The following is a 72,089-nucleotide window of genomic DNA, read 5'->3' on the forward strand; positions in this document are numbered from 1 at the left end:
TAGATTCGGTGTATCCTTCATCCCTAATGATCATGTTTGCATAGTTATTCAATTTTTTAAAAATATATAATGTATTACTTATTTCAGGGATACAGGTCTGTGATTCATCAGTCTTACACAATATATCAAGAAAATATTTAGTGCAATTTTTAGGGTAAATGTTATGCTTGTAGTTAATTTCCAGTGTGTAAAATGACTTTAGGCTGGAAATAAAGGTAATTAGCTTTATATCCTAGATTTTAATAGGGACTTTTATACGCATTCAAAGATTGCAGGGTTCTTTCAGCCAATAGTGACCAATCATTTCAATTCTGTGCTTCTATTAATAGAGAAAATATATAAAATGCATATGTATGCTATAGTACTAATAATAGATGAATCAGTAGCATAAAGTAGAAAACTGAGGAGATAAAGAGCAAATTAAAATAATTAAAATGTTGAGAAACATTTTTTTAAATTGTATCTAAACCATTTGAATTTTACTAAAAATATTGTTTTATTCCTTAGAATACCCTTCGTCATATTTGAGAATCTTGATTTAGATCTTTGAAATCTAGTGTTTTGAATATTTTCAGTTTGGTTTATTTCAATGCATGCTTTGAAGGACTGTCAGGATTAGAAAGGGGAAAAGAGCAAAAATACAAAAGCACGTTATTTGTTGTGTTTAAATGTGTATGTGCGAGCACTTAATTTTCATGCGAAAGCCTTAAACATATTTAGAAATGAAGAGAGGTTGAACAGAAAGGAGAAAAGATCAAATTGATGAATAAAGCACCCCCCCCAATGTGGAAAGGAACGGGATTCGGATAGGAGGAATGTGTCTTTATTAGAACCAGAAGGAAGGAGATTATAAAGGATGTAGATGCAGGTGTTTTGTGAATATTTCACCTTAGACTGAGATTCTTCTCTCACATGACAGAAGAATACACGCTGGCTTCAATGCAGTTGATGTAGGAAAAGAGGAATCTACCAAGACTACAATTTGTGGGGGGTTTTTTTGCTCCAGAAACTTAGCTTATAAAAATTTTTTAATTCAGGTGTTTATGGATTATTATAATTGTTGATTGCTTCTTGGCTCTTGTAAGCACAATTACTTTATGTCCCAACTAGTTCTTTCCTAGCAATACTACTGTTTGAAAGAAACTTGGAGTTTCACATTACAAAACAGAAGTTTCACATTTTCACTTTTTGGTCTGCATATTATTCTCCTATATGCTTCATGTTTCCCAGGTTAGGCCCTCTGAAAGCAGATGTTAAAAGGTGTTTATTAGGATCCAACTGCTGTGGGGAAGTGGGGAGAGTGTAACTGTGTGGAAAAAAACGTTTAAGTACTATGCAGGTTCCACAAAGGCAAAGCCTCAACCAACTTAGTGTGGAGCTCTAAAGCAAGAATGCTCATCCCGGCATCCTGCCTTGGCAAGATGGCCGGACCTCTGTATGGTGGCCTCACTCAGTCATTCATTGTAGGATACTCTGGGAAGGGCATAACTTCTACCAAGGCTGTAGCTAAGGCAGAGCCTGAAGGAGCTGACCATACAACTCCATGATTCTATCTTTAGGGCATAGAGAGAACACATCCACATATCACAAACTGTGGGCCTATGAGGATATTTTGTGTGTCCAGTCATGTTTTATGTATATTGAGTATGACTAGCCAATCTCCTTCAATTGCATTTCATAGCTGAATACTAGAACCATTTTGTTTTGCTATCCCTTGCATATAGTATCCTCTCCTCTGCCTCACCTCTGACCCTTCAGTTCTACTGCCAGAATCACACGAGGAAATTTTATTCTTAATGTCATGAAAAAGATATATTCAAGAGTGAACTTTGGGTATGCCTGTGTTGAAAAAAGCTCCTCAGTTTGTCTGGAATGAGTAAGAAATCTCTATCCCTGATACCATTCCATAGTAACCCCAGGGAAAGAAAGAAGTTCAGAAGTTGCAACAAGGCATGGAGATTAAGACAGCTGGTAAAATAGAGCAAGAACATAAAAAGGGCATATAGCATGAAGAAAGAGCACAATATCAAAATGAAAGTACTATGAATATAGTAATCTAGTCCGTGCCAGAACAGAAGAAACCCTGATCAGGGACACATCAGAAACAAGATTTGGATGTAAAATTGAGCAAAGCTCGTGAAGTAAGGATTTAGATCTATATTCAATTTGGTAATCCTTACAACCTTGCATATATCTGGGGATCAATAAATGTATCTTAGAATGAGTGATCTGAAAGTAGAACACATAGCTAAATTCATGCAGAAGTAGAAAAAGTACTGATTACACTTGCTGGTGACTGTTCTGTGTATGGGGCAGAGCCCATCTGCTATACCAGATGCCCAGTGGTTGATTGGACAACAAGCCTGTGGGAGGCAAAAGGCATCTCTCTGAGAAGGCCACCAGGAAAGAGGCCAATGCAACTGTGCCAGGACTACTCCTAACCTCCGTCAATAGCCTCATAGTCATATTGAGTTCCTTAATTTAACCGGAAAGCTCTGCAAATGTGTGAAGAGATGACAGAGTTTCATTTCATGGCTTAAAATAAACAACCTTTGAATGTTTCTGATAAAAATGAATTCATATGGTATCTGTTAGACAAACCTCTGCTATTTGGGTTGGCTGTGCCTTCCTTTAAAAACACTAGGACAGCAATATTTTCTGTAAATATTTAATTATACAATATTTCTGAATTGACCCTTAATTTTCAGTGAATTACATGTGAGAAATCTATGTATTTCTTAACATTTGAAGGTTTTATTTAGCTCTAATTATATGGACAGAACGAACTTGAAAATAAGTTAATTAACTTTCGATTTCAGATTTCTAATTCCCTCACTTGCACCAAGAATTTTGAAACACAATTATGCAACATTCGCGTTAAATTTGTACCTTATTTTTCCCGTGTCATCATAGACTTGATGTCATAGCTTCCTGTAACCAAAGTTAAACATTTTGCTTTAACAGAAAGCATGTTAATTTTCTAATCCTAAAATGTCTTATCTATATATGAAAGTTTTCTTCTCTTTCCTTCTTTACCCTTTTCTTCCCTCGGTTTCTCTCTCTCTTACACACACACACACACACACACACACACACACACTCACCCACACACAGTAATTTTGCTACTATATACTAGGTTTAGTTCCAGAGGGAATTCTTATTAATAGTACTGGGTACATACATCTCCCAGGTGCCATGTTAACTAGAGGTCTTGCTTGAGTCACATCAAGTCTTCACAGTAACTCCAGAGGCAAGCACTGTTGTTCTTTTTGCACAGATGAGGAAATTGAAGCCCAGAGGGTTTCAGTGATGGGCCCCAATCCACACAGCTGCAAGTGGTTGGAGTGGGATTGAATCCAATGTTTCCCAGACTCCAGAGCACACGATCAATCAGATCTTTCCGCTGCTTTCTTGTCTTTGAAATACTGAGTAGCTTTAGAGGAAGAGAGAAAATAGGAGCAATATTTCTGTGTAGTGACCTGGTGGTATATTACATGTGCCTCTTCATTTCGGAGTCTGCTCAACTCTACCTAATACCCAGCAAGACATTAGAAATGGCCACAGGTGAAGTTTCCGGGTGGTGTCACCTAGTCAATACAACATGGCATTTTGGGAAGAGTTCAGTATAACATGAGATGGGATAGGAAAAAAGCATTGAATGTGAATGAAAAAAAAAACTGTAAAAGATAACAGGGCTGTTTATAGGGAGACAAAAAGCTGGAAAACATTGGCTTTGTCTTATCTGCCTTAAACAGAGTCTGTGAATTGTGTATCTCAAATATAAGAACAAGGAATTCTGGGCTCAGGAAAGATTATTAACTTAACTTGATTTCTTATAAAAGAAAATGAAGTAATTCCTCAAATCAAATAGCAATATATATTTTTTCAATGTAAATGCTGTTCAACAAAGGGTAGTCATGTACAGTGCTTTTTTCAGTATTCTAAATTTAATCAGCCAAATTCTTCTTGTGACAACTTGCACTAAATCTTTATCAATGAAAGAAATATATCTTAATCATAAAGCTTTATTTCAGGACAGGGTTGAGGGAAGAATAAAAACAGTATGTGTCAAATAGATGTAGGTCTGAATGCACACTATATTACTAAATAGCCACTTAACCTTTGACAATAAGCTAAGCTTATGTGTCAGTTTCTTTATCTATAAAATGGGGACAACAGCAGACAATCTCACTGAGGATTGGAGAGAATTAAATGAGATAATGTATGAGAGAACTTATATGTCACTGATACCATTTATTGGCATATACTATAAATGGTATATGTCATTTATAGGGTTTATTATAAATTACAGATTTTAAGTTTTGACTTAGTTATCTTACTTAGAAATAGATCTAATTCTAAATCACACTCCCAGATTTCTGCCAATATAAAGGCACAAAACTCTCACAGTGTTCTTGGTGCAGAAGCTATGTCTTCCCTAGTCAGACTTCATAATTCCTTCCTGAACCATGCTGTGATATTACTCTAGTTTTAGACAGATGGCAGTAAGAGGGTCTTGAGAATAAGCATCTATTTGCAAAATGCCAGGTGAGGTTATTACAGGGCCTTCATGCAAGGGAAGGCTGGTCTTCTCTTTCACTGGTAAAGCAGGAGCAGGGTGACTCGGGCTTGAAGACTCTGAGCTTTACTTGTATCCAATCCAATGAACCCTGTTCAACTATGAGGATCCCACTCTCTTCCAAGTTTGTCCTAACCTTTACAAGAGAGAATTGATGAGGCTGCAAATTTAACTTGTTATAATTTTGCAACTCACTCAATTAAAGTTTGTGTCTGATTTTAATTAAGACCAGGCCTGTGGCTACAAAGAATAAGGGCTTATTTTAAGACTGTCATAGAATTTCTACAGCTATCTGACTCTAACTTGAGCTGAGAATTTAAAGAGCTGAGCTTGCTGTTTTTTTCTTTCTGTAAGTGTTCAAGTGCAGTCCTTGGGGTCATCATGACTGCAGAAAAGTTGAGTGAAGCAGTCACTTAGTCCCCCAAGGAAGTTAGCCTCATCGCCGTAAAAGACAGGTGATAATATGATTAGTCATGATGTCACTACATGATGAGGATTAGTCGCATCCCATTTCCCATTTGTAAGGAGCTCAGTACTATATTTCTGACTAAAGGCAAGACCAAACTGATTCCAAATTCCCATCTTTGAGGATCTCCCTTTTGAGTTCCCACTCCTGGTACTAATGACTCAGTCAGCCAGTGAGGAGGTAGACATCACATTGGTTATTTTAACAGAAAGAATTTAACAGAAAGAATTGTTAATTAGAGATTGAAAAGTGAAAAAAGCAAAAGGGAATGTTAATGTGTCATAGGGGTCAGCAACTACAAGAAGCTGCTAGCAACCTTAGGGATTAGCAACAGAGGAAAGACTTAGAAATTACTAAAAATTAGAAGCATGAATGAAGGGTCCTTCAGGGCTGAAATCGCACTTCTGAGGAAGGGATGCTGGCGCTTCTGAGGGGGTACCATGAGTCTTATTCCATGAGCAGTGGAAAACTATCTGCTGTTTTCAGAATGAAGGCACATTGGTAACATAACAACAGGAACAGGAAGGGAAAAGAGGGTTTAAAGTGAAACAGGAAGGAGGGTGTATCTTTTTTTTCTTCTTTCAGTCTTTTTGTCTCTCTCTGAACACCCTTTCTTGGCAGAATCTAATAGGGAGCCAGTTGGCAAACAGAAGTGTGGTTTGCAGAGTCCCAGGCACAGCACCACAGAGCAGAGGATGGATTTGGATCTAGGGAAAATAATAACTTACAGAGGGAGTTTGGCTTGCAACACACACACAAAAAAACGAGATACATGTATTTTATATATATGAAGGAATGAACACATCTTTCACTTATAATCCATTAAATTAATTTATGATTTATAAATTTGGGAGCAGTAATTTGAGTTATAAAAGAAAAATTACTACTTATAAAATAGGTCATTTATTCAATAACATAGGAAATTAAATATGGATAGCTTCAATGTGGTAAAAAGTAATAATATGCATCTGCCTTTATAAAGCAATGTGAATACAGCATATAATACTTTAAGAATAATATTCTCATACAAAATAAAGATGAAACAAGAATGCGTAATCAATCTTCTTGTGTCTACCCCCCACTTAGTATATTAATTCTACATGGATATATTTATTTTTTTCAAATCATCCTAAAATACTTAAATTTCCTTTTGTCAGGGGGGAAATGTCATATAATATTTTCTTTTGCTTTTGCATCAGGTATAATCCCTACTTTATTCATAAGGTAGTGGATGATTCAACCTCACCATACCAGTTTTTCTCAGCATTATCTATCTCTCTTCCAGTAGAATAGAAGCAAGTATAGAGTCACTATTTCAACTGCCCTTGTTTTTTGTTTGTTTGTTTTTGTTTGTTGGTTTTTTAAGATTCCTGATGCATAGAATCCCATTCCTATACTAGTCCTACTCAGATATTACCTACTCTTTAGGGCCCAGAGTAAATGCTTTTGGCTTCCCTGGCTATACATTATGTATCTGATACTCATACGTAGCAGAAGGTAACATTGAGATGGTAAATTGTGTTTTTTCTTTCACTGCATTACCTTTGTTCCAATCTAAGCTTTTTCTAGTTTATTAGTATTTACTAGCCTCAGAGAAAATAACAGATGACACTACCTTTCTCAGTCCTCTGTAAAAGTCTAAACTCTATGTGGGTGTCTGTAGGGTAAGCTGAGTGAGCCAGGCAATCCAAGTGCTAGGACTGTGAGGAAAGAGCAAGACTCAGAAGAGGAGGATGCATAGAGGGTCTGTGGAAGCTAACCCATAGGCACCAGAGCACCCAATTTTGTCAAATGTCCTGTGCTCACAAGAAGGGTCATGAAGCAGCCAAGCCACTCATTGAGAGATTGCTTCAGGTGATAGAATCTGGCCTTTGTAGATAAAGCACCTGAGTCTAAACCAAGCTTTAGGAGGTAACAACACAGTTTAAGAAAGCACACTTCTGATATATTCTTCCATTAGTATTTGAGACTGGACTGACTAGGATAATTGCTAATGAAAAAGATACAACTATTAGGCATCTTTCATTCCACATATTGCGACACTGAAATACTACTATTTATGTATGATTTCTGCTTCTTTTTATTTATTTATTTGTTTCAAAATTAAAAAAAAACAGTTTTATTGAGGTATCACTGACATTTAATTCAATGCATATATTTAAAATAAGTGCACAATTCAATAAATTTTGACATATATATAAATGATATGTACCATACATTCATGTTTAGACACACATTTGTATACATATATGTTCATATATGTGAACATATATGTTCACAAATGTGTATATATGCCTACATATATGGCTATACAAATATGCATGTGTATTTACATACATACATACATGCATAGTTATGAAATCATCATCACAATCAGGATAATGAACATAGTTAGCATACCTACATTGTTCCTTGTGACCTTTTTTTTCCCACATGCACCCTTATGTTTATTGCAGCATTGTTTACAACAGCCAAATTATGAAAATAGCCCAAGTGTCCATCCTTAGATGAATGGATAAAGAAGAACTGGTATGTATTCACACACACACAATCACACACACACACACACACACACACACACACACACACACACCCACAATGGAATATTACTTAGCCATGAGAAAGAATGAAATCCTGCCGTTTGCAACAACATGGATGGATCTAGAGAATATAATGCTAAGCTAAATAAGCCAGGTAGAGAAAGACAAGTATTATATGATTTCATTCATATGTGGAATTTATGAATCAAAACGAACAAAGAACAAAAAAGACACAAACCAAAACACGGACTCTTAACTATAGAAAACAAACTGATGGCTACCAGAGGGGAAGTGGGTGGGGAGATGGGTGAAACAGGTGAAGAAAACCTATCCTGATGAACACCAAGCAATGTAAAGAAATACCTCTCATTTATAAATAGTTCTACAATGAGCAAAATTTTATACGTTATGTTTGGCTGTATTTTCACAAGCATAATGCAATAATAAAACTCTTTAGGCCCTCATTTCTTCTGCTTCTCCAATATTTTGTTTAGGGATGTAGAAGAATAAGTAACTTGCTAAGTATTTAGTGTCAATCTACATACTAATGATTGTGATTGAAGAAATTTCATTTTATTACTATAATTTTCACTTTAATTCTGGAAAATGGCATTTTGCTTTTTATTTGGCAAATAAAATCTTCTACGAATTCTTAATGAGATACATGTGGAAATCCATTAAAGGTTTATTTCCCAATGGCCATATTTAATGCAAAATTACAAGGGCTAAAAAGTCATTTACAGAGCTTTAGTTAAGGAACAGGAATAAACTGACAGACTTTTAGCCACACAAAAAGAATATATTTTTATTGGCTGAATTTCAGATAATGGCAAGGTTATGCTACTATTGACAGATATTCTTCACCTACCTGTAAAAATTGCTTTATGCTTCTGGGTGTTATTAATAAGCAAGTCTTTTACCTTTAACAATAAGCAAAATTTAAAATACATCATCTTGTACTTAATTTTTGCCATTATTCTTTTTTTTTTTTTTTTTTTTTTTTAAAGATTTTATTATTTATTTATTCGACAGAGATAGAGACAGCCAGCGAGAGAGGGAACACAAGCAGGGGGAGTGGGAGAGGAAGAAGCAGGCTCACAGCGGAGGAGCCCGATGTGGGACTCGATCCCGGCACGCCGGGATCACGCCCTGAGCCGAAGGCAGACGCTTTAACGACTGCGCTACCCAGGCGCCCAATTTTTGCCATTATTCTTAAACAAATGTAATTTTTACATGTACAATCATTATTTCTTTATTATCTGTCTGACTTTACCCCAAAATAATATTTGCAATCACTAAAGTTCAGATAGAAATACTGAATCATTTTTATCCACTTATGGGATTTTTTAACATTTATTTATTTGAGAGAAAGAGAGAGCATGCACACAGGGGAGGGGCAAAGGGAGAGAGAATCTTTTCTTAAAGATTATTTATTTGAGAGAGAGAGCGCACACAAATGGGGGAGGGGCAGAGGGAGAGGAAAAGCAGACTCCCCACTGAGCAGGGAGGCCCAGGTGGGGCTCAATCCCAGGACACTGGAATCATGACCTGAGCCAAAGACAGACACTTAACCGACTGAGCCACTCAGGCACCCCGAGGGAGAGAGTCTTAAGCAGATTCTGCACTAAGTTCAGAGCCTGACACGGGGGCTCGATCTTACAACCCTGAGACCACCACCTGCGCTGAATCCAAGAGTTGGATGCTCAACTGACTGCGCCACCCAGCTGCCCCAATTTTTTTTTTTTACTTGACCAATTCTACATAGTATAATCAAGATACTAATAGTTTCCTCTTTAAAAACAAATAAAAACCCACAAAAAAATAATGTTTTAAGGCAAATAAATTATAAACTAAAAATGTCAAGCTTTAAGTTCTAATACTTTTCATGAATTAATTTAGTAAAATAATAGAACATAAAAATAAAAAACAAAATCTTTTTTAAAAAGAGCTTATTATGTGTTTCATTTTGTGTTTCCAGAGCTCAGAATTTCTTTGTGAAGATTCATGTTTCTCTTTGAATTTATATTCCTTCTGCCTAAAGAACTTCTTTTAACATTTCTTACATTGTGTCTGTGCTGGCAATGAATTTTCTCAGCCTTTGTCCAAAAAAGTCTTTATGTCACCTTCATTTTGTAAAGATATTTTCACTGGTTAGAGAATTCTGGATTGACGGTTGTTTTTGTTTTTGTTTTGTTTGTTTCGTTTTGTTTTTAAGATGACTACTTTAAAGAACTCATTCCATTGACTTGTGATTTGCATAGTTCCTGAGAAAAGTCTACTAAAATTCCTATCTTTGGTCATTCTGTATGTATTGTGTTTCCCCTCCTCTCTGGCTGTCTTCAAGATTTTCTTATTTTTGGTGTCAGCAATTTGAAAAGATGACACGTCTGTACAAGTATGTGTATAGATTTAGAATATTTCTTAGGATATTTAGCCTTCTTGTATATATGGTTTAATATCTTTCACTATTTTTTGAAGATTTGAATCTTTAATTTTTTATTTTTCTCACACTGTTCTGCCCTGTTCTTTTCTCTTGTCCTTCTGGGACTCCAATTAAATGTTTTTTAGACAGCTTGATACTGTTTATTCTATAACTCTTGGATGCTCTATTTTTTTCACTGCTTCCCACTTTTCCCTGTGTGCTTCAGTTTGGGTATTTCTACTGATCAATTTCAAGTTAATCATTTTCTTAGTTTCTTAGGAATTCCATCTCCTTGCTGAAATTCCATATATGTTTATGCATTTGTCTACTATTTCCTTTAGATCATTTAACATAAAAACTATCATTTGTTTAAAATCCCTGACTGATAGTTTTAACACCTGGATTATCTCTATTTCTGGTTCTGTTGATTTCTTGTTCTTTGGCCAATTTGGATATTTTTCATACTTATCTGTCTCATAACTTTTTATTGATTGCCAGTCATTCAGTGTAGAATAGTAGAGAATAAGGTAAATAATACTTATTCTTTGAAATGAACATGACTTTTTCTCTGTCTGGTTATTAGTTGTGAGTAGCTGAGTCACTCTCTTCAGGAGTAGAGGTGAGTTTAAGTTTTGTTTTTGATTATGGTACCTTTGGTGTACCAAAGACATCAAATTCTTCTAGCAGTGGTCTACTACTGCTTTGTGATTATTAATAGAGAGGCTAAGGATCAGGAAAGTTTTTCTATGTTAACATTCCATTAGGAGCTATCAACCATTACAGCATTCCTGTAGAAAAGAAAAGGTCTTGCTCCACCCTCTTGGTGGTAGAATGCTGTTCCTTCTCACTTGATGCTTGCAGAGGCTCATGGTGAGGGGCAGTGTAGTTTCTTTGTCCAGCTTAGTATTAGACAGGCATTGTGATTAGAATGTGGAGTGAAGCTCCCTCATCTTTCCAATCCACCTTTCCTATTGCAGCCAAAGTCTACTTTATATCTATGGTGGGCCTTGTGAGAGACAAAGATTTCTCCCCCTCCTCAGTGGTAGACCTACAGTTATATTGGTATGAGTTCCTAACCTGTTTCTCCCCAAAGGTAGGTTTTCTTTTCTAACCATTATACTAGTAATAATGCATGTTTCATTGTATTGTAAGTGTGATAATGTTTCCTGCCCATCCCTCAGAAGGAATCTTAAAGTGTTTGCTTTGTAAAAGAAAAAGATCCAGGTAGTAGTGTGAAGTTTTGTGCCTTTTCCACAGTGGCGGTTCACTCCCTCTTTCACCCTTGCCTAACTGTAGGGGCTTTGCTCTGATCATTTACCTTGCCTCCAATCTTCCTTAAGGGTAACTAGTAGAGGTCAGTAGAAAAGAACTTGCAAATGAGTGTGAAAATCGTTTTTGGTCTGGGTCTCTCAGGGGTTCTAAACTGCCAGTTAGCTCACACTTGTCTTTTATCAATTAATCAAAATTTCAGGTGTTGTTATTTTTTTTTTTTCTTATCCACTTGCATGGCATCTAGTCTCTCTGTATCCATAGAGATATCTTAGCTATATCTTCTTGAAGGAGTTTGCTTCTCCTTGAGTTTCAAGGTACTTCATTGCCCAGGGACCTCAGCTCTTTAATGAGTTCATGGAAAATTATGATTTTGTACTTTATCTAGATATTTCTCATTATAGTTTATCCAACTGTTGCTCTTTCCAGATTTATACAGCCCAGGCAGAAGCTGAACTTTCAATGCATTAAGGTTTAAGAGTATTGACCTTGCCACTGATTAAGATTACTCAAGATAGTTATAATCAGGTTATATACTGGTATCAAGGGATATGCTGAGCTCTGCCATGTAACCTGAAGATATAATACAATTAGCTTTCCCTTTCATAATTTGAATATGGTTTATCTATATCTACATCTTATGTAAAATATCATAATAAAATTACATTGTACTTTACTTAAATATTCCCTCTTTTTCCTAAGTCTTTTAATAGCCCCTTAAATTTTGTGCTGAATTTAGTTATAGCTATGAAAATGGTTACCAAGACATTCAGTGGTAGTGAAGAATTTTGGATAGAGACGAGGCAATTTCTCTTTTCCTCCCATCTTTTTCTACTCCTCAATGCATATCCTTTCAAGCAGCTAGCTTCTCTAGCCAGTAGAGTATAATTGGAGAAAGAACTAAGGCAGTGCTGGGGTGAATTAGTTTCCTGTTAACTCCATTCCTCCATGCCAAGCATGGCATGAGACTTCCTCCCAGTCACCCATAGCCAGGTATACATTGCCTGGTTTTCATGGGTGTCCATATGACCATCCCATATAATGTTCTGCCTCTCCAAGGAGTTCCTCTCAGGCAGGCTCAGATCTCCAAGATTGTTGTGGAAACTCTGGCTTTCTTTTTATTGGTTCTCAGAAACTTCACTGTGTGTGGCTAAGGCCATCTTCAGTATCATTATAAGACATATTCATATTTTTATCTTGGCACATCAAACACAATATTACCCAGGATCTTAACAGAGCAGTGCCCCACTTGTCAGATTCATCCTTTTGCATAAAAACAGGCAAAATGCTGTGGATTATCCCTGTTGTAAGAAATCTAGACTTCAGGGATCATGAAATACTGATGATTTCCCAGGATTAAGAAGGAGATAGGGGAAGAGCCAATTTTTCATTTTTTGTGTATAACTGGACCTTGGAGAAAATATATCTCTTTCATGCTCTCTATAGGTAAATTTATATCTAATATTCTGAGATGAAGCGGGTGAGATGGGAATCAAGAACATGTTCAAGTCTATGCTAAACTCAATGCTTAACCTAGAAATAAAACACTATGTTCTTTTCCTTTTAAATATTTCCTAATAGATGGGTTTGCATAATGGACCTCAGGCAAAAAATGTTGTAAAGCCTCAAGTAACAGAGCTAGCTGTGTTTCAATTGCTACATCATGTCAGCCTGGTGACTTTATAATTTATTTGTTTGTAAGTTAGAAGGTTTCATTTCCAAAAGGAATATATTGGATTCATCCCCAAAATTATCTTTTTGTAGAAATATATGAGTTCAGCCCTATGGCACTTATAAAGATTAATGCTCTTCTACAAACTGACAATCAATATTTCTATCATTTTCCTCTAAGTCTATCTCTAGGGGAAATCACAAGTAAGTAAATGTCAAAGTTATCTTCCACATACAGAAACAACTATTCTGAAAATAGCATTGTGAATGTTTATAATATTTTTATAAGTAACCTTTCTAAATTTTAGCAGGAGAAAATGTGAAAAAGAACTGGTGTGTACAAATTAGAAACAAAGGAACAGCTTTTTCTTTCACATCATACTTGACACAAATAGAATACGTGCAGTAGACATTTAAATGGATATTTGAGAAGCTTTGACATACACCTTTGTGATAAGAAAAGTGGTTAAATAGGAGACAACATATATTGCATATCATCTCAGGCAACTGGCTTATACAAAGATCTTGGGCTGAATGAAGTGCAAGTAAACTAGTCAGTATCAGTCAGATAAGAAGTCCAGCCTTAAAAATTTAGGGTATAGGCTGAAAATTCTTTTTTATTTTCCTGAATAAATTGTAAAGAGACATTATGCATGTATTTTAATGAGATAGTATTTACGTATCAGACAATGGCAATGTTCAAATATTGAGGTTCTATTTCTCCTAGGTTACTGGTCAAAAAAATGATAGATTGGATTGTATTATTTTGCCATTCTTAATTTTGAAATCATAAGATTCTATAAATGACACATAAAACAAAGGTACCCGAAAATGTTATAGGAAAATTATAAGAAATAAATTATTTCAAGTCTACAAACATCAGTCTTCTCTTAATCTTTATATAATTTTTTTGTAATTTTCTCAGTATAGAGATGCATAATGATATGACTGAGGATGACCCAGAAATACTGAAGTGTGCAAGGGGGTGGTGAAGATGTTGTGAAGAACTTAGCATTTTTCCTTATGTAAATTTGTATAAATATACAGATATACATCTTGAAACATATATGTATATTTGTGTGTATTTACATGTATCATGAATTCTAACATAATTATAAGATTTCAAAATATTGTGGCAAATATTATTAAGTATGTCATATTCTTATGAATAACACTAAATTCATAGTTCTGTAACACCTCACAATGGTACTATAAATTTATCTTAAGAATGGAGACAAAAGTATAGTATAAGAGAAAAAGGTGAGGATTATAGATTAAATTTTTTTTTGCATACTATAAGACTAACCCACTTAGTTGTAAATGGTGTCAAATAAAACACAGGCTAAATTTTTATTTAATAATACACTACCCAATGCAAATTTCTGAAGTCTAGAATCTGGTATAAGTAAACATTTCTTTGAAAAATGTCATAGTAACCCAAGAAATACATTTTGGAGGACGATTAATGTTTATCCATCATAAAAGCTGGTCTGTGATAGGAGTAGTGCTTCTAGGGAGACCAGGTAACTAACCCCTAAGAAATTAAAAAAGTTGAAGACACTTCCTGTGTACATTTTGTTTGTATAAAATTATAACATCTACTGGGTAATTTTAATATCCAATGGGTAATTTTTATAATACAATGGGCGATTTTAAGTCATTTCCAGAAGAAGCCATACTTTCAACTATTTAAATAAAGTATGGATGATTTGGCTTACTTCTTTCTCTTAGAATAATTTGGCATTATTATAATGCAAATAGATTTATTTAAAAACAGGTTTTTATTTATGTTTTAAATATGTTGTAAGGCCTTAAAAGACCAGCAGTTTTCCTCTATAGGTGTATCTGTGTCTATATTTCTCTCAGAATTTCTTAATCGTATACATTTCAATGCATTGCATTTGACCTGAAGTGCTATATGTTTATATAAGAACAGGTCAGACATACTCACATACATATCATTGTAACTGAGTCACAGGCATGGCACTTAGTAAAAACAAACAAAACATAATAAGAAAATTAACCATATGACAGGAGAGAGGCAGCACAGGACAGCAGCTAGAACAGCCCTAGTTTCAGATTGTTTCAGTTTAATTCTTGCTCTGCCACTTCCTAGTTGCGTAATTTTGGACAAGTTAGTTATCTTCTCTGTGCCTCCAATTTTTGTAAAATGTGAAAATAACTGTACCTGTGTTATCATGTCATAAATATCCTAGGAAAGAATACAAGTCAAGTGTTTAGAACATTCTGACATGGTTAACACTAAATGTTTACGATTGCTATTATGATCTTCTGAATGGGTTAAAATTTAATCCTGTCTGTGGAAGCATAGTCTCTTTAGCTGTTGGGATTAAAAAAATTTTTTTATAGAATTTTATAGAAAGTATTGTGGTAAGAGAATTATTCCCTTACATATTGGAGAAATTATTTTGAAGCCTATGTATTTTGCTATATTTTGTGTGTGCAGGGCCTGAATATATTAATTACTGGTTATATATCTCTTGGTTGGTAAAGTCTCAGCTTAATTAATGTTGCATTACTGAGGTTCACTGAGATTTCCCTTTTGCCCTTAGGAAATGAATAATAAAGAAGTTTATCCGAATAGTTCTTCTCAAAAGCAAAATGGAAAGAAGAAAAAGAAAAAAATGAAAGATGAAAAGTTGTGTGTGTTCCCCAGCCAGAAGGCTCCCAGCGAGAACCATGGCTGGAGTGTCCCTGGGAGGCTGATTGCAGAGATGCCTTGGAGGGGGGACTTTCTGTGCGCTCAGCAGTGTGGGTAGGCAGTGGAACGGGGGGCTGCTGTGTGTCTGCCACTCAACCCTCCTATTTACTTCAAACTTATGATGTCCAGAGGACTATTATTACATTAGTTTGGGCCCAGAGGGATTTGATTCTTTTCTTTCATTTTTCATAAGGTAAAAGCCTTGAGCTACAGTTTAAAGATTTTAATTTATCACTCATAAAATGATGCTTATGTGAATGATGTAGATAACATATATAATCAACACCTACCTGTACAAATGCTATGAATATACTTTAACGCCTAATGTAAACATGTTGGAGACTACATCTTAAAGTACATTCTGTTATTTTAAAACCATTCCTTAACTATTTTCTAAAAATGAATCTTCCTGCCCCTCTCCCTTTCCATATTGAGTATCAAATGTAATTTGGAGAGAAGAAACATGAGGTATTATATTTTATATAAGTAAGATAATTAATTGGAAAAAAATAACCAACCAAACAAAAGAAATTCCCATATTTCAAAAATAAAAGTAAGTTTATTGGAGTTTTTAAAAAGTTCCTGTGTAAAATTTTCCTTTGAATAATATAAAATGAAAATCTGACCTATGGACCTACATCCTATTATATCTTTACCCTGACATTTCACTATTTATATTGCTTTTGCAATTGGAAATATTGAGCAAACATTGCTGACATTGCAGAGTTTATCTGTGTATGACATTCATTATCGCACCCCAACTTGGTCTCCTTTGCTTCAAAAATGAAGTTTGCTGCGGTCAGTGGAAAGAGCTTGATTGGTTTATAGAAGAAACACTGATGTTCGAAACAAGTTATATACGTAGCCTGGAAAACGTCATTGGGAAATTGCTCTGCACCAGATAGGAACATACCAGTTTAAACTACTAAGATAAAAACACCATTTCTTTTATTTAAAAAATGGAGATTGCGATCGATGAGACTATTCTCAGCCAAAAAAAGAGAAGAAGAAAAAGAGGGTGAAGGAAAAAGAGCAAGAGTTTGGAAAAAAGGTAACAGTAAAAACTAAATTGAATTTACCATCACCAGCCTGAAAAAAAATTCTTATCCAGTATAAATCTATTAATCACAGTACAACTACCTCCTTCACACAAGGCACACTCAGCTACACTGCTTTTCAACGATATCTTTCCTCTTCTGAATTCACCGAGAGTAATGGTTCTCAAAACGTCATCCTCAGATTGGCAACGTTAGCATCAACTGGGAGATTTTTAGAAATGAAAACTCTAGACTCCACCTTAGACTTAGTCAGACACTATGAGTGGGCCCCATAATCTGTGTTCTAACCAATCCCTAATTGCTTCTACTGCACACTCAAGTTTGAGGACCGCTGCTATAAGACAGTGCACCTATACAATAAATAAATAAAGCACATAAGTAAATGTGTGTGTTTTTTCTTTCTTAAAAAGCTAACACATTCAATTAATATCCACATCCAGATAAAAATTTCTTGAAGACAGGGACATATACACCATATATATGAAATAGAACTTTTGGTCACATCTACAAATTCCATAAAGCATTGCTTTTATGGTGGAAAGACATTTCTATGCAGATTTTAGGTCACATTTTTCAATGTTCTTAACTCAGTTCATAAAATTTGGCAGCCCAAATCTGAGATCCCTTTAAGCCTAACATTTCTTAAGAATAATAATAATAAAACAAAATAATATTGTCATAGGATGTTTTTATTTTCAAATTTATGCTCAAACGAATAAAGCTTCAATGTGACAATTTAAACATTTCAGTGATGTGATCCAGAAATTCCTTTTCACCTACAGGATATTCAGAAGGGTAACTTTTCCTCATACCACCATCATGCCATCATCCTTATTTTACAGACTCCATTTCAACTAGAAGGGAAATCTCATTTTCTTGAGAAAGTATACCCATGATCTTTTTATTCTGTAATGTATATGTTACTCTCATACCACCCATAATCACAAAGACTAAGGCAGTCAAATCCAAAAAAGTTACTTCTTTTCGTGGCTCATACAAGTTTCTTTTGGCTTTATTTTGATGGCATCAGGGCCTGGGGTAAGGAAGTTTTTATGTAATAAGTGACTATACTGTCAAGTATTTTTTTTTCCCCATGGCAGTTTCATTTTTTTAATTTAGAGTTTTTATGTTTTTTTTTTGTCCATCCATAATTCTTTTCTGTTCCTAACTTGATGTCACCTTATATTTTATTTTTGAAGCATTTTATGTAGTTTTTACCTTCATCCCCTCCTTATGTATTGAGACTTTTAAAATATGACCTATCAATCAGTCATATCCTACTACAGGAGCTACCATAGTCTTTAATGATGTCCTGTTCTTATTTTAACTTGCACCCCTCAAGATGTCATCCAGATACTTCCCGTCCCAAACTTCATAAAGAATGGTACAAAAGGATAATAAATGTTTTTACTGCAATTAACAATATGTTTTGTTGTTATATCACTGTGTGTTTTAAATTCCCCAAGGGGTTGTTTATTCAGAATGAGTTCCTTCATTTAATATTAAAATTTATATTTTACAAACTTCCATTTATTATTTTTTAAAACCGCGGCACTTGGGTGGCATAGTTAGTTGAGTGTTCGTCTCTTGGTTTCAGTTCAGGTCTTGATCTCAGGGTTGTGAGATACAGCCCTGCTTACCACTCTGTGTTCATTGTGGATTCTGCTTGAAGAAATATGTGTGACTTTGTGACAAAATGTTTCCAAAATACCAAATGAGCAGTTACCAGTGCTTTGTGGAGTATCATAACATCACGCCTAACTTCTATGTGTTTGTGTGTGTGTGTGTGTGTGTGTGTGTGTGTGATTTTTTTTTTGTGAATATGTATAAGACTTATATGGAAATGTTAATATTTAGTAGTTTTCTCTTACACTTATCATTGAATTCTAAACAAGGATTATGTAAGGAATACAGCTTTTACTAGATTAGAGAAACACTAAGTTTTATTAAAAGAGCTTTCTTCTTTCAGCAGTGGTGGGCTTATACTATCAACTTTGTGACTCTGAATACATGAAAAGAACTCCCAGTGTATTATGGGATCAAGGGGATAATTTCAGGCATGGTTTAATTATGATTGAAGGTTTCAGAAAAAAATTCCTTTCTGCAACAGAAATACAGAATGCTATCGCTAAGTAAAACAAAGCAATTGTTCTTTGTTGAGTTGCTCTGGCTTTAAATATTTCACAATTTAAAGAAAAAAATTTGAGAGAATTATAGATTCACATGCATTTTAAGTAATAGTAGAGATTCTCATATACTCTTAAGCCAGTTTTTCCCAATGGTAACATCCCACATAACTACAGTACAATATATTAGCCCGGACTGATACTGATACATAGTTTTAACCTTATGCAGATTTTACAAGTTTTACATGAACTTTTGCATGTGTGTGTGTGCATGTGTGTGTACATATGGAGTTATGCACAAATTTACATGATTAAGTTCATGTAACCACCAACACAGTCAAGATACAAACGATTCCATCACTAGGATTACTCTTGCTATGCTTATATAACCACAGCCACCTCCTGTCTTTCCACACCTCCCTAACCACTGACAACCGCTAATCTGTCCTCTATTTCTAGAATTTTATTTCAAAACTGTTGTATAAATGGAATGCTGCATTATATAACCTTTTGATATTGTTTTTTTTTTTTTCTCAGCATAATTTCCTGAGATCCATCCAAGTTGTTGCATGTACTAATAGTTTGTTCCTGCATCATTTATTTAATGATGCACCCTTTGAAAGGCATTGGGCTGTTTCTAGTTTGGGATGTATTACAAATAAAGTTATTATAAACATTTGCACATGGGATTTCGTTGAATGTAAGTTTTCATTTTGCTGGGATAAATGGTGCTTTTTAATAGTGCAATCGTTGGGTCGAATGGTAAGATCATGTTTAGTATTGTAAGAAAGTATCACAAGGAAAGAACAACCTACAACAAATTAATTCCAATTAACTGTTGATGATTTTTTTATTAAAAAAGAGTAACAAGCTATAATCATATAATTATGTTTCATCTGATTTATTAACACAGTGAAAAATATTAACAAAAACCTTTACTTCTTCTGCTTTTCTTTTGAGCTCTTGTAATATGAGGACTTAAGCAATGAATATTCCATTGGTGTTGGGGAAGTATAATTAAAAATAAAATCTCTTCCCAACTCAGAAAACCTTTCTACAAAGTCAGAAGAAGAGAAGACAATTTTATTATTGAATAAGCATTAAACCAGAATGTGATGGGCATCACAGGTAATCGTCTAAAGATAGTGCATATGTATTCTGTACATATTTGTGTATATATATGCCCATATATGTATATGTACGTGTGTGTGTATTTATATATATAGCCAAGGATACAATCCATCACATATATGTTCTCAGGATGAACAATCACTACTCTTCAAGTAAAAGGACTTGATAGCACCATTTGTCACATGTAGTTCATCTTAAATTCACCTGGTAATTGGAGGTAACCATCTGTGTTAGCTAATTGGCTTCATCTAAAGGAAAAATAAATTTCTCCTATCTTTATAACAGAAGTTAGTTTTGCAACAAGACATCAGAGGAATCTAGGCTCTTATTCTCCCACAGACACTGGGATATACGGTCTCTTCCTTCTTTGATGATTACATTTCAGAGAGATGGTTCCCAGGTCCTTGAGAAAGGCAGTCCTCAGTTGTAAAGCTGGTTAAGAGGTTTATTTAGCCTTTAAAAAGATTTACTTGCTTTTCAAAGTAATAAAGACCTTATAATTACATGTATTCTAAAGTTTAAGCTCTAGGAAAAGGGTGGGGGTGTGGAGTCTCTTCCTTTATTTTCAATGGGGAAAATTAAGCCTCTTACTTTTGATTCGTATTTATCCTTAGGGAGTACATTTCAGCTAGATCTCACAGGTTCTAATATACACTTGTTTTAGTATCATTGCTTTCTGTATTCTCTATTTCAGTTTTATTTTCCCTTTAACCCAAGTGTTATTTCAGAATAAGTTTGATTTTTCACTAATATTATAATCTGTATAAATGAAATTCAATCTACTTATTAGTATTATAGATGTATCTAGTTATAACATTATTTTCCTATATGGAGTGAGGTTTTTGGTTTTGTAATATTTCTTTATGTTTTCTGTTTTATATTGCACATTTGATCTAGACTTTCATTTTACTTTTCTCAGTCTCTTAATCTAGATTTATACCATGTAGCAATTCTTTCAAGATTTATTATGATTTATCTTTAGATTTAAATTTAAGATTTAACACATAACCATGGAAATGTCATCCACAAATTTATTCATTGTGTAGTGCTTTTTCTTAATTTTCATTTTTAAATGATGAGCTGAATTCTTACAGGTTGACAATATTTGGTCCCTTTATAATATGACTAAAACGTTTGAGTAATACTCAAAAAAAAAAATCATCAGCTATTCCCTCACAATGTTCTACATTTAACATTGTTGTGAGGAAGACTGAAGTGGGCATTTTTGTCACACTTATACTTACTTGTTTTTCCTGACTTGTAAATTAATGTTAAAACACAAACAATTTCTGGGCATCTTTCTTTAATCTTATAAGAAGAAATGATCTCTCATCTAGTCTAAACAAATCTTCCTGTGTGTACTACTCCTCCCTGTGATTTCAACTTTTCTTTTTCTTTAAGACAGCAACACTTTCAAGTTTTTAAACCAGGCTTCTCCTCCAAAATGGGTGCGTGTGTGCAGGTATGTGTGTGTGTTTGTTCCATCAAACTCTTTGAAAGGGTAATTTCTCTCTAAATTTTTCATTTGTCCACAATAATATTTCTTAATCTGGCTTCTATCCCATTACTCCATTGGAATTACACTTGGTAAGGTCATCAATAACCTTTAAAATTCTGGATCTAATTATTTGATATTGCTGATCATGCCCACATGTTGTTGCCATGAATTATAACCAAGTTTCTCCTGCATTCCTAACTCTTCCCCTGTTAATGTTAATGTCTTAACTCCTTTTCCCCCAGTCACCCTTTCAATGTTTTTATTTTTTCCAAAGTTTATTTTCATACTGCACATGTTGCCATAATCCTTTCACATGATAACACTGGTGGGATACATAATAAATTACGTAAGTAAAATTATTCATGGAAGATGTTTAAGCTCTTACAATATTAACTCATGATAGATATGAGCGAGGTTGCAAAAGAGTAATGCATAAAGATAATGATATAAAATATAATGAAAAGTGGAAATAGCTATACATCAACATGGGAATTGATAAGTAAAAATTGTATATGCATATGAAGGAGCAATATAATATAATTAATGAATGAATTTAAGCTATATCTGTTGACATAGAAACATCTCAGATATATATGATTAAATACAAAAAGCTGGTCATATGAAAAGACCATCACTATTCTAAATTTATATAAATTAAAAACATAGTGTTATAGATTTAAACATATATAAACTGGTAGAGAGTAGATAAATACCAACTGCATAATAGTGGTTTTTTTTTCTAGTGGGGAGGGGAATGAATGTGAGTGATAAAAAAAGAAACTTCAGTTTTATTAATTATGATTTGTTTCTTATGAGTTAAAAATATCTTAAGCAATATGATGAAATATTAGTATTTGGCAATTCTAGCTAAGGTGTTGCACAGGTGAATGTTACATGAGTCACTGTATTCATCGGTAATAAAACTTCTTCCACTTTTAAAAATTAGTGAATAATTATGATAATATAAACAGGAACTATTTGGCTGTAAAGAGCAGCAGACAACTTGAATAGAGGTTGAAGTGGGATGTGGAATTAGGGGTAAAACACTTTCAGAATGGGATTGCCTACTGCATGTTAGTATCACTGCTGGAAACACCCAACAGAAAGGGAGTGATGAGTACGAGATAGAGAGCAATGACACGAATTTCAAATGACCCAAAGAGCGAAGTCCTTGAGAGGGCTAGAGGGAAGTGATAATGTTGGCACAGTAAGAATTCAGTAAATGTAGGCTGGATGAATGAGTAAATGACCCATTAAATGCTCTTAAGCAATCCCTCTGGGTGTGCCTTAATTACCTTTTCAACTGTCCAAAACAATAAAAAAGTTGCACCACTTTCCTCATGTTCACAAGTTCATTATGTTCTCTTTCTTTTAAAGCAAAGAATATTCTTTTCTGCTTATAAGAGACAATTAAGGCATAAAGTTCATTTTCAGTCACTGGTTTATATATTCACTGAGCACTCAGATTCTAGATGCTGTAGGTGTCAGAGAAATAGCAGTGAAAAACATAGACAAATAACTATATATTATTAGGTGATGATGCAAGGAAAATCATATGAGGGTAAGATGACAGATGTGATGCAATGTTGGTTGGGGTGTTTAGGAATATCCTCTTTAAAAAGTGACATTTAAATAGTCTTAAATAAAATGAGGGAGGGGGTGCTTTACATGGAAAACTTAATTCAGTAATTTCTTCTGAAAAGTATAAAGAGTCCAGTTTGATCTTCACATGTCCTTCGCAAGTGAAAGGATGAGGTTGTTAGATTATAGTTCTTTTTTTCTTACAATCTGGACATGTCCCTTGGCCCTTTTTAGTTTCCTGTGTTGCAGGCAGTGGAGCATTCTAATTCCAAGCTTATTTTCATCATTTTTGTTACCTCTTTTATCTTTTTCAAACTCTGAGATTGTGTTGTTTTTTTTTCCCTTTTAATTTAAACATTTCACTAGGTTGTGTAGAATGGATATTTATCTCTTGTATTGAAGTTGCCCAACAGGGTAAGTTATTTTAGTCTGAAGTTTTCCTTAGCTCAGGGAAGTTTTCTACTGTAATTTATTTGATTATCTCTTCTCTATTTATTTTCATGTATTAAAGGAATCTTGTCTCTCTTTTTTTTTTTAATAATGATTTTTTATTATATTATGTTAGTCACCATACAGTACATCCCCGGTTTTTGATGTAAGGCTCGATGATTCATTAGTTGGGTATAACACCCAGTGCACCATGCAATATGTGCCCTCCTTACTACCCATCACCGGTCTATCCCATTCCCCCACCCCCCTCCCCTCTGTAGCCCTCAGTTTAAAGGAATCTTGTCTCTTGATCAAAAAAAAATTTACCCTTGGACCCAGGACTCAGTTCCTTCTAAGGTCCTTGGGAGCCTTTTCTACCATCAGTTATCTCTTTCTCTCCTTTCTCCAGCTCTGTATTTGCATATTTATCATATATATGTGCTTGTGATTCACACTATCATAAAGAACCCTTTAATGTATTCATCATTTCCACACAGAAGTCAATAGTGTCGTCTCCTCCATATTTCTTGATCCTATTCAACATACTTCACTTTGACTTCTAAAAGCTTTCTCAAGTTCATCAAACTAGAGTTTCTAGTTACCAAATACAGATATTTTCATTTTATTATTTGATACCCAAACCGACCCTTTGATACCCTTAAAAGCCTACCCTTTTGCTTGAAACTCCTTTTGTTATCTCTTGGGAAACAACTATCTTGTTTTATTTCTCTAGAAATCAATGGTAGATTTGTCTTAATTTCCTTTGTAGTTTTCTCTTCTTTCACTTAAGTGTTTCACAGAGTATAATTTTTATTTTTCTTCTACTTCAAACTTGTATATTTAATTCCCATGCTTCAAGTATGCAATGACTTCCAAATTTATAGTTCATTTAGAGTGACTCTGTTGAGCTCCAACAGCCTCCTGAAATACCTTTGCGTCCCATAGGCAACTGTCTTTCCTTCCAACCAAATCTACTCACCTCTTTCTTTCTAAGTCTTGGTGACTAATTCTTAATCTACAACTAGTTTCCTGAAAAATCATCTGGGTCCAGTCTAGATTTTTCCGTTTCAATAGCCTCTAATCCAAACAACACTAAATCATCCTGATTTCTATCAAATTAATAGGGTTTAGAACCTTGTAGTCTTTTCAAATCATATCTCTAATGCCCTCACTCACCTGGAATAAGTAAAATAGTCATAGTCTTTGGGTTTCCACTGTTGATCTCTTCTAACCCATGCTATACATAGCCTCTGGAATAACATTTACAAAACACAGAACTGATCATATCAATCTCTGTTAAATTTTACTCAACTTTTACTATTTTCTTTAAGTTAAAAAATCTGAATTATTTAGGATATTATACAAGTTCCTGTTGATTATGTTTACTGCCAATGTTTATAGTCTCATCTTTTTCCATGCCACCACTAAAAAAATAATTTCTCTTCATATTAAATAACCCTGAATGTACCATGTTTGCTTCTGATCCATGCTGCTCATGGTATTACATTTACCTGGAATTTTTTATTCTCTTCTTTCCTTAGATATCTCCCATTCATCCTTCACAACAGAGTGAGGAAACATCTTCTCCAGGAAGACTTCCCTGATATCTATCCACTTCTGTTTCCCATACTATTTTTTTTTAGTATTTATTTGTTTGTTTATTTATTTATTTATTTATTTATTTATTTATTTATTTATCAGAGAGAGAGAGCACAGCAAGGGGAGCAGCAGGCAGAGGGAGAAGCAGGCTTCCTACTGAGCAAGGAGCCCGATGCAGGGCTCGATCCTAGGACCGTGAGCTGAAGGCAGATGCTTAATGGCCTGAGCCACCCAAGCGTCCCTCCATTTCCCTTACTACTGTTTTATTTATTTATTTATTTGTTTGTTTGTTTGTTTGTTTTATTTATTTATTATTTATTATCAATAATATCTTGTGTTTCCATGGTGACTTGAGGGAACAATTATCAGAGCATTATCATTTTCATTGTTGTGTTTTGTTAATATTTCTGTCTCTCCCTACAAGATGCTGAACTGCTTATTATCAGGAATATGTCCTTTTTAAATGTTTTAGTTTGAAATAATTATAGGTTTATAGAAGTCTTACAAAAATTGTTCATCCAGTTTCCCTTCATCTTAGCATCTTGCATAACATAGAAATTTATCAATACTAAGAAATTAATATTGCTATAATACTATTAATTAAAGACTTTATTCAGACTTCCCCAGTAGTTCCACTATGACTTTTCACTTGATATCTCTCAATTTTAAACTCTAGCCTCTTAGTTAGTCACCAGATTGTAGCTTCTTCTGTCTCCTTAGTCATTCTTTCACCCACACTTAGTCTTTCAAATATGCTTTACATTTCTCTTCCACTGTTAACCTTTCCCTGTTCTATTTTTCCTTCGTGATCTATACAGTTTTATTCCTGTAAATCTTATTTGGGTTGCTATAGGGAAGATAAATTGCCACATATGACCAGTTCACCATGGCTAACTAGTGGTACAATTATGTAGACTATTACAGAATAAAAATGAATTTGGTTTGGTGTCAGAATAGGTAAAAAGGGGAAGAGTTAACCTACTGCATTTGGGTGAGCTACTGAAGAAACAAGGGCCTGACAATGCCTAAGAATGCCAATTCATTGAATTTTTGTTCTGTATAGTTGATTAGAAAATATTTATAAATCACATGGGAGACTGATGTGGAGAAATCATCTATATCTATCATCTATCTATCCATCTATCTATTTGTATGAATTCATTACTACTCTCCTCTTGAAGTTGAGCAGAAGATAGTTAAATCTGTTATTCACATTCATATGTAATAGTGAACAAAAATTCAGAAAGTCCTTCTGAGTCTGGCCCTTGTTTGGTAACATTTTTCTACAGACAGTATTTAAATCAGTAAGTAACATATAATAGAGACAGAGAAAGGGAAGCTATTCCACAGGGAACAAAAGTATAATCATTTAACACAAAAGTCGGCAAACTTTTTCTATGAAGGCCCAGATAACAAATATTTTAGGCTTTGCAATCTATGTGGTATCTGTTACAACTATTCAACTTTGTCATCATAGCAGGAAAGTAGCCAGACAATACCTAAACAAATGGGCGTTACTGTGTTCCAATAAAACTTTATTTACAAGAAAAGGCAGAAGGCTGGATTTGGCTCAAAAGTGGTAGTTTGTCAACTCATAATTTAGCACAAACAGGTTATATGTAAGAATAAATCATTTTCAAAGTGCACAATAACTTAAGGACAACAAGATGAATGCTAGAAATACTTAAATTCCAAGTGCTCTGTTTGTCAATTCACTATTTACCATTCTCAGCCATAGAAATGAAAACAAACCTGTCATTTATAAGCCATAGACTTTAGCAATAATTTAAGTGACATTAAAAGATCTTAAAAGCCATAAGAAATACATTTGCTATAATGACCTTGCTCTTTCAAGCAATGACTAAATTTTTTCCATTTGTTAATGAGCATAGAAAAACGACTCAGATTTATCCCTATTTATTCTTCCCATATCTGTTATTTTGTATTTACCTAGGAAGAGAAGGCCAAAAGGAGAGAGTTTGTCCCTTTATCCTTGTGTATATATAAGGAATTCCTTACATCCCTTGCTCTTTAATCCTTCCAGCAAGTAGGATATTGCCATGAAATTGCTCTTAAAGAGAAAAAAAGTAAAACAAAACAAAAAAACCTAGAAGTACCTTTCTGTTTGTCACCCCAATTCAATATCGGTAACGATGTTAACAGTAATAGGGGGTAGGTGGTAGGGCTAAGTTACTCTAATTTGCCTTTTTCGGGGGGGGGCGGGTCTTCTGTTTTTATTTATTTATTTATTTATTTGTTTTTATTTTTTAGTTAAGTTATTCTAATTTGTGTTGCATTTTGGAGCCAAGGAGAAGAAAGTAGTAAAGAGTAGGAATAAAATTATCATAAAATCTTTTTGCATCTTGACAACACATTGAAAATAGTAATATTAAAATATAACCTACATTTTGAAGAAAATTTATAACATGGAAGAGGTGAGTAAAGTAGCATTATCCTTTAGGGGGAGGTCTGTAATTGCCTAAGTATGAAACCATTTCTACATCTAAACAATTTCCTAATATTCCTTCTTGTACCAAGACTTCAGCTATATGAAAGACTGGAAATGTTCTGAAATCAGAAAATTACATGATTCATGGAATCAATTGTTGATAAACCCGATTATTCCTCCAAATTATTCCTAAAAGTGAAGCATCTGGCCATTAACTAGTCTAGCATGTTACTTTATGAAATTCACTCTTAAGTTTCCTGTGTGAGGCATGGTAGTGAAAAGTGATAGGGAGCCTTGGCCATGGAAATTCAAACACTATGAACTGGGTGGAACTCTTCAGTGATGGTAACAATATAGACATAGTTAGTAGCAAGACTAATTTAGAGTAAATTTGAGGAAGTGTCTAGAAGAAAAAAATATGACACATATATTTACTAAACTAGTGTTAAATATTTTAAAATGGACTTAGTACAGTTGAAGAATAGATTTGTTTTGAGTTTTAATAGCATAAATGAACACCAGGAATGTCATGCTGCTACGAAATGGATAAAAAAAAAATTTCAATTAAAACTATGACAAGTGACTTTTTCATCAACATGAGTATAAAACACCCCTCTATTCATAGCAGCCAGCACAGAAAATGCTACCACAGGTAGTAGAGCCCAGAAAGAGTTAATTATTATGGAAAGACAAAATGTAGAATTGTGCAGCCATTTCCTATAATGAGCACTTTTTTGCACTTTTTGAAGGAAGTTTCCCTCCTCAGTGATAGTGATAGTGATGATGAGTACTTAAATTAAAGGGAGCTGTAAGTTGGTTAATAACAAACACCTACAAAAATAATAAAGAGTGAATAAAGGACTGGAAATGAAGGACACAGCCAACGTTTGGACGTGGTAAATGAACCACTTTTCCCAGAAAAGATCGGGGAAATCTAGAATCTGGATGGATTAAAATAAAGATTCTTGATTAATCATACATGAGTTTTCACAAATTAGTTTGAAAGACATAGGAAATACAAATAATCATTAGTATTTGTAGTATTAGTATTAAAACATTATTAGTATTAAATAACTATCTAATAAGAAAAGAGAGAAAGAAATAACAACAATAACAAAAACCCCAACACACCCAGATAATTTCACAGGGAAATTCTACTAAACTCAAAAGACCAGATAATTCAATCATAGCAAGTGAAAGAAAACTTAAAAAAAAAAATTGTTTATTTATTAGAGAGCGTTAGAGTGCTAGCAGGGGGAGGGGCAGAGGAAGAGGGAGAGAGAGAGAGGGAACCCTCAATCAGACTCCCCGCTGAGTGCAGAGCCCCATGAGGTACTCAATCCCATGACCCTGAGATCATGACCCAGGCCGAAATCAAGAGTCGGACACTCAACCAACTAAGCCACCCAGGCTCCCCATAAATGAAGGGAAAGTTTTAAATAAATTCTGTGAAAACAATATAAAATTGATAATTAAGCAAGATAAAGAACACACCAAAACTTGATAGAATAATCTCACTATAAATATCCATGAAAAATCCTAAAAATTCCTTAAAAAAATAAAAACAAATTGAATTCACTATCTACATTAGGCAACAATACACCTTGACTAAATGGAAAAGGACACGGACAAAATCTCATGTCAATTTCTGATAAAAATGATTAGCAAGATAGGAATTGTTGGATATTTACACACACACACATAAACATAATTATTTAATGGAGAAACAATACAGACAATCCCACTAAGGTCAGGGACAGGGCAACGTTCTGACCATCTCTACTGTTACTGAACATTTTTTGAGATATTAGCTGCTATGGTTAAAGAGAAATCAAGAAAAGCCATAATAATTGGAAAAAGACTACAGTAATATATATTTGCAGATGGTAAGATAATATACCTAAAACCTCAAGATTAGCTCCTATACACAAAGAAAAAATAATCTGGTAACGTACCATGATGTAAAATATATCTACAAAAATGAATAGGAAAACAGCAGGTACTCTCATTCATTGCCATCTTTTACTTTGGAAGACAGTTTGGCAGTTTCTTCTAAAGTTAAACACAAACTTAACATATGACCCAGGAATCACACTCCTAGGAGTTCACCCAAAAAACTGTAAACTATATCCATACAAAAGCCTAATGCTAAACACAAACAGACCAAAAAAAAAAAAAAAAAAAAAAAAGGAAAGAAAAAAAAAGGAACCAAGCTTCACCAGGGAAATGGATAAACAAATTGTGGTATATCTATACAAAATAATATAAAAGGAATGGGTCATTGATTCATTCCGTAAATTGTATGAAAATTTATTTTGCTAAGAGAAGTAAGTTAGAACAACAGGCTACATATTTTATGATTCCATTCATATAATGTTTCAGTATAAGCAAATTTATAAGGACAGAAAATACCAGTAGTTGCCAGAGATTAGAGGAGTAGGGTGGTTGTCAACCAACGGAATGAACAAGAGAATTTTAAAGTGAAGGAACTAATCTGTATGGAATGCCATACCAATGAACTGTACATTATAAAAGAATGAACTTTAATATACGCCAACTAAAACAACAACAACAAATCAACCAGGGTGTCAAGGGATCCCTGAATGGAATGCACTTTGATAAAAGAATGATAATATTAGAAATGTATGACATAGCTTTACATAAGCAACTGGGGTAAAAAAGGAGCTGATGTAATTTTTGTAAAAATGGTGTTGTGACTGGAAAATATAAGTGTAAAAATGAAAGAAATTATACATAAGCACTGTACTCTAGTTGACAAATTTGTTTCTCATGGGGGTATGGGTTAATAACTCAACTAGTTTACGAGTAGACTAGGGTTAAACAAATAAGTAAGTGAACAGTGGGAGCCAGATTTCTTACTGAGAGGGAAGTTACAGGTAAGTGAGAAAAGAGGCTAGAATAAAACCCGTGGTATTAGATTAGAGTAAAAAAGATATCTATACGTACTCATACTGAGCTTAATGGCTAGATACAGAAATGATTGTGTGTGTGTGTGTGTGTTTCTCTATATGTGTGTGTTTCTCTATGTGTGTGTGTGTGTGTGTGTGGGTACATATATGGTTTAATATACACTGAGAGGGCCTAGAAGCAATTACACCCAAGTAGCAACAAACAACCCCAAAGCCTTGAACTTGGTTCCTAAAAAACATCCTCTGATTAAGTGAACCAGGTCCTTGGAGAAATGACTGAAACCAGGTGGTAACAGAAGAGCAAAATGTAGGCATAGATTCTACTTTTACATCAGAAGTTTGGTATGCAACTTACATCAGAAAGTAAGGAAATGCTTAAAAAAACAGAGGTAGCTTAAAGAACCTTCATTGGCTCAATGTAGGACAATTTTAGCACAGAAATAATTATGATAATAATAAATTTGAACATGATGAATTAAAATGAATATTTTAATCCACATGGGCAATTTCTAAAAAATAAGTTAAACCATGAGGCAAGAATGAAAAGCAATGGAAGGTATTGGCTAATTAATGTAGAAGACATGGCAGAAGAAATGGATACTAAAGCCATTGGCTAAATTGTACTTGGAGAATGGGATATTCACACAGTCTCAGAGTATCACCCCACAGATTACATGTTAAGTAGATTGGGAAAGATGCTTTTATAATGGAGTAAGTTAGTGGCTACCACCTTAACCAAGTGATTAAAATTAACATCACAGATAATGGGATAAAATCGACATCATGTAGCATTTCTGCCAACATTTAAAAAAATCTCAATTTAATCAGAAGGAAGCAATTAAACACATCTAATTTGAAACTCATTTTGTAAAACGGCTGGCCTGGATTCTTATAAAACATAAATGCACTGAAAGCCAAAAAAGGCTTAGGAATGGTTTCAGTTTAAAATACACTAAAGAAACATGATAACTAAATACAATACAGTATATGAATTTTCCAATAAAACTTCAATGGAAATTATCAAGAAAATTGAGAAATTTTGAATAAGGTCTTTATAATGTAATATGATCTCAATGCTAAATTTCTTGGGTGTGATCATTTCATTGGGCTTAGACTTATGTAAAAGAATGGCATTGCACGTAGGAAGCAATGCTGAAATTTTTAGGGGTTGAGTTGTCATAATGGTCCAGAAAAAGAAAAGACTCCTTTCTCTTTTTATCTATCATCTATCTATCGACAGAGACAGGAGCAGAGAGACAGAGACAGACTGAAATATAGAAATATAAAGCATATGTGACAAAATGTTAATAATTGATGAACCTAAGTGAAGATATATGCATGTTTATTAAGTAGTCTTTCAACTTTGCTGTAGGTATGAAATGCTCCAAGAACACGTTTTGGCAAAATAACATATTAATAATTATTTCACTTTTTGTGCATTTTTGAGCAGCAGAGACTAATATTCCCTGAAAACCTTTCAAAGAACCCTGATACATAAACAGCCATAGCAATTTTACAGGGTTGAATCTGGTCTTCATGGAACCACCCACTTGTCCTTTCATTCATGTTCTCCGAGACAACTTTAAGGAACCCTATGTCTTTAGACCCTTTTTAAAAGATTTGTTTATTTGAGACAGAAAGAGAGAGAGAGTGCGCAACAAGCCAGAGATCACCGCTTGAGCTGAAACCAAGAGTTGGACCCTTAACCCGCTGTGCCACCCAGGTACCCCTAGACCCGTTTTAATTAAAAATAACATTTCAATTCTGTTACACAGTTTAAAGTGGCAGAAAAATATGCAGTCTTTGTAAAAGGATTTTCAATAAAATGTTTTTTAAATGTTTACATTTTGACACTTAAAGAGATGTTACTCCAACTTTGAGGAAACAGTAACTTAAAAACAATACCATTTGTTTGGCCCCTAATGTGTGACTGGCAACATCCTCATTACTTTGCATGAAAAATCCATAAATCCAATAATAACTCTGTAAAACAAATTTTTATTTAATTTTTACAAAGAAACCCAATGATAGTATATTAGTAGTAAATGGCAGAGCCGATATTCAACCAATATCCGTTTCTTTCAAATCCTTTGCTCTTATCTATACATACAAAAAAAAGAAATTCTAATCTTTCAAAATATTAGGATGCAGGGTTATAGAACATGATTTATCATTTAACAAATAAAGCATACTAATAGAAGACAGAATTAAATTGGGTTCTTTCCACTCTACCTACTAAATTTTGGAATTGCTCTTGAAGAGATCTGGTTTTTTGAGGTATTATCCACAGGTATATGAAACTTGACAGAAGTATTAGAACGAGAGATTTTACAGTCAGGTAGTTCCACAATTTTTCTTTAGTGGAGTTAATTTCACAAAATTCAGATATTAGAACTAGACAGGTTTTACCTCATAATACTCATATGTCATTCTCATTTTCCAGATCATCATCACCCTCCCCTCACTATGCCAAAATTAAGATAATAAGACAGAATGTTCTATTGATCTTTGTTGATAAATTAAATTCACTAGACACTACAGTGTGTGTTATATTGACATCACTGGAGTATTCATAACTTATATCCTTACTCTATTTTAGTCTTTATTTTATATATTACTTTAATAAATAGAAATTTCAAATAGAGTGAAATAAATATCACCTCTTTTATATATAGCATACTCTCCCTTGAATACACACATCTTGATTTCTAACAAACATAAGCTTCAGTAGTACTTCTTAAACTTTTATTGTTGGTAATTGTATATTTAATGAGCTTTTAAAGTAAATAAATACAGCTGGTACAATGAGTGTTATATGTATTTTATCCGAAGTTAAAGATTGTTTCATTTTCTATCCTAATTCAATATGGAGAAGTGGTTTCTAAACATCGAAGAAGTGAGGGTAAAACAACTATCCAAAAGAAGTGTTTACAAAAAGTGCATGCTGGTGGACCATCTGAAAAATATTGATCTTAGAAAGCAAATGGAACAACACATTGATCTCGGAAGAATAAAGGGGCAGTGAGAGCCATAAAAACAGTGGGAGAGGAGTCTTAGCAATAAAGAAGGGCACATCTTACTGACAGAATTGAAGGAAGGTTGAAAATGTGAAAGTACAGAAATATTTTAGGGTGAAATCGCAAGGCAGTCTTAATTTGAAAGTATAAGGCAAGGTCATCAGTGACTAATAAAGTATGAAGGTTTTAAGGAAAGCACTGAAGTAGAGAAAAGGTGTTCAGCTGGGTGGATTTAAGTTCTGGTTAAGCTCTAAATAGTGAGGATTTGAGAAATCACTAGACACCATGGAGACTCAGTTTTCTTATATGTAAAATAAAGAGCAGTACTAGCCACAATCCAGTCATAAAGCTGCTGAAAAGATCTATTGGGGATCTTGTTAAGCACTACACATCCTTGAATCTCCCAGAGGGATTGTGTTTTAGGCAGCATCAGATTTGGAATGCATTTGATCAAACAACTGTTAAGGTCTAAATAGCCAGCGTACCTCCTAAGATATGTTCTATTAAAAACAAATCACAGAATCATGGAAAATTCCAAGCCACGCTGAGAACAACAGAATATGGTAAGCTTCTCTTATTAGAAAATAGATAAAATAGAACTGTGGTTTTTCTGCATAATTTTGTGAATCTCTCCTATACATACACTTGTTATTTAATCTGTTAGCCTAGAAAGTATTCTTGAATCTTTCCTCTCTGTCATACCACTTTTCCTCATTAACACCCAACACCTACATAGAATTAGTGAGCAAGTCCTGCTAATTCTACCCACTTTTCTACTAAATCTTTCCTGCTCCCAATCCAGAAAACTAATGTCCAGTTCATATACTCTCGATATCTTGTCTGGACCAGGGTGATAATCTTCTACCTCTTTTCTACACCCCAGTCTCACATCTTGAATCCATTCTATACTATTGAAACAATGCTCTTTCTAGTCATCATAAAACCTGCTTGAAATATTTCATAGCTCCCAATTGCTATAGGGCAGAGTTTCCTCAAAGTTTTCCTCATACTGTGGAGAATGATCCATTGATATATTAGAATTAATTTACTTGTTCAAAACCCGCATTTTAAGTGGTATAGGATAGAATGGAATAAACTCAAAAGAATAGAGTGGAATATAAAACATCTGAGTACATTGAAGTAATATTTTGTGAAATGTTAATTTTTTATGTCTTTATGCTTATATAATAAAAAAATATGCTACAATGTGTTGCATTTTTAAAAAGTTTGCTAAACACTTCTGTAGATCTTATAGAGCCTTACATAATCTTGTCTTTGCCTGCTTTGTACCCTAAAACCTCAAAGTTGTAGCCATTCTTTAGGTGAATGAATGTATAAGCCATATTCTTTTGCACCTTGGGACAATCTCATAACACTCCCCTGATGAAATATTTCCTCTCACACTTTCCTTTCAGTTTGGGAAATAAACCCTCATTTTCCAATTTGCAGAAATTATTACTCATTTTCCAGTATGCAGAATGTTTCGGATGTTCCCTTGCTTGTGATCCCTATTCCTCCCATCTCCTACTGACTGTTTTGATCTGGTCTGAAACAGGTTGATGCAGAACTATTAGGTTCTTTTTGTTCAACCTCCAACAGTGTCAGGTAGGTGATAGATTATTATTTTCCAATAACCTGAAACTAGTTAGGCTGCAAGTAAACTCTGACTAAATTCCACAAGAACTTATTAAACAGTCATACAACCTCTGTGAGCTTAAAAAATCCTGGCTTTTTTGTGTGTGTGTGTGGGGGGGGGGGTTGGGGGGAGTTGTTGAGAAGACTTTCTTGGAAAGTTGTCTGAAGCAAATGTGACAATATTCAGATCACATTTAAGGGAGACCAAGATTCATCTGGACAAATATGTTTGGAACCAAGCATGGAGAGCAATGTCTTAGGGTACAGAACATACCTGAGGCTGGCTAGATTCTTATGCCCATTAATGCAGTTTAGAGGGATGTCTCTAAAAATCTTTTGTCCAGAGAATGTATTTCCAATATTATTAATTACACCAATGGAGACCCATTTCCAACAATCATTAGCCAATAAACATCGATTTTACATATGAAAACCCATATGGTTATGCAAAACAGCAAACCCTATCTTTTAAATCAGGTTAAGGATAGCCTAGGCTTGCCCCTATTTCTGAAGAGTGACATTTCAGATTAAATTGTATCTGACTACCCCTGGACCTGGAATGTGAATTTCAGATAAGGGAATTCCTTAAACTGTAACTTAAACCATTATTTACCTGATATCGCACTGTCTATGACTGAAGTATTTTTAAGTAAATTATAGATATAGTTACTCAAAAAATAATTATTATAATATACCTTGACTGTTGGGAGACATCATGATATATTTTAAAAATTAATTCAGTTCACAGGTGCACTAGTAATGATAAGTATGAAAGTCCAAAGTGTGTGTGTGGTGGTGGGGGGGATCTGTTCATTAGAATACATTACCACTAAAAAGAACATGGCTTAACATTCACACAATAAACCAAACCAAGCAACAATAACAAAAGACTTCCCTGAAGAGATCTTCAGACTGTTAAAGTCTGTAGTCCACGTCAGGGAAAATTAAATAGCTCTTTCTTCTATGTTCCCAAAGCATTATGTACATTTTACTACTATAGTTATTGTAATTGTTCCAATAGGATGCTTTCTCTCCACATCTGAACAAGTTTTCCAGAGTGTGAGGGTCAGAATATGAAAGTGACTCTGAATCCTTCACATCCATGTGCAGAATAAAGTTTCTAAGAAATTCTTCACTGTGTCCTGGTCACGCCCTAAGGCAGATGAAGTTTGTAAGAGATCAGAGACCGTGAAAAGAAGTGATTAGTGAATTTCTTTAGATAGAGTTGTTACCATAATCACAGTTCACATCCCTCCTTTTGGAGAAGGGGAGGAGGTGGTAACCTACAGAAATGCCGAGGTTAGGTGCCTAGCTCATAACAGAGGAAAAGCAAATAGACAGTGGACTGAGGACTTTTAAAGGGTGAGAGGAGGGAAGACTTTGGTGGTAGAGCCAGAGAGTAAGAGCTACTATACTGTACTGGAAAATTTTGAAACCAAAATGTCCTTCCAGTCCAGGAAACCTTTCCACAAAGTAGGAGATGAAAACAATTTTACTACTGAATGGGCATTAAACCAGAATATGAAGCCCATCAGAGGCAGTCCACTAAAGAGAGTGCAGAGACAGAGAGAAATCTCACCCTTTTTTTACATAGCCAAGCAGATACAACCCACTGCGTATATGATCTCAAGATAAATAACTAGGCCTCAAATAAGAGGCCTTGACAGCACCATTTGCCACACATAGTTCATCTTAGATTCACCTCATATTGGGGTGACCCTCTGTGTTAGCAAATTAGCTTTGTCCAAAGGAAAAATAAACTTTTTTTTTAAAGATTTTATTTATTTATTAGACAGAGATAGAGACAGCCAGCGAGAGAGGGAACACAAGCAGGGGGAGTGGGAGAGGAAGAAGCAGGCTCATAGCGCAAAAGCCCGATGTGGGGCTCGATTCCATAACGCTGGGATCACGCCCTGAGCCGAAGGCAGACGCTCAACTGCTGTGCCACCCAGGCGCCCCAGGAAAAATAAACTTTTTATATCTTTATGACAGAAGTAATTTTGCAATGTGGTGCTAAGAAGCCACCTAGGAGTCAGGCTCCTATCCTGCCACTGGGAAAGAGAGGTGCTGTCTTCCTTGATTACATTTCAAAGAGATGACCCCCACATTCTCCAGAAAGATATTTTTGGGTTGTAAAGCTGGCAAGTGGCTTATTTAGACTTTAAAAAGAACTTGCATACATCTCGAAGGGGTAGAGAAGAAATTTACAATTACAAGTTTTCAGAAGAAAACATTCTGAGAGAAAGGGGGGTTGTCTCTTTCCCTTTTGGCACCAGGGGAAATTATCAGGTTTTTTCCTTTTTAGATTTCTATTTACACTTAGAACTGGAATCAGCCTGCTTGCCTAAAATCTGTTGGGACAGGGATGGGTGAATGCATCCTATTGACCAGATGTGGCTGAGACAGAGAAATCCACGTGGGGTTGGAGTTGGCATATTCTTTTTTTTTTTTTTTAAGATTTTATTTATTTATTTGACAGAGAGAGAGACAGCCAGCTAGAGAGGAAACACAAGTAGGGGGAATGGGAGAGGAAGAAGCAGGCTCCCAGCAGAGGAGCCTGATGCAGGGCTCGATCCCAGAACGCTGGGATCACGCCCTGAGCAGAAGGCAGACGCTTAACAATTGAGCCACCCAGGCGCCCCAGGAGTAGGCATATTCTATCCTATAGTGTCATGTGGGAGGAGAGGGGGACCTTAGCAGAAAGGCCTAAGAGTCTCACTGTTGGTGCCCACTGGCTGTGGAAGGAGCCCCTAAAAATAGTCAAATCAGAGGTGCTTCTGCCCACCTCAAAGAAATGCTGGAGAGAAGCCCAGCGAGAATACACGAAGAACACAGACAGAAAGATTGGCTTCTCTTATCTATGAGGCCAACCCAGGGAAGCCATTTTAAAAATAATATAAGGCCCAAGATTGTGAAAGCGGGCACACACAAAGGAGCTGTACTCTTCCCTTATTTCTCCTTCTTCCTTAGGTTTTACACCTGTCAAGGAGCTCATTGACTGCTAAGGAATGGAGATTAAGTCTGAGGGAGAGAGTAGAAACCTCACTCTCCCATGCTGTACTGCAAATGCCCAGACTTTGACAGGCCTGAAAAGAGAAGGTGATCTCCTGCTTCTCGAATGTATGCATATATTTTTTGTCATCCCAATTATAAATTTAATCCGTGTCCACTACATAAAATACAAAAAAGGAGAAAAAAAGAGATGGACAAAAAAGGTAGCAGAAGTTATTTATTATTTCTCCACAATGAAACATTTAGTGTATAAAATGAAATTTTAATTCTTGTATCTGTACAGTTATGTATTCTGCTATTCTTCATTAAGAAGAATAATAGTTAAGAGTACATGACATGAACTTTCAAAACTGAACTTAGCTATTTAATAGATGTATGACATTGGGCAAGTTATTTAATTTCTCTGTTCCCCCAATTTCTTCCTTATAAAGTGAGAGTTAAAAAAACCTACATATTTGACTTGTTTGAAGATTAGTACCAGCAAATTATTGTAAAGCATTTATTAAAGAACCTGGTATATAATACATGATCCATACTGAAAATTAGTATTATTAAGAAATCACAAGAATTTCCTCACATTCTTGAGTACTTATGGACTATTGAAAATAAAAAGTGCTTGCTAAGGAGAGTACATCTTAAATGTTCTCACCACACATGCACACACACACATACACATGCAAATGGTAATTATGTGAGGTGATGGAAGCGTTAAATAATCTTCTTGTAGTAATCATTTCAAAATATATGTGTGTATCAAATCATCACATTGTACACATTAAATTTGTACAATGTTATATGCCAATTATATCTCAATAAAACTGGAAAAAATGCATAATGAAAAAAGAAAATGAAAAGGGTGAACCATCAACCAACCCCATCCTTGAATATGATTTATTATAATTTTCAAATTCTCTCATCTTGAAATTCCTGCTGTAATTTGTATGCTGCTTAACATTCTTATATATACATTTTGTGCTGTCTCTGATTATTTCCTTTGAATACTTTGCAATAAATAGAATTAGCATGCCAAAGGATAATAGAATTTGCAAAAAATTAAAGACATAGTTGCGTTCTTCATCTTTTTTCCTACATTTTGCACAAAACCTGCCACATAGTAGTAGCTAAAAATATAATAACCTAACACATGAATAAATGAATGAATGAATTAACAAATGATTGAATGAATTAATGACATAGATATATAAATGAAGAATTACCTTTTTCAAGACTTTGCTTTTTATGCAATGCATGTTTCTGTTCTTTGATAGTCAAATAAAAAAATAAATAGTATTATGGAATTTTGATCTGACCTGATTTTATACAAAATTTTGCTAAAACTTTTTAATTATACATAATACTTAGTAAGCTATCCATATCATAACAAATATGAAGTTCCCTGTTAAGGAATCTTTAACTGAGCAAGTTCATGCAACATTAAACCTTACTGTAGAGCTTTCTGGAATTGGCCTGGTAATTCTGTTTACAGAAAAGAATGGAGCTTTGGTTTTGTTTCATTACAGAATTAGCAGTCTCATTAGTGAATAGGAAATTGTTTTTGTTGCACATGAGTGTAAGCATTATAAAACAAGAATGATTGCTTAGCTCAGAGGTTCCCAAACTTTTTTGCCCATTAGCATTACTTTGGGACCTCTAAAAAATTTCAAAGCTCTGGCCTCACCCCAGACCAATTAAATTATAATCTCTACCCCAGACCAATTAAGTCATAACCTCTTAGGGTGAGACAGAGACATTCATTTTTGGTATTTACTTTTATTGAAGCTTTCAGCTGATTGCACATAAGTTTGGGAATCAACAGCTTAGCATATGGCTCAAGTTTCTGGCTTACATTAACAGTAAAAGTAGGCGCTCTGCAGGAATTTTAATATTCCACCAAGCATTGTTAAAGCTTTATTTGCATGTCTACTAAATCTGCTAAGGAGATAAATTTATCTTTGGAAATACCAATGTACATATTTATTACACTTCTACAATTGCTCTACCAAGTGGTAAGAATGTATTTATCTGTCACAGAAATAACCACATCTGAGTAGACATGCAAATAGTGTATTTACAACCATTTAGCCTCATGTTATAATACTATAGAAATAAACCCCCTGAATCCAGTAAGCAGTCCAGTTTACAAAGTTCTTCAATATGGCCTCAGATTACTTAAAAAAAAAAAAACAAAAAAAACAAAAAAAACAGAAAGGCTCATATTTCCCAGGACTTCAAATTATATTTTAACAAAGAAGGACCTAAGCTTCTTTATCATTTTTTATAATACCTATGCATCTCAGTTTCTCACCAAATCTTAAATGAAAAAACACCATCATCAAAAGAATACAGTATTCTCATATTTTCTTAATCTATAGAAATATTCTTGGATTAACATATCATATCACAGAAAACATAAAGAAAAGGCATAGACAGTTATGCTTATTTGTCTACACAGGAAACATTTTCTGTGAACCATTCTCCTCCATTTTCTGGATGCAATTTTATTTCCCTACAGAATCTAAATAGGGGAAAGTGGAAAGGTAGGAAAAATAAGGCAATTCTGATGTGAGTGTGGTTTCTTTCTCCCGTTTGGCAGAGGCTAAAGCTGACATCCTTGGGTGGGTCTCAAAGGTGGTTAAAGTTGACACCTATCTTTTGGGGCATTATTGTTGATTTTTTCCAAGGTTCTCTGCTGGGCACCTTTCTCCTCAGTTCCAATGATCTAATTGGAAGTCTTTGAGGATTTCTTTCTCAATCCATGAATACTCATCTTCATGTTGAAGACCACTATCAATTAATTACCAGGGGTTCTTTTTTTTTTTTTTTTTAAGATTTTATTCATTTATTTGACAGGAAGAGAGACAGCCAGCGAGAGAAGGAATACAAGCAGGGGGAGTGGGAGAGGAAGAAGCAGGCTCCCAGAGAAGCAGCGAGCCCGACGAGGGGCTCAATTCCAAGACCCTGGGATCACGCCCTGAGCCGAAGGCAGACGCTTAAGGACTGAGTCACCCAGGTGCCCCAATTACCAGGGGTTCTAAGAGATGAGAGCCAAGACTACCACACACTTATGCCCCATAATGGCCATGGATGTGTTTGGTCCCTGAGAAACACGTCCCATGAATTAGTAATCTTCAGGAATCTTGGTCAATGACAACACATCATCACATTTTCAACTCTCTCAGCACAAACACTAGTCAGCCAACCCTTTTCTTACCCTCTAGGTTTCCATAGTGATCATGTTCCTGGCCTCTGTTCCTTGATAGAGAAGCAAGGAACAATTTCTGTAAACTATTTCCTTTATAAAATTTGTGTATGCAGAGAAGTGATTTTTATACTCTCACTTAGGTACCTTGCACTTATTTTCTCATACTTCATTCAAAACTAAGATAAGTCTACCTTTGTTTATTTGTTTTGTTTCTTAAATTCCCAGAGAACAAACTGATGGTTGCTAGAGGGGAGGTGGGGAGGGGGTGAAATAGATGAAAGGACTTAAGAGTACACTTATTGTGATGAGCACTGAGTAATGTATGGAATTATTGAATCATTATATTGTGCGCCTGTAAATATAACGCTAAATGTTAATTATATTTCAACAAAAAAGAGAAACCTAAGATAAGTCTCATTTTAATATCCTGCTGGTTATATTTCTGTGTTTACGTACTCTCTCCTAAATCCTTTATAAAATAAGATATCAAAAAATGTAAACCTAAATAGTTACACTACACATAAATAAAGAAGTCTGTAGCTTTAAAGCCAGAAAAACCTTCTGATATGTGTTTTGAGGACAGAAAGATTGATATATAATAAAGAGCTATAAATGCTTCAAAAAAGGAGAATGTACAGAATGTACAATATGTTAAGGAATAGAGATGAAGGAATAGAAAATTCTTAAAAGAAGTTAAAGAAACATTAGGATGGAAATAATATTTGAAACAAACTTTAAGGCATACGTTGATTTCATTGGTATAGTTTCAACTCCCAGTGTTTCGAAACACATCCTCTTCTCCTAATAACACTTCTGCTTAGAACCTATTTACTGTAATAGCTTTGGATAAATCAACACAATAGTTAAAAGCAAGTAATTAAAATGCCATTTTAAGATAGAATAACTCTTGTGACTACTTATCTTTAACTATTCTCTTTAGAATGTTTCCTAATGGAAGTGTAATTATAATACATGGAAAGCAAAGAAATAAATCTCCATTGTCAGTCACTTATATTGAAATTAATAACTACAACATCATGTCCTCTAAAAAAATGTTCCTTTAGGTCTAATTTAATTGGCCACTTACCATGTCATAACATATATCTGACACTGCTACGATGATTGTCATATTTCTTGATCCTTTAAAATGTTAAGTTTCAATATTTGTGTATTAACTAAAATATTTTGATGGTTGCCAAGTCAATGAATTTTTATATGTATAAACCTGTTATAATAATGGCTAACAATTACTGGGGGTTTTCTGTAGGCCAGGCACTATCTAAGGGATTTACACGCATGATCTCCTTCCATTTTTTATGTAACCCTATGGAGCTACTTCTTATAATCATCCCCGTTACGCAAATTAACAAGCGGAGAACCAGAAACATCAAAATTTCCCAAGGTCACAGACAATAAAGACCCAGTTTCTTGCCATGGCAAGATAAGTTGGTGCCATGTTCTTGACCACCAAAACTTACTGCTATCTCTTTTTTCCAACTTTGGCACAGGCATCTCCATTCAAACTGGAATCTTTACCTAATTAAGTGTTACATTTATATTGTATACATGCATTTGATATCATTGTTCCTTGTTATGAAGTTAGAAAGAATTTTGTAGCCTGTTAGAAATAAACTATCTACAACATGGTTCCATAGATTATGTATCCTCTCATAAAAAAAGATGTGGTAGTTAACTATGTATTGTATCTGTATGGTATTTATCTATCCAGTTTCATGACAAGTGCCAAGAAGTAAAAATATCCTTATAAAAAGTGCACCTGTTCAACTCAATTAAAACACCCATAATACCACCTGCACTCACAATAAATGTAGAATACATGTTGAAGAGATGGATGGATGGATGAATGAATAAATGAATAAATGAATGAATGAATGTCTTAAGCTGCATAAAGTTCAGTTAATATATTTAATGCATGAACAGATATGCCTGTATTTTTATATGTTTTAATATTTTAACTTATAGGTAATCTTCAATTTGTTTTTAATCACTCATGTAATGTAAAGATGCTCATTTGACTTTAAAGGAAATGAATGTGGACATAGTTCGTAATTCCTTCCTTTAACACTCAGAGAATAGATTTCTCACTGGCGAGGATGCCAACTATCAACAGGATAAGAGCTGTCCTTAATGAAAGAAAATAATCATGGTCTATATGAACATTAACATGAGTGGAAACTTTAAAATAAGCAAACAGCTGAAGAGCAGTGGGGAGATAAGAAATTTCAGTGTCAAGCACAGCTTCTCTCTGTAGTGGTTAAAATGTTCCCAGTTTATGTGAAATCTATGATTGATTCTCTTTCACTTGGAAGAATTTTACTATACCCAAAGGGAAAGCTGTAACATTACCACTCTTACTACACTCAAAACATCAGGAATGAAAATCCCACCCACTGGCACAATAAATATTTTAATAATCTATGATATATCCAAATCAGTAATACTGCTGTAAGTTGTCACTGATAACAGAGCTATTTCAAAGTTTAATTTCAACACTGCTTATGGCCTAGCATTTCAAAGCGGACAACCAAGGATTCCTGACTCCTGTGTCATTAAATACAGATTCAATTCTAGAAAGTACATTGTTATTATTTTACAATTCTGAACATATTTTAGCCAGAATGTGACATTATTGGGTATGGGTTTTATGGTTTCTTATCCCTCTCATATGTTCCATAAAAAGAATGGTACATTACAATGATGACTACAAGGAATGATTTTGGTATACGTTTATAAATCACTAACAAAATTATTGTTGTATTGGTATGATGGTTCTGTTAAGATATAAAATAGATTCATTTATTTTTCTAGGGACAAGCAAATAAATAACTATAAAAATAAGATGGAGGAAGCAGGAATAGGTGTCTATAACGAGGTTCAGAAAACCTGAAATATAAGTGATCTACCAAGACATTTAAAAACAATCCCTTGAAGGCCACATTGAACATCAGTAAACCAATGTGCTTTGGGAATGCTGTTCTGGAGAAATACAAGCTTAAGAAATGCCGTTTACATCATAATTTACTTGAATAAATACTTTTTCATTGGCTTCAGAAATGCATCCATCAAGTGTTATGTTAACAGAGAAAGTCAATATCTATCAACATTTATTGATGCTAGTATTGTGAAATGGTGAAACTACTTTTGTGTCAAGGAAGGACGACTGGGCAAAGATGAAAGTTTCTTACCAAGGAATTATATTACACCCACACAGGTCAGTAGCCCACTGCAGTATTTTGAGTATGCTTTTCTGGTTGCTGAAGGTGTGAAAATGAGCCAGACTGTGAAATATGCAGCCTTTGGCCAGGATATTTCATTAGCAAAGATTCTGAAACATAAGAGCAGAAGTATGTACTCCATTGCTGGTGTTGATACTGTTGAATATTCTCTACACATGAATGAAGAGGTAAAGAGCTGGTGTCCTAAATCTATTTGGATTCTTTCTCCAATAAGCTAACAATTAATTTGAACCTGACAAATTCGAATGTCCCTTTCCACTTTACAGAGGCACACAGAGATGTAGTAGCAACTAATGTTCATTTTGAGAATAGACTGGGCACAGCTGTTTCAGTTAGAATTTTCTGCAAGAAAATAACATGAACTATACATAAAGGGACAAGCAAAATTTAACTGTTATGTCCAAGAAATTCATAGCTGGTTCAGAGCCTAAAATAACCATTTTATGGATTCTGAAAAATGACATTTCAAATTGTATCATCTAAAATGTAAGCATTTTAAATTATCAAGAACAGGAAAAAAGGAAACAAACTTGGAAATATAAAAACTCCTTTGAGGAAAAATAAATACTACACAAATAATGCTCTAGGATTCTTTTCTCCAATGGATCCCTTTCCAGCTTCAGTAAGTAAACCAACACAAGGTGCCATGTGTTTTAGATAGATTAGCAATGACATGTAAGAATTCAACGAACCCAACCTATCTGATGAGCCAACAAACTGATGTGTATAGGCATCAACTACAACTTACAAAAAGTAAGATATGTGTATATAAAAAATATTAAACCATGTATCTTCATAATTGAATCAGAATGAGAATTCATTATGTTGAGTTAATCATGTTAACTGATTTTTAAGAATTCCTATATCTGGCATTTAGGGAGAGTGAGTCATTTCACTCTGTCAAGAGCATATAAAACAGCCTTACTCACTAATGGAGTTATGTATGAGGCAGGTGAGGAAACACCAGACGATTCCAACTATTACAACTACCACCTCCTTTTTAATAATATAGAACTTCCAAAATGAAGTATATATTAAATACTTAACTGCAACCAATAATATTTAATCAAATCTCACCAACTGAAATAGTGTTTACTTGGTGATCTCAATGATCTAGACTAAAATGTAAGATCAGGGAAGAAACTCTAAATACCCAAATTTATATCTCCAAGTTTGCTCCATGTAGAGCATTTTAACTCCTTCTTATAAAAGATTGACACCAGTGTTTCCAAATTAATACTAAATTAGAAAGTTCAACTCTTAAAACTTCTTAACAACAGATTAAGAAAAAAAACGACAAATTACACCCTGAAAACTAAGAATAAAGTCACAAAAATCAAATAACTAACTTAATTAATTAATTAAAAAATAATATCCCTTTGTGGTACACTAGTATTCTGGCTACCTATGTCAATTGTCCTTGAGAATGTCTTTATATAAAGAAGGGTATATTAGACGTCAGAGTGAAGATTAATTACTGAAGTATATACATTTATTTATTTAACAGTCTTTTTTTGAGATGCTATGTGACAGGCACTGTAGAAAGGGCCAGCACAATATAACCACTAAACCCTAGACTTCACATAAATCCTTGAAGAATCAATAATCGAAGAAGAAATTATACTGGATTTCCACCACTCCTAGGTAAAACGGAAGTGAAACTCTTCAATTAGTGGTTTAGAAAGTAGAATCTCAGAATGGGGAAAGGCTCTTGGTCAGTGACTCTAATTTAACCTCTTAAATTTTATTTCCCCCTTCAGTTTCTCACCTTTTTATTACTATTGGTACTAATCAGAATACAGCTCTGGCTCACATGTACAAAAAGCCCGCTCACTTTGTCTCTTTAGTAGAATATGCAGTTAGGTTCAAAAGGGTTACCTAGAGGTCAGCAAGGAGGAAGTCATGGCCAGCTGTCAGGAAGGTCAGAGGCCTCTCCTGGCAGCGTTCCACAAGAAATGGGATCAACCCAGAGGAGCTCAAGATGGAGGATAGCATGACAGGAAACCCCTGACCAAATTAGGAAGAAAAAGCAAGGAAACCCTGCTTCTCAACACCAAGTAATAAATTTTCCATGCCTTAGTTAACAACTCTCAATAAAATATAGAAACCTAACCCCCAGGGTGTGCACCTCTCTTAGTCTCTTAGCTTGCCTGTTCTCATGCTTCAAGAGTGTAATTTTCACTTTAATAAACTTTCCCACTTGGCCTCACTTATCTGCTGTGCTGTGTGTCTGTCCTTGAATTCATTCTTGTGATAAGACCAAGAACCTTCTGTGACTCTTTTGAGTCTGGCTGAGTAGAGACCCCAGGGTCTAAGGTCTCCCCAGTTCACCCAACAACATTTGGCATAGCTGAAACAAATACGAGTTTTGTTTTTTTATTTTTTTAAGATTTTATTTATTTATTTATTTATTTATTTATTTATTTATTTATTTGACAGAGAGTGAGTGAGAGAGAGAACATGAGCAGGGGCAGAGGGAGAAGGATAAGCAGACTCCCCTGCTAAGCTGGCAGCCCAATGCAGGGCTCTATTCCAGGACCCTGGGATCATGAGCTGAGCCGAAGGCAGATTCTTTTTTTTTTTTTTTTTTTTTAAAGATTTTATTTATTTATTCGACAGAGAGAGACAGCCAGCGAGAGAGGGAACACAAGCAGGGGGAGTGGGAGAGGAAGAAGCAGGCTCATAGCGGAAGAGCCTGATGTGGGACTCGATCCCGTAATGCCGGGATCACGCCCTGAGCCGAAGGCAGACGATTAACCGCTGTGCCACCCAGGCGCCCCCGAAGGCAGATTCTTAACTGACTGAGCCATCCAGGTGCCCCCAAACTTGAGTTTTTAAAAAAGTCTTTTCTAATCATTAAAAGATGACTACTTGGAAAAACACGTGATTGAATACACACAAATACTTAGTACCAAAGACATACTCCTATGGAAGAACTTGTAGTTTGGTGCAGTAAGGAGATATAAATCAGAGCTTCCCATGATTCCATCCTCAGGTTTGATCATTTGTTAGGATGGCTCATAAAGCTCAGGAAAATATTTACATATGTTTACTGGTTTATTATAATGGGTAATGAGCATGGTAACTTAATATAGTTAATATAGGATATTCATATGCTACAATATGAATGAAATATAGGATAATAAAGATGTAACCATTGAAGAGGTACTGAGGGTGAGGTCTGGAAGGATCCTCAAGCACAGGAGCTTCTGTTTCTGTGGAATTGGGGTGTGTCACTCCTCCATCATTTGGATACATTCACCAGTGGAGAAGTTCATCAAACCTCTTTGTTCAGGAGCTTTTACAAAGCTTAATATCCAGCCCTTCCCTCTTCCTAGAAGCTGCACAATTTGGGGAAAAATTCCAACCCTCTAATCTCTTGGTATTTCTGGTGACCAGCCCCATTCTGAGGTTATGGAGGGGCCCCACTCTCAGTCACCATTAGCATAAACTCTTGACCCAAAGAGGTTTCTTAAAAATAACAAAAGATACTCTTTTCATTCAGTATATTCCAAGTGTTTAGGGAGATCTGTGCCAGGAACCAAGAATGAAAAATAAATATATTTCTTATTACCACAGACTCTTACACTATCTCATACACAAAATTAACCCAAAAAGGATCATGGAAAAGCCAAAACTATAAAACATCTAGAAGAAAATATAGCAAAAAACATTTGTGACCATGTGTTAGGCAAAGATATTTTAGTGCCACCTATAACAGACAAAAGTAATAAATTGGACTTCATAAAATTACAAACATTTGTACAACACTATCCCCCCCACCCCAAAATGAAAAGGTAAGACCCAGAATGGGAGAAAATACTTTCAAACCATTTTTGCTGTAAGGGGCTTTTACTCAGGATACAAAAATTCTTCTATCTCAATAATAAGACAAGCAACCCAGATTAAAGATTCTATTTTAATAAAATTTACAACGAAGAAGATATAAGAAATGCTAATGAGCACATTAAGAAAATGCTAAACACTAGTCATTAGGAAAATGTAAATTAAAACTGTAGTGAGATTCCATTTCACCCACTAGAACTGATATAATCAACAAGACAAGTGCTGTTGAAGTTGTGGAGAAATAGGAACTCATACATTGCTGGAAATTCCAGCCATTTTGGAAAACATTTTATCTGTTTCATAAAAGTTAAAAATAAATGTAACATATGATAAAAAAAAAAGTCCCACTCTTAGGAATCTACTGGAGAGAAATAAAAATATACGTCCATACAAAGACATGTATATGCATGTTCATTGCAGCATTATTCATAATAAACTCAAACTAGACACAATTCAAATGTCCAGCATTCGATGAAAGGATAGACAAAATGTGGTACATCAAACAATGAGATACTATTAAGCAACTAAAAAGAAGTAAACTACTGATACATGATGTGAGATGTTGGGGTCCAGGAGCAGATGGTCAAGAAAGAATTCTTGAGATATCTTTGGTGCAAAAAAGGTGGCTTTATAAAAGCATGGGGATAGGACCCATGGGCAGAAAGAACTGCACTGGGATTGTGAGGAGTGACTGATTATATACTTTCAAGTTGGGAGGGGGTTAGGAATAGTAAGTCTCTAAGGAGTTTGGAAGCAAGGTTTCCAGGACCTTGGGGTGCTAGCTGTTGTTAGGATAAGGTCATTTACTACTGTCTAGTAAACCCTTAGTCATGAGAGCCTATAGATGTATATCAGTGGGCTATATGTTTAGAGGATAACTGTTAACATATATCTTGGTGGGGTGGGGGTGGGGTGGGTAGAGATAAAGGAAGTTTCCAAAGGGATTTTCATATGTTAAAGAAAACTTACAGGATCCTGGAGGTTGGGCTAATGTCCATGTCAGTTCCTTTTGCCTCTAGCAAGTGTTAACATTAAGGCAGTTGAGTTCCTGGAGGAAGGTCACTCTGCTTGTTTCAAGTACTTGTCAATGGGCTGTAAGTTATAAGGAACTTTATTTTTCTTTAATATTTCTTTTGCCTTTGTTCTCCAGGTCAATACATGCTACAATATGAATGAAACTTAAAAACCTTATACTAAGTGAAAAAGCCAGAAACAAAAGATTTGATTATTTTATGATTCCATTTATATGGAATGTCCAGAAAAGGAATCTATACCCAGAAAAGAAATCAGGGATTGCCTGGCACTAGAGGTATGAACAGGGATTAGCTACAAATGGTCAGAAAAGATATTTTGGGGGTGATGCTAATGTTCTAAAACTAGGTTGTGGTAATGATTGTACAACTATGTTACTGAAAACACTGAAATGTACATGTAAAATAAGAGAATATTTTATGGTATGTAATTCATACCTCAAAACGCTGTTTAAAAAGACATATTTCTGATCTTCCATAATTAATTTTTTCTCAAAGTTTGAAGGCCCCATATTAATCCAATTACCATCTGGACTGTTTCTCTTTTAACCCCAAAGGATTTCAGGAACTTGTTGCTTTATTTCATAATTTCTGTTCAATCTCCACACGGCAATTACCACTACAAAAGTTCTTAGGCAGAAGCAATCTGCTAGAAATATGCAAAAATAATTATCAAGGGAATAAGAATTGTCTTTTTGTTTTTTCTTTTTCTCAAAGGGTTTACTTAGAGGTCTTCCTAGTTTGGGTTTACAATCTGAAACACATGCTGTTTCTTCAGTTGATGGACACCATGAACGATTGCACTTTCAGAGATCCAAATCCAGCATACAAGAATTGTCTTTTCCCTCAGTTTAAGCCCCAAATATGAAAGCACAAGCTGTGTCTGGTAGAAGAGTGATTCTCTTCCTCACAAGGATATGTGAGGATAGACTTATAAATTAATAGTTATAATCAAATAAGCAGGAAACATGCTGTGATATCTCAGAGGAGGAAGCTGAGTGAGACTCATCTATATCAGTGGACAATAATTCAGAGTCATGAAAATCAAGTGGGAGTTGCCTGCCCAGCCTGTAGTAGTGGAAAAGGGCATTCTAAGCAAAGTAGATAAATAGGCAGTATGAATAAAAGATTAGTGGAGTTGCTTCCCTCTTTTTCTTTTAATGAGATTTTCAATAAATATTTGTTATAATGAAGTGCATTTAGTGAATGAAGCATCTCATGTAGCTAGGATATGGGGCATCATTGAAAGACTAATAGAAAATAATAATTGATGGGCTGGAGTTAGGCTGTTAAGTGTCTTGTATATATTAAGAAATGTGGACTTTATTCTTTAGTTGATGGTAAAAAAATAAGAGTTTTTAACGTCTTTTTTGTTTTAAACAGATAAACGGCAATTGAATTCTTGTTATGGACAGCTCACTTTAGGGGTCCTGTAGAGAAATTTTGGCATGGGGAGAAACACGGCAGTCTAAAAGGCTAGGAGGTTGTTGGTAGAGTGCTGCCCAGGTGCTCCGTTTTATTATGGCCTATATTAAACAAAGTTTATGAAGAGGAGTAGAGATAATAACCATTACTCTTTTTAATAGTATAAAAAGGCATACTGCATTCAGAATGCATTATTTAAGAAAGCAAATTACCTATATTTGAAATATTTCTGTAGTATTTTTATAATAATTTTTCATGAAAGGACTAACTTTTCTAATCTTAAATTTTCATACCTATTGGTAAAAAAATCCTTATTATTTATTTACTTGGCATTCACGACATGAAATTAAACAGGATTTACATACACAAACATGTGATATGTATACAAACATGGAAATGATAGATAAATCTAGGAAAACATAGAAATAAAAGTAAAGAAATATGCAAGATTTAAATAATAAATGGTAAGTGTCTTTACACAGGTTGACTTTGCAAGATATAGAATCTGTGTGTTTCTGAACAATGTTATAATTAACATTTAGTAATTATTATTATTTTTAAAGATTTTATTTATTTGTTCATGAGATACAGAGAGAGAGAGGCAAAGGCAGAGGGAGAAGCAGGCTTCCTGTGGAGCAGGGAGCCTAATGTGGGACTCGATAACTGGGATCATGACCTGAACTGAAGACAGACACTTAACAGACTGAGCCACCCAGCAACCCCAACATTTAGTAATTATTATGTTTTGACATGGTTTGATATATCATATGTCTGTTCTCTGGGAGCTTAAAGAATATTGCTAGAGGACAGGAAGAAAGGGGTCATATAGAGAGAGAGCCAGCCCCATCTCATGCAAGCTCTTTTAACACTCAATAATTTCCCAGGGTGGCCATAGACTGTCACCTGCTTGTGAATTTTTAGCAACTTACATTTCTTCTAAATTAAATGATGGCAGCAGGAGCATTCATATGATTTGGATTATGGTTTCCTGCAAGATGAGCTGACTTTATGTTCATCAATAAGAGATTTTTCCTTGTGGCTTTCTTTAGAAAGTATCATAATGCTAATCTAGTTGAAGTTGAATGTTGGGATACCATATATGCCTGAACAGAATTCCTTTTATTGGCCACAGAACATCCATCTGCTCTGGCCTTGTCTTATTTTTTGACCAAAGCTACAGCTTTACCAATCAGCTCTCTTACAAAGCCATGGCACTAGTCAAAATGTAATAAAACCAGAGAAGATGGATGATTTAATGATCCATCTAGTCTATGTTATTTGAAAATGTTCAGAGTACATATCTCCAGAACAATCTGTTCCTTGAAGCAAGAGTCAATGTTTTTTTTTTTTCCCCAATTGGCATGCCCAGCACCTAGCATATATATGGTATACGGAAAGCCCTCTCTGAAAGAATGAATGATGGGTCATCATATCATTTATATATGAAAGAATACCATATATTTTACACAGTCATTTTTTTAATACAAAATTTCAATGTACCATTTTGTTACAATCTCCATAAATATTTAAATATAGCATTGTGGTGCAATATATAGATAGAAAGTGTGAACTAAGGGTCGTATTTCTCTTTTATCAGCTGCCAATTTTTAGCTGAGGTGAAAGTTCTAGAAATAAAGATGATTTATTGATATAGTTGGGTTAGTTTCTTAAAACCAGAAACAAAATAAGCCCTTTTTTTCCATTGAAATGAAGTACCCCAAATATAAATTTTCCTTCAGATGTAGTTTACAAAAAGGCTTTAATGATTGCCTTCTAATAAGATTTCTAAATTTATGCTGAAACAGGTCATCAGTAAGTTCTCTGATGTACCTTGACTGTGAGTATAATATCATGAATAGTTATTTTAGTAAAAACTAGAGACCAACTTTAATTCTTATGGTTCTCACCATCTCACTATGCGTTTGTGCTATAAATTGCTCACTCTCATTTCACCTTTCTTTTGATTTCCTTTTTTACTTTTTTTGCCCATATACAAGTCTTAGTTTCTGTAAGAAATTTTATTCAATATTTTCTTGTCTGAGATGACATATGTCTTTATTTTGTTTGAAGTTCAAAGCAATTCTGGCTTCTGGCTTTGGAATATGAGCAAATGAATTGTTCTTAACTTTCAGTAAAAAAGTCCAGCAGCATGGCAGCTCAGAATGAGAATGTGACTGTCTGTACTATGCCTTTGTTTTTATTGACTAGTCCATTATGAATGAGGACATGTCCCACTTTTGTTAACCAGTCTGCTTACTCTTGCTAAATATCAACATTCTTAAAAGGCCTTTGGAATTATAAACAACCTAAAGCTCTGTTGAGATTTGTGACTGTCATCCTTCTGGTTAGAACTGCACATAGATCATGCAACAGTAGCAAAGACGCATCCATAATAGCTATCAGCTAGAATGGTCATTAAGCGCTGTCTGCACTCAAAATTCCTGGGCCAGATGGCACCTCAGGAACACTAGACAGAGCACGTGAAGCTGCCAAGATTCGTACTGTGCCCTTTGAACTTAGAGCTGGTGGAAGAATAAAATAAAGCAAAAGGACCCAAGAGAATAAACCTCTCAGCAGTACTTCTTAGTCCCAGTATCTTCTGTTTGTATACAAAGAAATGTATGCTGCTTATTAATATTATATAAGACATCACTTAGTTTTCTAAAATATGTATCTCATTGTGATATTGTACTTCAAATGATTTTTTCTGTCTTTTGTGTCATGTATTTCAACCAACTTCTGATCAATGTTGTTTTCTTAAAAAATTTCTTTCTTTTATATCTTTATATCTTATATTAGGAATGAATTTGCAATCTACTTTTCTTTTAATAGCTAACTAATGATATCAGAACCACTTGTTATGTATCTAATTTTCATGCTTTTGAGATTCCATATTTATTACACTAGACTATCCTACATATTAGGGTCTCTTTCTTGAATATTAATATGAATCAGAGTATACAATGTTATATGCATACTAGTAGTGCACTGTTTTAATTGTTGTCCTTCTGAAATACATTTTAAAATTAGGTAGAAAAAAATTTCTTTTCCTCCTTTTTTTTATAAACTCATTTTAGCTTTATCTACCTATGAATTCCTTCAAAGACATTTTTACATTACTTCGTCAAGTTCTTTAAAAACAATAGCCCATTTGAATAGTGATAGACATTACACTAAATGGGCACAATAATTTTGTGATATTGGAAGGAAACAAAGAAACTTACTAATTGAGGACATAACTATTTTACAACATGTATTTAGATTATAGTCTCCCTGGAAATTAATTTCTCTTTTTGAAGATGCACATATGCTTAATGTAACAGATGCAATAGTTGAACATATCACTTGCCAAAAACTTACAAAGGTAAAACTATCATAAAGGAACTGTAACAAGGAGGAGTTTGCCTACTTCACTGTGTCTCTACCACCCTTCCCCAAAAAAGCTCCCTGCAAGATGCTGGATGCACTGGCAAGATAGCTGTCGATCCTCAAGAGGATGCTTATTCAGACTTAGGGATGCTTAAGATTTTCAATGGAGCATTTGGGAAGCTGGCAGGCAGTTGGAATCATGGAGGAATAAGTTGCTTTGGAGAGCTGTGGTGATTTGGAGGGATGCTTAATAAAAGCAGTTTGGGGGGAGGGGTGATAAAACTGGAGGGCCAAGAAGATGGGTTACATGTAGAACTGAAAGGTAGCTACTTCCTTAACAGGGTCAAAATACTCAGCAGCAATGCCTTTGAGATTTAAAGGAAATTCCAAGATAATTAATGGTTGTTGTACAAATTAGTAAATGAATTAATGAACTTTAACTTGTCTTCCAATTTCTTTCTAAACTTAACACAAAACCTCTTTATCTGAGTTTTACATGGGTGGTAATCATGGAGACACTGAAGGGATACAGCACACTAAGATGAAGGGACAATTGCCTCATTTCGCTCATTAGCTCCAAAGTAGTGGGGTCTTACTTAAAGTTTCTGATAGTCACGGATGGTAGGGAGAGGAAACTCAGGAGGGAACTAGCTGAGTTCTCATGCTTTTCACACAGAGAAGACATAGGCATATTATTTTTCCTCACACAGAAAATATTTTTAGATTTGCTATATGCCAACTACTCTGAGTGCTGGAGATAGAGCAAAAGCAAAATTCACAAAAAATAGCTCTCGTCGTGGAATTAATATACCACAGTAGGGAGGACTGAAAATAAACAAAATTAATAAGTAAAATATATAATGCATCACTTGAAAACTGATATGGATTAAAATAAAACAAGGGAAAGGCATAAGAAATGCTGACAAAGTAAGAGGAAATGAGGTCAGAGAGTGAACAGGTTCCTGATTAGTTGGCAAATAACAATGGCTTTTACCCTGAGCGAGTCATAAACCCACTGGAAAATTTTGGACAAGAAAGTGTGATGATCTAAATTTTTTAAAAGATTTATTTATTTATTTGAGAGAGAGAGAGAGAGAGAGAGAGAGACCTAGCACAGGGAGGGGCGAGGGAGAGGGAGAGAGAAACTTTTAGCAAACTCTTTGCTGAGCTCAGAGACTTAAGGGGTGGGGGATGGGGGGCTGATCTGATATCATGACCCTGAGATCACGACCTGAGCCAAAACCAGGAGTTGGATGCTTACCCAAATGGGCCGCCCAGGGGCCGGATCTGAATTTATTTTTAAAATGATCATTCTGGGGGCGCCTGTGTGGCTCAGTCAGTTAAGCATCTGCCTTTGGCTCAGGTCATGATCTCAGCGTCCTGGGATAGAGCCCCATGTCACTGGGCTCCCCGCTCAGCAGGGAGTCTGCTTTTCCCTCTCCCTCTGCCCCTCCCCCTGCTCCTTCTCTTGCTCATTTTCTTTCTCTCAAATAAAATCTTTAAAAATAAATAAATAAATAAAATAAAATGATCATTCTAACTGCTTGGTTAAAAATAGACAGTAGTGGGCAAGGGTGGAATCAGGAAATTGGTCAGGAAGCAATTGTAATCTAAGCTAGAGTTGTTGGAGGCTTAGACCAAGGCTGGGAGCAGTGAAGATGGTGAGAAGTTGTGAGTATTTGCATGTTCTGAAAGTAGAGCTGACAGAATTTGGTGAAATATCATACATGAGGTGTATAAATAAAAGGCTTCAAGCTAGAGCAATGGAATTGAAATTAACTGAGATGGGGGAAAGCTTGAAAAGCAACCAGTTTGAGAGTAGAAATCAGAAGACTGGTTTTGGATAAGTTATATTTTAGCTGCCTCTTCAATATGGAAGTAGAGATTTTATACAGATGGTTTGGATATCTGAGTCTGATTTGTTAGGAGAGGTCCTGGATAGAAACAAAAATCTGGGAGTTATAATCATGTAGAAGGTATTCAAAGCCATGAGACAAGATAAAGTCACCAAAGGAGTAATTGTAGATAGAAATGAGAACTAAGAAATGAGCAAATGACACTTCATGATATGTGGCTGGAAACGGAGTAGATCTAGAAAAAGAAGGTGAGAAGGAACATTAGCAGGGTAGGGGGAGCCCCAGGAGAGTAAAGGGTCAAGAAAACCAAATGAATGAACGTTCCTTGTACTGAGTAGTGCCGATGGACAGGTAAGATGAAAACTGAGAATTTACCATTAGTGATAGCAGTATGGAGAACATCATTGCCTCTGTTAAGATTGTTGTTAGCAGAGTGGTCAGAGAGAATGGGAGGACAACAACTAGAAATAATGATTACAAACAACTGTTCTGAAAAATTTTGCTATGGGGTAGTACCTGGAAGGAAGTGGGGCTAAAAATACTTCCAGTTTTGTTTATCTGGGGTGTTTTTATTATATTTTTTAAGATAGGAGAAATAGTACATCTTTGTGTTAATAAAATGATCCAGTATGGAGGAAAAATAGATTACGTGCAGAGTGGGGTGAAGGGGTATTGTTGAGTAGTGATCTCTGTAGGTTAGAATTGTGCAAAAGTGGGAATTTAGCAAACAATAGGAATTGGAAGCCTGTATACTTAAACTGCTATTTGAGCCCTAAAAAGGAGAGGGAGACATTTATTTATTTTATAAATTTTTTAAATTAATTTAAAAAAAATATTTATGTTAAGTTGTTATTTAAATTCCAGTTAATATACACTTTAATATTAGTTTCAGATGTGCAATATAGTGACTCAACACTTCCATATATCACTCAGTGCTCATCACAACAAATGCACTCCTTAGTCCCCATCACCGATTTAACCCATCCCCCCCACCCATCTCCCTTCTGGTAACCATCAGTTGGTTCTCTATAGTTAAAAGTGTTTCTTGATTTGTCTTTCTCTCTCTAGAAAGGGAGAAATTTAAATGCCTCTAATAGACTAGTATTTTATTTTGTACTTTGCAATTCTAGTCATTGGAGGCATTTTACTGCATTTCCTTTTTTGTGCTACTTTCATCAGATTTGACATCAGAGTGATGCTCAATTCATAAAGTCAATTTGCAACCTATCCAAAATTTTGCTTGCTGAAGAACTGTTTCCATATCATAGCAACAGATGGAAATGAGTTTATATTTGGGAGAGGAGAAAGCTTCATTAATCAGTGGAGTCAGTAGTAGGATTATCCCTTGAGAAATAGAGTATGTGAAAAACTGAGATACAAATCTAGATAACTACTCTGTGCTCATTAAGTACTGATATGCTATAAGGATGTTTGCCTAGCTCCACCAGTTGGAGATTGCCTTTTCACTCTCTTTGTGTTCATATAGCTCTAGACAACTATATGTACAAAATGCTAGCCTATCTCACCCTGCTCAGTCATGGTGATAAGACCAGAAAACACTGACTCAAGCTGAATCAAAGTTGCTACCTTGGGAATTAGGAAATTACATTCATTCCAGTATTGGCCAGTCTCTTAAATAATAATGTAACAGCTTGGGAAACGTGGAAGAGCCATGTGTTATGTCGTTTGAACTGGCAAGCAAAGAAAATTCTTCCAGAAGTACATGGGAGATTATAGAACTATAAGGGAATCAAAGATGAAGCAGAGAACACTTGCAGATGTAGAGAATATGAGATTTCCATGGTTGCCTATTGCTGTGTTCGAGTACATTTCTCAAGCCTGATTTAGTATTCTACAAGATATTCTGTATCTTCATGGAATTAAGAAAGGAGTGGAATACTGTGGCTAATGAGACAACACACTCATGTAGTGAGGGAAATTTTCAATAACACTGACAAGGGGGTAGAGGTGTATAGATGGGGAGTCGAGTTTCAGTTGTGCCCAGAATTGGCAAGTTTCCAGTCAAGAAGTTGCGAACATATGGGTTTTCCAGAGAGCACAGTTAGGAGACTCCAAAAAGTGGCTAATAGCAGGGTAATAATCAGAAAGGGGAACCACAGAGAAGCATTTGTGATTCCATACTAGATTAGATAGATGGAAGATAGGATGGCATTTTGGTAGGTGATGAATGATAATAGACAAGAAAAGCATGGATTTGCTAATTGTACAGTGGAACTGTGATAATTCTGTACTATTAACAGAGTCTGACAAACAGTTATTGTGTGGTATAGTATTGTTAAAATTTGTCTCCCACGGTCTCCTAAAGAAATATCAGTCCTTTTAATCCTCCCCTTCTGATTTCTGAAGGAATAGCCTTGGGAGCAAAGACCAGGGAGGTTCTAAAGGATTCTAAACGTTCTAAAGGATGGAAGGCTGAGCTTTCCAGTAATGTATGCAACTCCTCTCCTGAGGATTTCTCTGGTAAGTCAGAGTCAAATACCTAAAGATGAGCTCAATCCTCATTCTGAAGATCTTTCACCTGTGAACAGGTAGGAGGAAAAACAGCAACTGATGTCTTTGCTGTTTGCTTGTATATTTACAGTATCTAATAAAAAGGCTCTTCTCTTTCCATTTTTATAGCCCAGTATCAAGAATTAGGATGAGCCATGGGAGTAAGCAAAAAAGAAATAAAATAGACTTTCTGTATATTAATTTTTTTCTCTAAATCATCCTTAGTAATTACCCTAGGGCAATTCATTTAGTATTTAATTAACTATTCAATATTTTATTTCAAGATAAAGTTTTGGGTATTATAGCTTTGGAACCAAAAGAACTTAGTATAACTTTCAAGTCTGCCTTTTACACTATAGTAAAATTACAGGAGCCTTAGAGACTCAGTGTCATCATCTGTTAAAGAAGGTCACTTTCTATCTCACAGATTTTTTTTCTCTGCAATTAATTACTCAATACATATAATACACCTGACAAGAAACTCAACCCAGAGTAGCCTCTGATTAAATATTTTCTTTTCTCACTTCTTAAGCAGCAGCCAGTGGTTATGGGTACCATAGACATTTATTTCATCACGGATGGGGCTGACTGCTGCTGTGCCCACACTATTTTAGGGTGGTCAATCAGTTTGAGGAGAGACAGGTTGTTATGTACCCATTTATTTAAATTCTCAGTATTTATAATGTTTGGGAGACAGATGATACTGTGGAAAGGAAAATAATTATCTTTATTTTTTCATCACAGTTCAAAAAGCCCTAAAGTCATTGCTCATTTCCTTGAACAAGAGCATGCTATTATGCCTATTCTTTTAAAGATATTCTGAAGCTTAGAGATTCTCTTTCAGTGAGCACAATCCAACTTGTTAATTATGTGGTTCTTGTTCTTGCAGTTATTTTTAATATTTTTCTAACATCTGACTATTCAAATATATCTCACTCTCTTGGTATAGTTATTAAAAGAAAATAATTTGAGATTATGATCACAGATATATATGAACTAGGAACTGAAAGGCATGGCAAATATAATTGGCAAGACATTTGCCTCACCTTTTCACAAATTGAAAAAGCCATGCTTACTGCTCCTAAATTGACTTAGTTCAATATTAAAATCAGAGAAAGTAACCAAGTCAGGTTTCCGTTTCATTATGCATTGCTCAATGATGTTTTACAAATCTGAAAGCTTTACCTTTTTGTTCATTTGCTATATGAATTAAACATTAACAAGAATAAAATGAGCTTAAAGCCTAGAAAAAGGTCAATACATTCTCCAGGGAAAACTGAAGGTTATCTTATATTTCTATAGCTCTCTAATTCACCACTTAAGCAATGCAGATGGAATACTGACACAGTCATGTAGGAAGAGGTCAAGAGCAGTTCTACTTAATCTCTTAATATGAATTCCCCCAATCCTAACCTTATTGTTAGGATTTAGGCCCTTAAAAAATGGCATCTTTTACAAAGTGTTCTCTAAGTTTTATGTACTTTTTTAGCTGATAATTCCATTATGTTTTACTCATTGATGAACATTTTAACCACAATTACAAATAGTTAAGATTGTGGCTTCACTTTTGCATTCGTAAATTGCACTAGACTGTTGCATTTCTAAAGTCCACATTTGGAAGATATATATAAAATTAATCTTAGCACCAATGACAGAAATTAAACTACAAAAACAGTAAAATGATTTGATTATTTTTCTCAAAAAAATGTGTAGAAAAATCAGCTGAGAAAAATTAATGTTTGGAAACTTGGAGAGAAATTTACAGTATTATTAGGTTAATGAATTGTTTCAATATTTGAATTTTAAAGGCAATAGTATAAAAGGATGAATCATAGGTTTGAAAATGGCTTGTGCTTTCATTCTACTCAGAATTGGCACCAAAACAAAGCTGCTAAAATGTTTAACATTTCAGGCTATGACCTCTTCAAAAATCTTAGTAAAATTGACTCATAGGAGATGTTTTCTCTGCAAGCATTACATAGCAATTTTTTCCCTTATTAAGCATGATAGCAAATATGGATTGTGATAACTAGGTCATTAAATTTTTGGCCAATTGCAAAATATTAGTAGTTAGTACTTTTTCTCTGATACTTTCCTAATTCATTGAAGCATTCAGAATATAAAAATTACATTAACTAAATATACAATTGGTGAACCAGATAATTCAATAAGAAGTTTTGCAACCATATGGTATCTCCAACTATCCCATATACAGTCATATCTCCATAGGTCATTGATAAGAAAATAACCTGAGGAGTGCCTGGGTGGCTCAGTTGGTTGAGCATCTGACTCTTGAATTCAGCTTGGGTCATGATCTCGGGGTTGTGGGATCCAGCCCCACATCAAGCCCTGCATCAGGCTCCACACTCAGGTCAAAGTCTGCTTGTCCCTCTCTCTCTCTGCTCCTCCCCCCACTGCTTGTCCACCCACCCCCATAAATAAATAAATAAAATCTTAAAAAAAAAAAAAGAAAAAAGAAAATAACCTTGGTGGTAAGGAGACGATATGTTTAATGACCTCAATTGAGTGGCTTTTTGAGAAGATAAACACACTGGGAAAATGTCTTAAAATGTACTACCAAAGAGGCATTTTGGTTCAGAGACTATAGAATTTAATCCACAGGATGAAAGAAAATTGTGATTAAAAGGAAGAAATAGGTTATATAATGAAATAATACTTAGGATTTCCAAAAGGGCAAAAATTATTGCTACTAGATTATAGCCCCTGTGTTTCCAAACATACTACATTAAATGATGGCAAAAGAAGAAATTTAGACCCAGGCCCTTTCATATGTACTGAATTGTTGATATTAAGAGTAATTAGTATCAAAAAACCTGCTCAATGTCTTGAATTTGAAGCTAAACAACAGTAAAGTAATTGGATTTAAAGCTTTCAAGAAGAGGGAAATGTATTTCTGAAGAAGTACATTATACAAACTGAAATTTAAAAACAATTAGATAAGTCAAAACATGAGACACTTATCACAAACATGCCAGATTGTTTTTATGCAGTTAGATATTTCATACCTTGTTGGTTTACCAAATGTTGCACTTTTGAATCAACTGACTGATGTAGGTATAATCTCATGATGTTCATTTGTCATGATTTGCAATAAAAGAATGATAAAAGTAGTATGTGTGAATAAACCAATATTAAAGGAGTAATTCTGGGTCTATATCAGAGTTTGAACATAGGTATTCATTTCTAGTCAAACTAAAATTCCACTGGATGTAAAATATGTTAATAAAAAGCAAGTAAAAAGAAAGCCATAAGAGTACTAGAAAATAAAAAAAGGGTTCATTTCGAGGAATTCAAATTTGGGGGAATTTCTAGAAGATAGAAAGCAAACGGTATGATTTCCTTGGGGAAAAAAGCAAAGGGAATCACATCTAGCAACCCCAAGGTCATCAGGTTCAGTCTTCGCTGCTGTGAACATGGAGTTGGTTTACGGCTTGATCAAGATAGCTCTAGCTTTATCTCTGGTGAAGCTTGGGTTTCTGATTTTTTATTGTTGGCTAAAACAAATGCAATAGAATTTATTATGTGCTCCTTAAGATCTGAAACTCTCCTGGATGCCAGGGAATTTGATAAGCCTTAATTAATTATTTAAAGGGCTTTAAATACTGTGGTCCTTTACAGGAATTCTCTCAAAGACAAGATTCCTCACAAGGAACTTGATGGGTTCAAGTCAGAGAGGCAGTGTGGTCTTGGGTGTAGGACACCTGGGTAGCTCAGTTGGTTAAGCATCTACCTTCGGCTCAGGTCATGATCCCAGGGTCCTGGGACTGAGGCCCATATTGGGCTCCTTGTTCAGCAGGGAGCCTGCTTCTCTCTCTGCCTGCCGCCCCTCCTGCTTGCGTGTTCTCTCACTCTCTCTCTCTCTGACAAATAAATAAATAAAATCTTGAAAGAAAGAAAGAAAGAAAGAAAGAAAGAAAGAAAGAAAGAAAGAAAGAAAGAAAAAAAGAAAGAAAGAAAGAAAGAAAGAAAGAAAGAGAAATGGCCCTGGGTAGGTCACATTGTGGAATATCTCTAGGAATTCCAATGCTTGCCTGCATCGTCCTTTTCTTGCTGCATCCAATCCTTTGTGTTTGAATAAAGGCCTTATGTGAATATACTCTGCAGAATCTGGTGAGTACTCAAAGAGTAGGGAAAATAATCAAGTGCACAATGGAAAAACTGTTAAGTTTTTTAAAAGTTAACCGATGTCTGGATCTCATTCCCAAGATGCTTTAATTGGCTTGGCATATAGCCTGGATTTCAGGAGGTTTAGAAGCTCCAGAGGTGATTCTACTAGGTTGTTAATGGCTGAGAACCACTGGTCTGAACAGAGATCAGAAGTGTTCATAAGGGGAAACTTCAGGGGTGCCTGGGTGGCTCAGTGGTTAAGTGTCTGCCTTTGGCTCAGGGCATGATCCTGGAGTTCTGGGATCGAGCCCCATGTCAGGCTCTTCTGCTGGGAGACTGCTTCTTCCTCTACCACTCCCCCTGCTTGTGTTCCCTCTCTCGCTGGCTCTCTCTCTATCAAATAAATAAAATAAATATTTTTAAAAAATTAAAAAAAGGGGAAACTTCAGGAAAATAAATTAATTAATAAAGAATAGCATTCGGTACAGCTGCAACATCACAGTCTTCCTTGCCCCAACTCTATGGAAAGGCAAAAATCTTGAGTCTCTGGGTCAGGTCAGAGGCAACTCAAAGCAGTGTTTTCTTTTGTTTGTTTGTTTTTCACAGACTATATCATCTGAGAAAAATCCTGCTCTTGAATATTACCAGTGGATGAATAATTGTTAGGTAACACAGAAAATTGTATGTCTAGAATCTGTTTCAGAACGTTGGTCCATAAATGATGCTGTTTTAGATGGAAAAGAATCCATACTCTAGCAAGCTTCATCAATGAAGTGCATAGCATCTCAGTACTTTTGGAGTAAATGAAATTAAAGAGATAGTTTATACCATTTTCTCATTATAATTAATATGCCCAATAAAGAGGCTCTTACCTAAGGAACCCAAAAATTTAATTTTGTCAACTTAGATTGGTCTCACATGGAAGGAACTGAAAAATTGAACTTAGACCTAACTAAGACCATAGCAGAGTACAGGGCTATTTTTCATATTTTTTTACTAGGCATTTTTTTTTCCTTTCCACATGCATTTAAATAGGAATTTATTGAGTAAATTATTACAAATATCTAATATCTCTTTTACAGAGATTAGAAGCACATATTGGAGCATAATTACTAGTTTAAAAAAATAACTGAAAACATAACTTCTCAATTATTTTTGTATGACATAAAAATACAAAAAATGTCTACATTTAGAGAATTTTCTGCTAAATAATAAATATTTCTTTAAAAAATTATTTCACAGAGCATTGCTATTATGGACTGAATGTTGGTATCCCCCTAAATTCATATGTTGAAAACTGCCAATTTGATGGTATTAGTAGTAGGAGGTGGACCTTTGGGAATTAATTAGGATTAGATGAGGTCATGAGAGTGGAACCCTCATGAATGGGATTAGTGTCTGTATAAGAGTCAAGACAGAGCTTGCTTCATTTCACTCTCTGCCATGTGAGGGTACAACAGGAAAACAGCCTTCTAGGAACCAGGAAGCAGGCTTTCATGAGAACCAGACCACGCTGGCACACTGTTCTCAGATTTTAGCCTCTAGAGTATAAAATTTCTGTTGTTTATAAGCCACCTAAACCAAGGTAATTTGTTATAGCAGCCCAAACTGAGTAATACAATTGCTAATTTTCCCTTTGCTTCTCTGCTTTTTTTTTTTCAAGGTGGATAATAGCTATATCCTTTTAAACACTGATTTTGCTTCCTTTTACTTTACATAGCAAGAATATGTTTAAACAAGCACAGTTTAGATAATTACTTCTTAGAGAGAAGCAAGAAGAAAGTCAATAAAAGAAAAATAGGCAAACATGTCTATTTCTTCTCTACATTAGTTTTTTATCTTAAGACCTTATATTTGAAAAAAAGTAAAAATCAAAAGGAAAGATTTTAAATATAAAATTATATCTTTAATTCCTGCAGCAGGAATAGTCAATAAATAAACAGATTTCATTAGGGGAAAAATTGTACTTTTCAAAACTAGAAAATCTTACTTTCATTTTTTTTAAACTAATAAATACTATCCAGCTAGAGATAAAACTTCACTATCAACAGCTCTTGTCTAATTTTCCTAAGTTATATGTTTAGGGAGAATGTTTAGTAATATACATACCTGGAAAGGAAATGTCATATGCATTATAGGTGTACGTTTTGGTATCTATAGCCTATAGCAAGCTCTTAGTCTATATCCATAATGAACAATGAAATCAGGAATTGATTTCTGTCACTGCCTTTTGGATGACAGTTATAATTTGCTACTGCTTATCGTTACATTTTCAAGTTTATATGTCTCACCTTTCTAATTAGACTTAAAATTCTTAAGAACATGAAATGTCTTATTAACATTTCACTTCCCGTGAATACCTAGAACACTATCTGAGCCTGCCAAGCTAATTAATGCATGTAGTAGGAAGCTGCCTTAGAGTAGTTGGGGTCTAGCCAAAAGATCACAAAATTTCAGTCTTGGAAAAAACCTTAAGAGATGTTCTTGCTGACGTGCCTGCCTTTGGCATGCTTAATACTTTTTGTTTTCAGGTAGATGGTATCTTCAACTTACATGAATTTCTACTCTAAAAGCAATTGATGATTAAATATTCCCTGTTCTTACCTGAAGACTTAGAGTATGTCCTGTCTTACCAGGCAAAACATAACCTTGGCTAGACCCTACCCATCCTCCGCCTTCCACAATTTGTTGCATTTCCCTCTCCCCGCCGACTTCTAAATTCACCTCTATTCCCAGGATGCACACCATCCACGGATACTTTTTTGTTGTGATGGATTAATCAATCAAATAAATATAGAGAGGTGGTATTCTAAGTATGTAGTAACAATTATGGCACAGATCAAATCTTATCAGAGTTGAGTACTAAACCAATCAATGCCAGCCACATTTAACTGATATGGCCATATTGCTGTACACTGACTAGGTATTACCCTTGAAAATATACAAGTACACAGAAAAACAAAAGAATTAGGCTGAATTAATTTTGAAGACTGTATTAGTTTCCTAGGGCTGTTGTAACGAATAATCACAAAGTGGACAGCATAGACAAGAGAAATTTGTTCTCTCACAGTTGTAGAGGCCAGGAGTCCACAGTCAAGGTGTTAACAGTGTTGATAGCCCTGGAGGCTCTGAGGGAGAACCCCTTCCATGCTTCTCTTCTAATTTTTGGTGGCCACCAGAAACCCTTGGAATTCCTTGGTTTGGGCTTCATAATTCCAATCTATGCTTCTGTCTTTATGTAGTACTCTTCTCCGATGTGTCATAATTTCCCCTCTTTTCTATTATAAGTGCATCGGTCATTGGATTTAGGTTTCACCCTAAATCCAGAATGATTTCTGCTTAAGATCTTTAACTTTATACATTGGCAAACATTCTATTTGCAGATAAGGTCACATTTACCAGCACTGGGAGTTAAGGCATGAATATATCTTTGGGGACACAATTTAACCCACTACAAAGACCAAACATACTCCAAGTATTTTGCATACAGCCACATACTAAATTCTAACATCATGTCATAGACAAACCTTACTCTCCTTGTTTTCAGTATGAACATACTAAGGCTTGAAGAAATCAAGTGCCCATCAAAAGAGTAACTTAAAATTCTCGAATTAGAGCTTAACTCATGGCTAAAAGCTCAACCTTTGTGTCCTATACCAAGCACAGAAACTAAGCAAAAGATAAGAGACTCAGGCTAATCTTGTGATAAGTAGAAAAAAGACAAACACATATTATTTTCTTTCTTTTTTTTTCTATTGTCGTTTGATCCAAAAGATACACTGAATTGGCTATATATTTAGAAAATCTATTATAGGGGCGCCTGGGTGGCAGAGCGGTTAAGCGTCTGCCTTCGGCTCAGGGCGTGATCCCGGCGTTCTGGGATCGAGCCCCACATCAGGCTCCTCCACTATGAGCCTGCTTCTTCCTCTCCCATTCCCCCTGCTTGTGTTCCCTCTCTCGCTGGCTGTCTCTATCTCTGTCGAATAAATAAATAAAATCTTTAAAAAAAAAATCTATTATAAGTAGGCATATGCTTTCTTTTCTCTCCTTTTGTTCTTGGAGGAGAAGATCTTAAAAACAAAGAGAACATTACTGGAAATAGGCTACAAATAGGCTCCTGACCAGAGGGAGATCAATGAGAAGCCTTGCTGAGAAGAAGGAAGAGAAGTGTGTAACAGAACAGCCCAGGCTTAGTATGAGTCTCGCAGGTCTATCCTCCAACACATTTGCATGGGCTTCCTCTCCATATTCAAGGACTCTTTCACTATTCCTAAGCCCTTCTGACTTTATATTTCATTAATGTTTCTGAGTATTTTATCCCATGTCCAGTTTCTTCTCATCTTTTACCTTTTTGGTAGTGTAAGCAAGATGTGTGGGTTTATATTTGTACTATATGTAAGTGCATTATATATAAGTGCAATTGGTATACCAAATGTAAATAAAGTACTCTTGTTTTTAAGATATGCATATTAATTTTAAAACATAAAAGACTCAAACATTTTCTAAAAAATAGAAATACCTGAAACAAGCTTTCGAAAACAGCACTGAACCTATTAAAAATAAAATGCATATGATATAGAAAAATAATTTTTAAAAGCATCCAGATTAGTGATTCATTTTCTCTACAGAAACCATGTTTAATTTATAAAAAAAAATTAAAAACTAACTGCAGAAACTTCTGAAATCTCAGGTTCTTCAAAATTCTCTAAATCTTAAGAAATTGGTTATAAAATGTGAGAACAGATGAGTGCCAATATAAATAATTTTGCGATAAGCTTTGAATTTTTAACTACAGATCATTTCCAGGGTTAAGCATATTTTCTTTTTTAAAACAAAATCTTTTGTAAAACAGTATTTCAGTTAGAAAAATATATCAAAAATATGTATGTATATTTTCAAGATACTCTATTTATAGCCTAAAAGAAATTAAGTTATGAAACCTCAGCAGTGCTACTGAGTTCAAGGTAGCAAAGAATTGTATATAATGATAGTGTCCCAGCATTTAAACCTCATAAAATGTATTCAGATACATTTCAACATTACACACACTGCTGTTAAGTCTGCTGTATCTAAATAGAATTATAGTAGGTGACGGTAAGGACAGCTAGGCATACCTAGTTTTATATTGCAGGAACAGATCCTAAGCTCCCTTTTACAACTCTAGCTTGTAGTCTCAACATTTTTTTTTCAAATGGTTGTCAGAATCATGCACCTAAGTCAGACAGAAATAGTATTCTCCCAAGTGTGATATCTGAGATGAATGGCAGGGTATTTATCTCTTATTTGTAATCTCCCCATTATACCCCACTTCAGCCCTTGCATATACAAACTCAGACATGAACTTGTATACATGCTCACCGCCTCCCCCACACTACATAAAAGTGATGGATGGTTGAGCTTTAGTTCTTTGTCGTCATCTGACCTCTGTTCATTCTCCTTCTTCCTTCTCCCCCACTGCCCCCCCACTTCCTCTGCCCCTTTTTTCCCCTTCTTTTTTCTCCTTCTTTTGTTTATGACCCTAAACCTGATAAGAAACACCAACAGTATGTTCAGGACATAGTTCTATTCATGTTTTCATTGGATATTACATATCGAAAGAATTGAAGTTTGAGCCTCTTAACCTAAAGAAAACATTCTTGTGCCTGGTATTCATGCATCTGGTTTTCCTTGAAAGCTCCTGAGAACAAGAGACATAATAGGAGTTAACGTTTGATAAATAATGTCTATTATAAGGCAGGTGTTAATTTTTTACTCCATTTATCCTCATTAAATGATACAATAGATGATGGTAATATAGAGCTCAGCTATTATGTATTTTATGAAGGCCAAGATTTGGAGAATATTGGAAATAATTTCAAAATTTGTATATCGGTCTTAGGCGGCAGTTGCTGATAAGATAGCTTCCACAAATAGATTAGAAATTTAAATGAGAAACAAGAAGTAGGAGAAAATAGTGAATGCCCATATAGAAGGTCAGGTCTTCAAAGAAAAGTATGAGTAGACCTTGTAGATTAGCTGTGCAATCTCTCTTGCCCTAAAGTATCTTTTATTGAAATAATTAAACTACCACTGCTATTTTGGGGCATGATTAATATTGCTACTTGGGGTTAAGTGTCAAGGTATAAGACTAAATTAATATGACAACAGACTCACAGTCCCATCCACTGTTCCCAACTGCAACAAGTCATTTTAGAATCAATCCAATATAGCAATGTCTAATTGAGTCAGCGTTTAGTAACATGAGCCAACTCAAGAACTTCCAGAGCAAAAGAACCAATCATGAAATAACACTTATTAACTAAATCAGACAGAGGGAAAACAACCTATCAGGCTGGAAACATCACAACACAATTATTTCAAAATTACCACCTAGGTTTACAGATCTAGGCCAGCTGAATAATCATTTTAAACATAATCTGAAACGTTAATATTATGTCTCATTGTCTATTGATTCTCTTACAGCTGAAGGGCCATAACAAATGAGAGGAAAATTAGACTATGTTTTAAAATATCAATGCAGACACATTCTTTCACTGAATATAAAAAAAATAAGACATTTGTTATTGAATACAAATTAGGTGAATGAATACTAGGACAGTTAAACCTCTTTTCCCCTAAAGCTTGCAATAACTGCTTTGCTTTTCAGGTTCACAAAGTATTGTTTTGTTTCTAGGCAAATTGCAGTCCTCAATTCTATTTATGACAAGTTCATATTCTTTGTTCATATCATAATGCTAAACAGAAGATGATGTCCCAGAGATAAATATTATTTTCATTAAATGAATTAAAACTGCCATGCACAAACATACAAAACAATCAGTATTACCAAAAGAAAAACTGTGAAGTAACAATGGGAGAAATCATTCAATTTTGCATTTTTAGAAAGCTCTTTAGAATTCGTCTTTTACAAGCCACTAGACAAAGTCACAATAAATTAAACCACTTTTCTTGATATTCACTTTATCTCCTAAATTTCATTTTGCCTGGAACAAAGCTTGAATGTATCTTTCAGTATTAGGGAACGGCAAAAGCAGCATCAATTTCTGGGACCACTGTGACTTATATCTAAAAACTTAAATGTTAGATATAGATCTATTCTCCCTGGTTATTTCTGAAAAATAATCCATAAATTGTGTCCATAACTTGAACTGATGCAGATGTAATTGGATAGGAAATATTCAGAGACTGATAAGGAATTTATTTCATTTTCACACATTTACATACAATCTTCAGTTAGTTAATTATTGATGTGAAACGTTTTCATGTAGTATAAAAGTAGGAAGAAACTGATACTAAGCCTGTTACGTCATACCTTACAAAGTCTGTGATTTCTACAATTGCTTTTATGTGAGTTGAACATTCAAGTGGTAGTTTTTTAATTCTGTCAAATGGTCTCTAGGTTGTCTGAGTGGCCTGTCCTGTAGTACATTTGACATTCTTTTCACCTTTTTATTCAGCAGTCATCAAATGCCTGCTAGGTGGTAAGGTAACATGGGAAGAGAATGTGAATAAAAAATGGTCCATGACTTCAGGAGTTTACGTTGGTGGAGAAGACAAACTTGTGAAAAAGGACCATTATATGACAAACACATAGCATAGGAATGTTAAGACATCGAAAGATAGGAGCCAGAACTCAGATTTCTGAATCATTGAATATTATCCTCAATAAGCCATTTATTACTTATTTAGGGCCTCAAGGAAACTATATAGACAAAGGATATGGTTAATAAACAGAAAACCAGACTATTTCTACTTGAGGCTTCGGCCTACAACCTCTATTTAGACCTAGGCATGACTGGACCACACAGAAACTTTTCTTTTTGAGGACAGTGCGCTGAGAATCAAAATAGGCAAGAGGTTTTCTTTTGCCATTTCTTTTCAAATATACACTTGGATTTTATTTTATTTTTTTAAGATTTTATTTATTTATTTGAGAGAGAAAGTGAGCATGAGCAGGGGGAGAGGCAGAGAGAGAAGCAAATCCCCATTGAGCAGGCAGCCTGATGGCGGGCTTGATCCTGGCACTCCGGTATCATGACCTCAGCCAAAGGCAGACACATAACCAACTGAGCCACCCAGGTGCCCTTATACACCTGGATTTTATCTCTTCATATTTCACCACCATGTTGGTGAGAAAAGATTTGTTCAAGAAGAGCTTACAATCCCTAAAGAAAGTGCAACTGCAAGAACAGAGCCAGCAAATGTTTTGCTCCTTGTCTTATACAGAACTGGTCTTTGGCTTTTCACACCAGAGGTCTGAAGAAGGAAGATTAGTCTAAGCGCTGCTCACTTCTGAGATGGCATGGAAGGAAAGATCTCAATAGGCAGATAAGAGTAATGCTGGATCTTCCCAAGCCTTCCCATTGTTCTAGGTTTCTAGGAAAAACAAGTCTCCTATGAGGCTAACGCACACATGAACAGCAGGTCATAGTACTTGAGTAGTTGAGAAACATACTCTTAGCTGGAGGTAGAACAAGGGAGGACTGAAAGAAAGGGAGAAAGGTGAGCTCCCCTGTAGGCTAACAGATGTTAATAAAGATATATACAAAGTGCTATTGTGGTTTGATTGGGAAGGGAGAGGGTTGAAGTAATTTTCTTGTTAAGGTTAGTAAAGGCTTCAACTAAGTGGAGAAACTCTAGAACAGGCATGCCAAACATACCCAGTGATACCCTGGATCGGATCTGAGTATTTCAGCAAACAGATCTGCCAACTAGAGACATCCCTTTGAATCTATTTAGTATTATACTTTTACCCTAGCATGTAATAACTGTCCTCTTGCTGCCACATGCTCCCTTGTTGGAAACTAATTTATGAACTAAAAATAAAAACCACAATAACTTCATCTAGTTGACATTAATTTGTGGTGCTGCCTTTTCCTTGGACAAATATTTAATTTGCATTTTATTATGATACCCCTTGAAAACCGTAGTGAATGCAGACTTATGGAGAAGGAGACCAAAAGTACTCAAAACTGCTTTGGCATTGTTGTGAATAAGACTGTGAGACCATCAGACACACTTGTCTCAATTCTGCCCTCTGCCCTCTGATCTTGCCACTTGGACATTACTGCATGTTAAAATGAAATGAAGGATAGATTGAATCAGGAAATCTTAGTTCATACTTTGGGCTGTACAGATTTGGAATTTGGGAAAATTGTGTCATTCTTCTGTCAAGCTTAGTTTTCTGCTGTGATTATCTCTCACAAAGTTGTCATGATTATCAAATAAAAGAAACTTGAATGAAAATTTATATCAACATAAGCTAGTTTACTATTAATAGAATAGAATTCAAGATATTGTCACTTTTTTCCCGAGCTCATTTGGGAATTA

The sequence above is a fragment of the Ursus arctos genome, unplaced genomic scaffold (genome assembly GCF_023065955.2).
Source record: "Ursus arctos isolate Adak ecotype North America unplaced genomic scaffold, UrsArc2.0 scaffold_3, whole genome shotgun sequence".
NCBI classification, from domain to species: domain Eukaryota; kingdom Metazoa; phylum Chordata; class Mammalia; order Carnivora; family Ursidae; genus Ursus; species Ursus arctos.